General features: G+C 43.1%; 1 protein-coding gene across 1 annotated transcript; it reads right to left on the bottom strand.

Annotated features, from left to right (window-relative positions):
- Positions 1 to 275: 275 nt before the first annotated feature.
- LOC141921636 (uncharacterized) lies at positions 276 to 31,145 on the bottom strand. Its single transcript, XM_074820561.1, has 12 exons — positions 31,107 to 31,145; positions 29,591 to 29,743; positions 20,454 to 20,513; positions 19,365 to 19,455; positions 17,848 to 17,916; positions 15,766 to 15,981; positions 14,220 to 14,294; positions 12,531 to 12,629; positions 5,387 to 5,493; positions 4,540 to 4,659; positions 2,968 to 3,097; positions 276 to 2,505 (listed from the first exon to the last, which is right to left on the bottom strand). The coding sequence occupies exons 1-12, from the start codon at positions 31,143 to 31,145 to the stop codon at positions 2,450 to 2,452; spliced, it is 1,215 nt and encodes a 404-aa protein (XP_074676662.1). The 3' UTR covers positions 276 to 2,449.
- Between the last annotated feature and the right edge of the window lie 40,944 nt (positions 31,146 to 72,089).

Consider the following 72,089-nt stretch of genomic DNA (forward strand, 5'->3'; position numbering starts at 1 on the left):
ACAGAAAAACTGGGTAATATAATTTACTGCTGTTTGTCATCAGCACCATAGTCAATTTGTCAGTGTTACAGGTGTTGGTTGTTCTTTGACTAAACAACAGAAGATTGTAATGAGAATTTCCTAAACATGAAAGGGTTCAAATGAAGGAAATCTTTTAAAAAACATTTACAGTACCTCTTTAGAAGCTTGAAAATTAAATGTTTTTAGCCAAAAACATGGTCTCTTACTCACACACATACAAACTAATTAAATAAAATTATTCATGACTGCTGGTCTTTGGGCAAAAGTTCTGATTTTTTTATTATAAAAACAATGAACATTTGAAATACTGTCACATGTTGAAATAAAATATAATTACACAGACATCAAAAAGTTTTCAAGCAGATATAGAGAAAAAAAGCAGAAGCAATCTGGAGTCTACCAATCTTGTGAGCTTCTCTTTATCTCCTTCATTTTTTTTTTTTTTTTGGATGACAGAGGTTATCTTCAATGCTAAACAAAGACCTTGGGCAACATCCTGGCCCCAATGAGGTCAATGAATGTTTTCCATTGGCTTCAGAGATAGCAGAACTTTACTCATTACCCACATACTCATTAACACATCTTCTAAATCCTTGAACTTGCTGTACTTGTTTCTCCAGTGAGGCTATGTATTTTCTTGTTATGCATCTGCTCCAAACCAGTTACTTTCCAGATAAAAGCTCTTTGGTTTATTCAGTCCATTCATAAACTGCCTATATTTCCCCTACACTGAGACACAAACACCAAGACTTGCAGATTCTAGACACTTAGTGGGCTGCTAAGTGGCATCAGTTAAGATTACCCCTTACCCATCTGTCTGAAACAATCCTGCTGTGCTAAATTTCAGGGCATACTGTACAGCTAGCTACCCCAAAAATCGCAGTACAAGGGAACTGCCCTTTAACATATAGTAGCTAAACTCCAAACACAAATACATTGCTGCAACTAATTGCTCCTCTGAAGGACACAGCTGCTTTGACAGCTGTGCAACAGATGAAGGCTATCAGGTAAAAGTGTTGAGCTGCAGGTAAAGCTCAGACAAGCCAGCATCAGGGACTGGGTGGCTGTGATGGCAGAAGCACAGAGCTCTCCTCTGGCTCAGTGACGCAAACAGGAGTGCTGCTGTAGGGCTTTAAAGCCATTAACATCCCTGGTTACTCAGTGTCCTGTGTGAAATGAGTTTCACAGCATCAGCCCAATGCCTACAAACTGAACGTGTATACGTTTAACATGCATTAGTACCATAATCTTCCCACACAGTCTCCAAAGGCACAAAGTCAAATGCAGATGGAGATTTGACAATCACTATCTCATCCTTCAAGGCAGCACTTCTAGGAGGGGTCAGGTGGAGGCACAGTCTCAGGACCATCTGAAGAAACCCTCACAGCTAACGCCAAAGCTGCTGCTCCTCTAGGGATAAAGGGCTTCAGCTTTTAGTGGTGTCAGCTTGGTGTTATTTATAAACCACAACATTCAGCTGTATCCCTCCTCCATATTATAAACCCTCTGATGATGAGAAATACACACTCTTCAATAAATATTAAGATGACATTTCAAAAAAATTCATTCACAAATGTAGTTTATATTAGAATATTTAAGTAACAAAATGATAAAAACTTCCAAACATCAGATTAAGAAAAATTATTTCAAAAAGTTACTTCAGTCTACTATAAGTACAAATGCAACATGCTTTGGACATACAGACTTTAAACTTTAGCCCACCATGAAATCTGAGGAGAAAAAAAGGGTTTAGACCATCTTTCCATATAAGTTTAAAACCTCCTTTAGAAATTTCCCCTTGTGGAGCAAGGTAGTCTGACGTGGCGTGAAAAGTATAAATATGTCAAGGTACGAGGCAAAAAGCTGACTGTAGCAGCCAACAAGGATTTAAAAGACTCAGGAGGTTTGAGAACAATCCATGTTATTCTCCCTTTGTCTCTGAACAGCGCTTCCTTCTGTACATTACTAGCCTGTTGATGAGCACCTCTGCAAAAACGCCAGAGGAGACCAGACTAGCCAGTGGACCCTCCATGAAAATTAAGTACAATCATGGTCAGGTACATCCCAACCATTTCTACAATGGCATATAACATTACAAGTTGACAAACAACATGACAGTGAAAAACTGAAAGGACTTAATGCAACCAGTCAAAATCCATTCAACAGCTTTTAATCAAGGGCAGCAGTTTGTAATGAACAGCCACACTGTTTCAACGCCACCTCCTGTGCACAGCGTGCTCATTCTCTCCGTTCTCTCACACACTCACGCTCTCTGGCTCACTGCTCCTCTTCTCTTCCTCCCGCTGGGAGGTCTCCTAGAGCCTCTCTTTACTGTGGGGTCAGCGCAGCATCGCAGAAAGCAGAATCCTTGCAGCTCATCAGCATGCCTGCCCCATTGGGTTGTCACTCTGGCAGCCGCACAGCTCCCTCAAGTCTCTTTCTTCATTTTCTTCCTCTTCCTCCTCTCCTTTTTTCCAGGTATGTCTGTCATACAAACAACAGGGGCCAGTGCACAAACCTTCCACGTGCAATCATGTCCCTGGGAACTGCTGGCTTTCTGCCTGAAGAAGGGTATTTTGGGGTTCTTAGATGTGTTTTACAGGGGCCACCTACTTAACAAGGATAATCCAAAGTCATGGGGAGGGCTTTGAATATTTTTAGTGGGCTCTGACTCACACATACATTTGCTTCCGTTTCACATTTAAAAGTGCTGTGCAAAAATTACTCCCACTAAATGGAATAGCAATTTTGCTCATTAACTCTGGCAGGAGGAGGAACAGGTATTTGTCACAGAAAGAAATATAACAGAGCCTCTCTAAGAATTAACACATACAGCTAAAGGAGAAGCATTCGCATATTCACTTAAAAATGCATCTGTGAACGCTTCTCAGATTGCGCATTATTCTGAAACCAAAATTCATCAGATGTGCAAAAACAATCGCTTACCGTTATTGGGTGAATTATTAGCAACGTCCAAGGATTTTTTTAAGGAAGCGCAGACTGCATCACTGCTATGTTTTGTAGATATCAAGTCCCTTGGGCCTTCTTCCATTCTTGTTTCCAAACCTTGCTGGGGCTTAATTGAAACAATATGCTTCACTAAGCATATGAGTTAAACGAAGCATATGCAAGTACAAAATATGAGAGAAAATGTCATTATTGGGGGGAATTAGGGTATTTAAAGAAACTGCAGGACAAATTAGGTTTTAAATGATTAGAATATTCTGGCACGTCATCTACCCACCTCCTGTTTATTTGTTTTAGAAGGGATTAAAGTGTTGAAATTGTCTTTCATTACCATCTTTCCCCTTGTTTCCCCCAGTGAATAGAAAAACAGCAGGATATATTGAGGTGAAAATACTGTAATTGTATAGTGAGACTGAAGACTAAGATGTGCTCACTGACAGCTAAATGACCACAGTCCACAGAAATACTAGAGGTAGCACAGGGAGTGTGATGAGCACCTTTGTATATCTGGCTTCATAAGTAATTTAATTTTTTAATGTCCATCTCAGAAGGATGAGCTTGCACAGCAGCAGACACCAACATTTGGGGCTGATGTACAACATGAGCTCCTCCTGGCCCATCATAAACATGCCAGAAGAAACAGTGCTGTGCTGAGGAGTCTGAACAGCACTATTAAGCTTATTCGTTAAGGACAAAGCTAAAGCAACTAATTGGATGTGCAAGAGAGAGAGTGACCTGGCAGCACTCTGGTAACTGATGTGCTGTCCTAATGACCATGTGGATTGTGGTCAGCGAGTTAGTTAAAAGCTTCTCCCTTAAAATGGGAGCATCACGAGTTCAGGGAGCAAAATTGTCCCAAGGATCAGGAGAGACCACAGTGGGTGTGAGGGGAAGACAAATGATACTACGCAGCTGTACGAGTCCAGAACAACATATTCAGTGACAAGTGAATGAAAAATAATTAGGACATTTTGGGGGTCCCACCCCTCCACCATTTCTCATTTCACTGAGCAGCAAGGACATCACAGCCAAGGACTGATCCAAAACCCAGTCGACACTGTTCCTTTGTACTTCCCATCCCAAATGAGCTGACATTTTCCGCAGCCTTTCTCTGTTGCACTCAGACATTTTACACTCAATAAGCTTTTCAGTGCTATAACATTAGTCTACCTTTATCTTCACTGGTTTTTGGGAACCATTATTGTTAATATCTCCAGGTGACCTTCTGTCATAGATAAAACACAGCCCAGTTGTACACTGAACTTGGAGTGCATTTGCCTGAGAAAGCATTTTTTCTTCCATGATTAAAGCCATCTGCTCCTCTCTGCATTGCAAAATCAAACCGTTTTGTAAATATGTTAGGGAATACCGTGTTGCAAAAACTCACTGTGTTCACCCTTCTTTTATGGGAGGGCAGGGAGGAAAGAGAAGAGGAAGCCAGAAGATGGACAGGAAGAAAAGCCCCCCTTAGGTCACATCATCTTAATGGAGAAGACATCCCCCTCTGCTCTTGGAAAACCAGACGCTACCCTGGGAGTACAAAATACTCACATGCCTCAGTCCAGCTCCACCCCTTGCTTCCTTCACTTCAGTTTTCTTCTTCTTCCGCTGTGTTTTGCTTTCGAGTCCAGAAAGGCAGAAATGAATGCCTGCTTTGCCTTTTGGCAAATCCTGAAAGCATCAGAGATTTTATAAGAAGAGGCCTAATTTTATAAGAAGAGGCCTAAGACAGCTGATTCATGTTTTTTTCAGGAAAACTGATTACCTCCAGGAGTGTGTGCTGACAGTGTACAAGCAGGGTTTCTCTCTGGATAAGGTACACACCTCAGCTTAAGACAGCTGTTTGCAAAAAGCTCAGCATGCTCTTTGCACTGCTGCCAAAGAAGGACATTCTCCTGAGCTTCCACAAAGCAACTAAACAGCAAGCCTTCTGCTTCTACCTCTCCACCCAAGCTATGACTGTATCACTATCAGCAAACCCTCTCAAATAAATATGTCCCAGCTGCCTGAGATGGTGTGAAGGCTGGTGTCAGCTGTGGACTCTACACCTCTTTTAAGCTGCAGGTATTCAGGAAGGTCAGCAGCAGTAGAAAGAGTGCATTCACATAAGATGGCAAACACCCGATGTTTGCTGCTCAGGACAGCAATGCAATCAAGATGATGAACCCCCAGAACAAGCCAACTCCCAACTCATCTCACACATCCTGCAAGTGTGTCTTCCAGCTCCAGCTATCTCAGACATGTCAGGGGAGTGACCACGCCAAGCACCTCATCCCAGCATGAGAAAGCTCCCACAACCAGACAAGCCCAGCTCTAGGGGTGAAATCCACACCCCAGTCTGGCTGAGACTGACCCCAGTGGAGCAGGTCTCCCCTGGTCATCAGCACCACTGCCTCACCTTCTCCTTCTTGTCCCCTGTCTGATGCTCCTCATCTCCTGTCCAGTTTCCCCACTCTTCCATGGGAGCCTTCCAGTCAGAGTCTAGGTCAATCGCTGAAGGATCTTCTATTAGGACAACATATGAATGAGTTATGTTCAAATCCATACTATTTCCCAGGCTCACACTAGTAACACAAATTCTGCAAAGAATATCTGTCATCTTTCTGCTTGCCAGTGGGATGTCTGGATGTGCATGTATGCACATGTGTCTTCAACATATTAAAAAAAGTATACATTGACTGCTAATTCACAATTAGTGACTGCACTCTTCAGGACAGGAGGAAAATTAAAGAATGTCAGAAAAACACACACAGGAACAAAAACCCTTCCAGCCCTTCCAGCCTGCGCTTCAAGAAAAGAAGCTTTACAAAACTAATAGCATGGCTTGTCAAACATTTTCTTCTAATTTCATGGAGAAGGATTCAGGCATAACCAGAAACATTGGCAGACACAGCAGGGTCTTCCACTCACTGCAACACACCATCCTCAGGGCAATTATTTGTATGGAAGAGTAATATTAGCAAAGGATTTGTGCATTTGTTAATGCTCATTGGTGTTTTCTTTCCTATAAAAAATTAGAATCAAGTGCATTCTTGACTTTATCTTCCTTTTCCATTTTCTTTTCTTGAATGTAAGCCAGAAAGTCACCATCACAGCATAGATTTCCAAAGCTCCCTAACATGCAACTCTAAATATGCATGAAACAGGTAACACCTACCCTGCATCAATTCTGATCATTTCATGGGGTCTAGGCAAAAAACTTTTGAAAATCTTTTAGGTTTCTGTACCTGGCAGAATCTGGTAGCTTTGAAAATCTGGCCACAAACCCTCAGTTGCCTCTCCACAAAGCATGGCAAATTGATCCTCAGGCAAGAAGGCAAAACAGACCAGTCTAATTCCTTTGCCCAAACTGAATGAGGTGCAAAAACGCAGATAAATCAGCATAAGATGTTGAAAGGACCATTTGATTATTTTTTAATGGTTTGAATGTAACAATCTTAAATATTATCCTAACAGGGAGAAAGACTTTGAAAACACAACATATAATAATAACTTTTAGCTGATCACGTCTCTTAAAATAAGAACAAATACAAAAAAGTCCCAAGCTGGATGGATAAACTTCTAGTTGAAGCAGGGCCAAAACCAAAAGCATTCTGGGGATGATAAAAGAAAACTGTTTCCAAAAAGTTGCTCTGTTGAGTTTGCTGCCAAATGTTATAAACGTGATTATAAATATCGTTCAAGTTTCTCAGTTTAAAATCCCTGTCCTGTACATAGACAGTATTTCTTTCCTTCTTCGAAAGGGATAGGAACAAGTATTTTTGCATGCAACCTCAATAAAATTATAGTCTAAGTATTTTAGGTAAATTAATGCGTCTATATTTGAGATGCACAAAACACGTGAATGAGTTAAATGTCTGAAGAACAGTTTGTGTAAGCTGTATCATCGGATAGCATCACCAAAAAGCTTCTGCTGCTTCTCCCCAGTTTACCTGAGGGTCTGGCTCACAAATCCTGGAGGATTTAGCTGTCGTGGTTGAAGGCAATACCAACCTGCACTCCCCATCCCATAACTATGCCACAAGGTCCATCAGGGTGAGGACACAGCAAGTCCCAGCTCCTCAGCCTGTGCAGTGCACACTCTGCCTCTGCACTAATGCACTACAAGTGTGCCACGGCAGCAAAAAATAAAGGCAAAACCATGCTGCTACTGCTAAAGAGGAGGCAAATTCTGGCTACCAGGAAGGTACACAGCATGACACAGGGACTGGTGAAATGGCACCGAGACTTCAGGAATGGCAGTCCCTCCTGAGCTGCACGGCAGCAGCTCTGCCACAAAATGGACTGTAACTTAAGGAAGACACACTGGAAACCATGACTGTCTTTTTTACTTAACTTCTGATCTCTCAGAAAATATATTTATGTATTTATTTTTAAGCATGAAAATAGTTTTAATGGCCAACTTCCTGCAATGGGCTTACATTCATGCTTCTTTGCCCTCGTCATGCAGGTAGTCATGAAGCTTGGCCAGGCAGCAGTGACTCTGCCTTGTCTCAGAACTACTCTTCCCAAAGCACTATGTCCGAGGGGTGTTTAAAATCAACTCAGAGTAAAATTAAGTGCAATATAAGATTCTTTACAATTTGTTGGATTTGATGGGAAAATTGGATTAAATGTACTTATCCTAGAGGTCTGGTTTACAACCTTTCCTGTTGTGTAGCATATTTCCCTTCTACAGTGACATCTCCTGGAATGGCTTTAAACTTTGAATATTGTCTAATATTTTTAAATCAGCAACTGGTTATACTTTGGTCATAAATTCTTTCACAGGCTAAAACTGGTCAGTAATTCCTTCAGTAGGAGAAAACCATGACCACAAAAAGGAATGTGCTGTACAGCAGCAAGTACTCCTGCTCCCCTGATGGGTTTGGCACTAATGGAGATGATCTCTCCCAGCACATCTATAGACCAACATTTTGGTAATTCCTGCTGTTCATTTTTACAAAAGTGGTACTGTTAAATTCCATTTTCCAACTAGGTTCTTGCTTGCAACCCACCTCTGTCCCCCAGCAGCTCCACACAGACCATGTATTTTTCTGTTCCCTGCTGGCAGCAAACATGTCCCATTTGCAGCATGCATTTCAGGGCCAAGGTGATTTCCACATACCCCACATAATGAAGATACTTCTAAGATCCTGAAGGGCACTACGTTGAAGGTGTCGTCAGAAATCAGGGAGGCTGCCAGCACCTCTGCAGGCAGAAAGTCTATCCCAGTGCCAACCACCCAAATGCCCTTGGTCTCCAGCTGCCTGGGCAATGCCAGGGAGCAGCCGGCTGCACCCTGGGAGGTATTGGGGAGCAGGCAAACAGAGCGCCATAGCAGCATGATCTGGTCAAAGGAGACAGTCAACGGGTTCTCTATGCCAGCTGATAGATAGGGTAAAGTAGAGTACTCTACAGGCTGAACCTAATTATCTGGCCTGGAAAACAAAACTGGAAACTACTGCAGCAAAACTCTGTGTCACCAAGACAGGGATTAAAACATTTCTAGTCCAGAGTTGTAGGTTCGGATTCTATGCTATCAGCATCCGTCTTTGGCATGATCTCCCCCAATATGGTCAGCAGAAACCTAAGGGAAAGCAACCGTTCACCTGGCAGCGCAAAATCGTCAGTGGGCTGCGTATTGTCTATGGCACTAAGTCCTTCTGTGGCTGCTGTAGAAAACCCATCCCTTTGCAAAGGGCAGTTGGCTGTAATTAGCACGGTTCTAACCCAAATCCTTTCTGAGCCCTCACTTGTAGAGCAAGTGAAATCCATTCAGTGCAAATAGATAGACAATTTCCAGTCTGAAGCTTGTATTTATGTGTTACAGGTCAAAATTTCTACTACCAACAGCTGGATGTGGGAGTCCCTCATTTGGCACCTTCCTCCAGCATAATTCAGTAGATGCAAAAATATCAAATAAATCCCAGACTGAAGATTTCTTTTAATTGAAAGAAGTTGCTTATTCCCATGAAACAAAAGAATTAAAATTCATTTTAACCCCAGGACAGAAGGAAGGATAGGAGTCAGGAGACATGGGAGCTTTCTGAAGGTTTCAGTGAAAATCTGCCTTGGCAATCAAGAAGGATTCGTTGGGAAGATGCCAAGTCACAGGTAAAAGGACAGTCCTTATGGTCATGAGATGTGCTGCATTTGTGAAGCAGAATGTGCATCTTGTGAGACTGCCCTGCACTGTTGCCAAAGCACAGGTCCACTACACTCGGAAGCAGATGCACGGGATAAAATTAGTATTTGCTAGCCTTGGAACCAGACACAAGCGCTCTACAACAGCCCAGCCGGCCGCACTGTGCAGGTCACACACTTTGTAACAGCAAAACCAGCCACAGCCTATAATGCATTTTGTGAGGCAGCCAAGCATAAGTACATAAATGTCACCAAAGGGGCAGCAGCAGCCATGTGGTATAGGTGCACAAAGGCAGTATTGGGAAACACCTGCAAGCAGTAAAGCTGTTGAAGTGGAGCACAGGAGGAAGAGCAGGAGGAGCCAGAACAACCTTGCAGAACAAGCAAGAAAGGTGCCTGGCGAAACCAGAGCAGCTCCCAGGCTCTAAAATAAAATGAATTATGCCAGGAGCAGAAGAGATTAACCCCTCTTTATTTTCTCTTTGTGGCAGGGATGAAAAGTATGCAAACACTAATGATGAGCAGGGAAAAATGAAGATGAAACAAGTTCCTCACTTTGGGGCCTCCTTCTCTCATGGAAGAGTCCTGGCCACCTCAACCTCCTGGTGGGACTGCAGGAACTGCAGCCATCCGTGCTAACCATGTGGCTTCAGCTCCAAGACACTGAATAGCCCTAGCTAATGAAGGCTTAGATTGCTAAGGACTGATTGTTTGAATATGCAGAGACAATGGGTGATGACAGAGTCATGATCCTGTAATGAGGATTACAGAATTGCTGAGGTTGGAAGGGGCCTCTGGAGATTGTCTAGTCCCACCCTGCTGCTCACAGCAGGCTCAGCTACAGCAGGTTGCTCAGGGATGTAGCCATCTGGATTTTGAGTATCTCCAAGGGTGGAGACTGAAACCTCTCTGGGCAACCTGTTCTGCTGCCTGACCAGCCTCACCATTAAAAAAAAGCTTTTTCCTACGTATACATTGAATTTCCCATACTTCATTTCATACCCACTGCCTCTTGCCCACTCTCTGGGCAGACCAGAGGCAACCACCCCATCAGGAGTTCATACACATGATGGACTCTGCTGGACCCACTCCAGTATGTCCATGCCCATCTTGTACTGGGGAGCCCAGAACTGGGCATACATTCCTGATGTAACAATGATTAAGAATTAACCATTGTCAATATGTATCATAAATGTCAACCTAGCAGTGTGTTGTTTTGAAACCAGCCCGAGTTATCAGTCTTTTAAACACTCCCATATCACAGTGACCACTCATTTCCCTTACTAACGCCCTCTCTCTTTCTATGTATATAAGCTTTCAGTTGCGATAACACTTAAGCCTCAAACCTTTTGTGGGTTAGGCTGTTGTTATTACTACTGGTACTTCACAAAAATATAACCCAATGCAGAGTGGGGAGCTGGCCAAGGCTGCTCCGTGAGCTGGGGCAGAGGCAGGAGTCCAGCATCCAGCTCCTTCTTCTGTACCAGCCCATCATGGAACAAAGAGACTCATTAAATGTACTGATCTGGATTTGATAAAATGACCCCAGCTCATATTCAGGTTATGAATGGCATTTTTTTTAGTTCACAGGCCTGCAAGAGCTAACAGGCCTTGTTTAACTGTCAAAGAGCTCATTTTGCCTGCAGCGCAGACCTTAATGCCAACCATTACCTCATCTAAATTCAGGGAATACGTGTTCGTGACACTCCCCTCTGCATCAATATCAAGGCTGATGATTCAAAGGAAAAAAATTACTACTACTAAGAAGCTGTAAGGCAGGCAGAAATCCTTCCACTTCTGCTTTCGATCAAAATGCTTTTGCTCCTACGTTTGCAAGAGCAAGCTGCTGAATTTGCTCCTATCTGTTCTGCTCTCAGACAGACACGATACTGAAAAAGCGGAGCTCTGCCTGTCTTTGCAACTGCAGATCAAATCCAGAGTGTGCCAAGTGTGACATGTGCTAAATGCAATGCACGGAAACGCTGCTGAAGAGCTACCTACATTGCCTCCCTCCTTCCCGCGCAGGCAAGCCTGGGCTCAGAAGTTACAAAGGGCCGGGCACTCACCAGCAGCAACGTGGGGGTAAACAAACACAGCACTAAGGGAAGGGAATGCTTGGTGTTGGGGTTTTTTGTGTGTTTTTTGGGTTTTTTTAAAGCAAACTGTTCTATTTATAAAATCCTGTGTTGGCCAAACTGGTGCGTCTGCTGCAGAGTCTCAGTTACTGCTGGGCAGAGAAGCAAGATGACCGCAGTCTTTTCTCCTCAATGCATTCAGCCACTCTGGGTTCTCCTGTAGTTAAGGCAATCAGAGCAGCTAGAGCAAGAAGGGGTCTGCTTGGCTTGTCAGCCATCATTCCTGCAAGAGCAGGGTAAGGCCTCTCAACAACAGGGGTATAAATAGATACTTCACTCAATCCTGACCAAAAGGTCAAGAGAAAAGGCCATCTAATACCCACCACTGTTCATGCCAAATTATTCCAGCCACTCAGGACTCATGCTGGCCTTTCAAATAGATTCTAAAAGTAAAAAAAACCCCAACACATTACCAGTCATAAAAAGACTGAAATCCTCATTGCCACAGGCCACTGCAGTAGGATCCTGCATCTGGGTTCTGGGTATTAGAGGAAATTTTAAGTTCTGGCAAAGGTACCTCATGCTCTCGCAGCGCCCTGTCCTCCCTGCGGCTCTTCCCCAGCCACCCCACTGAGCCCAGGCTGGGGGCTGCCTGGAAAGGGGCCACTCAGCTCCACCTTCCCCACCCAGTGATGGGAGGGAGGGAAACACAATGCTTCAGCTATGAAAACCAAACCCAACTTTGAATTCATTTCACAAATTCAGTAATCTGAGATGATTGCTAACACGTGGGGCTTTTTTGAAGCACAGAGCCTATACTGTTGCTTCTGGCTCAGGAAGTCCCTGACCACGTTCTGCTGGGTGTGGGGAGGGATCGCCCTGTGCTTGCTTTGCTCCTGTGCTTATCCACCAGCAGCTGCTATGTGCAATTGTTGGAGAGAGGACACCGGGCTACAGGAGCCTTCAGAGAGCCTCCCCACAGCTCATCTGTCTGCCCAGAAGCTCTAATTACACTTTGCACAGCAGTATGCACCGAACAAGACTGTACCTACTGCATCCCTTTTTTGTCACCTTCTAAGTAAAAAGATAAATAAAATACACATTCTTGCCCTTCTCAAGAGTCCCACGCAGGGTGCCTACTGCTCTGACCGAGCTCTCAGCAGCTCTGGGCACCTGCCCAAAATCAGACTCAGACTGAATTTCTCCCTTACCTCTACCAGCCTTGTGCTAATGAGCTACAATGGAAGTGGAGCCTGATTTTTGAGGCTTAGGAAACAGACTGAAAAAGGTATCAGCATTAGTACACTTGTCTTTCAATAGGAAAAGAGCAAAGAGGTGTACCCTGCCCCTGCCATGCGTCATCTGCGGGGAGGAAAGTCGAGCTGGCGTGCCAACAGCATCTGGAAGGACTGTCCTCAGATGATTTATTCTTCACGTTATCTGCATACAGGAAAGTGTCTTTTTTAAAAATAAAAACAAACAAAAAAACCCAAACCTAAAAGGTAATCACATAGTTATATTCATATTATTAAAACCAATTAATTGTGCCTTTATCTGCTCACTATGTCATGATGCCTATGTAATTTAAGCCACACATTAATCTATGCTGATCATAACAATGGATTTATTAATGAAAGCTGGACGAGGACACTACATGCATAAGTTATTAAAAACAACCCACTCAGGAGTGGCTACACTGACAATATTCAGAGATGTAAACTGCTGACACATCTCTGTTGGGAAAGTAAGAAGGGAGCTATAGTTCCTGCAGAACAAAAGCTGTATCCAGTGTATCCAGCTCCAACTCACACCGCCTTCCGTGAGAAGGCTTCTGCTCATTCTAACAGAAATCCATAATTACCAAATGAATTACTCCAAGAAAGAGCACAGATGAGAGCTGCTGAAGGAAAAATAAGTTAGCCTTTTTTTCATTAAACAACTAAAACAACCAGTAGGATTCACATGACTCTCTGAATGACTCCCCTTAGCCCCTTTCTAAGGCCTGTACATAACAGACCAGTGTTTTCTTAATTTCTTTCATATACCAGATTTTTTTTCACATCTCGGATTTTTCCTTTCTTCCTTTCACCTAAAGAATTCCCTTTTTTATGCAGTTTGGTTCTGTATCAGCTTGATTTTTTTTGCATAAATGCAGATGTTAACTAATATTTCTTCCTGTTCAGTACCTGTACATTAGGAACTGCTTGAATCCCTGGATGCAGTGTTGGAAAATAGGTGATTAAATATGGCATGTTATATTGATTACCATGCCAGGCTCTAGAAGCAAACCTCAGCATTCTGGCTTACACTGTGCATGCTGTTTTGTGCATGGATGTCTATGTATATGTACCTATGCTTGCCTTTAGCACCTCCAAAAGATTCAGGACCAGACTTTGCATTCAGCAGGTAGTTGGACCTCCAGACAAATTTGAGTTTCTGGTAGGCAGAGAGCGTGTAAACCAGGAGTGCTGAGAGTCAGGCAGTGAGAAGGACTGACAGTTGCATAGAGGCAAAGTAAAAGCCAGAAATGAGGCTCAACTTAATGCAAAACCAGGAGATGCTCCATCCTTCTTGATGCCATGCACGGAGAGGCTCAAGCTGAAAATCCCTCACTGTGCTGGAGAGGAAGCTGCTGGCTGGGCAGCCTCTAACAGGGCCTCTCCATTCTGTCCATTTGCTCCCTCCCTCGGTCTGAAATCTCTGAATTTGTTGGTCATGAGAACACAACAGAAACCTTCTGTGCAAGTAAACCTAACAGAGAGAATTTGCTGGGGAGGCAATTTTTTTTTTTAATTTATTCCAAGATGAGACATGAGTTTGGAAAGCACTCAATAAAATGTTCCGATGTCACTCCTTAAAATGCTGGTACTCTGGATTGCAGATGCAAGCAAGCTCTACAAGGGAGAGTGACTAATGAAATGTGGCTCCAAGGGAGAAGACCCATATGTAAGCAATGAGAGTACTTTTAAGCCAAGCACCTAAGAAAGCAACAGAAGAATTCAGATAGAAGTCCAAAGACAGACCACTCACCTAACTCCCTGGACAGCTCTGATAATGTCCCAAAGGTCACAGGACAAGATTTTACTTCTGCAATATCCCATGTTCCTGCATTTAAAAAGCAAACAAACAGTAACCCAAAATGTGATGTCACATTCACAGCTGGTGACTGCAGTTTCTACCTGACACTCCCAATCTCATTACAGCCCTTCCATGTTCTCTCTATCCCAAGCCTGCTGTTGCTAGAGAAGAATCAAGCAAGGAGAAATTATCATCTTCTATGGACAGAGTCCAGCCCAGTTGCCAAGTACCCCTTCTCAGCCCTTCAAAGTGCATGCCACACAGCACGGCACTTCTCTGGACTTAATCAAATTCCTCACTCATCTGAACTGTTGTCCCCTTTATGTACAACTGGCAGAAGTTGTCATCATGTATCAGCTTGGAATTTGGCCTTTTGAAAGCATTAAAGTAAAAAATGGTACTAACATCCTCCCTCTGTCAACCCTATACTTTGCAAAAAAAAGGACTCTAGCAGAGAAAGCAACTCATGTAAGGGCAACCTAAGACCATTTTCTGAATCACCAGAGTACTGGATTACTGCTACTGAAGGTGAGTCATCATATGGCCTTATATACCAATCAATCCAGCCATCAAGCTTCATTAATCAGTGAGATTGTAATGAAAATCAAGTGCTTTTGAAAATTAACCAAGAAGCAGTATTAACCACTTTAACTTTTAACTTGTAACTCTCCCATGCCACTAAGACGTCAAGAAGAGAGACATAAAGAAAGATATAAAGGTCCAACTACCACCTAGTTATTAATTATTGGTATTGCTCTAGAATCTACAGTATCACCCACAGTAGAAATACAATGTGAGACATAACTTTGCCATAAAAATTAAACCACGATGGAAACAAAAAGTCATCAAATACCAGTGAGAGAGCTGATATCAGCATCTCCTAATCGTTAGCCTAATGACCTGGCAGTCCATCCCTTCACTGTTTTAAAGGTGTCTGAGGCTTTAGAGACACAGTTTCCCACCTCCAGATTATGCTACACAGAGAATGTTCCAACAACACAACTGAGACCCAAAGTTGCTCTAAATTACTTTTTTTGGATGCCAACAAGGGGTGAATCAGCTGGGAAGCTGGGCAAACTGTGTAGGTACAGCATAGCACTGACACAAACAGACTACTTCCAACTGTTAAATACCCAACCTGATTTAGGAATACCCTGCCTTATACTGCTTTGAAACTCACAGATACACCCTGAAGTCTAACTGACGGTTAGGTGTAAGCATCCTTGGGAGGACAGGGTTTGGTTGCAAAGGAACCAAACACTAAATACCTGTGGGTAGAAAACAACTTGCACCCAACAGGTAGTCTGCAACACAGCAGAAATTCCTGCCATAAAGACCCCTCTTTTCACACTGCTGGAAAATAAATGACAGCTAGCAGGGTTCAAAGGGGGTGAACAACACTCTGTGTGTGCAGGATGAATGTTGGTGGGGCTGTACTCTGCTGGATGCAGTAATTCATTGAGCTTTTCCTCTGCAACCCTTGAACATCAACACTCACCTACATTGGAGAAAACATCTTCTTCTGACTGGGAGGGTGCTGATTCTTCCCGTATGGCTCCTGAGGCCTTCAGCGCAGTCCCACACTCTGCCTTGGCAATGACAGCACCTTTTCCACTGCCACTGGTGTCCTCTGTGAGTGGCCACACCACTCCCTTCTCATGCCACTCAAAGGCTGGCTCAACCACTGAGCTACCCAGGGATGCTCTGCTAGGATCTTCTCAGGAATAAACATTATCACAGGGTCATCATTATTTTTAATTACAGTGAGGAGCTTGTACAGGGGAAACAACAGAGCAAAGCCTGATCTAAACCTATCAGATGTAATGGCTATATTCCAACTGAAATTATTTACAGATACAATGACAGTAAAGCAAAGCCCCTGGGATGGGACACTGAAGCAGCAAACATGTGAGAAGGAAGGCACCACACAGTCCAGCAACAAGTCCCACAGGAGATGACGCCAGACCACAGAGGCCTTGGGCATCCCTCCCTGACTGCAAGGGTGGCTCAAGGCCTCCAGTCCAGCTGGGGACCCTGAGCAGTAAAGGGAGAGAAAGAGGACAGCAGGACCTCCAAGGAAAAAGAAAGCAAACCTCTTGGATGTTGGTAGTTCAAGGCTGCTAGATAAATCAGTGCCAGGCATACGGATATTATAAATAATAACAATAATTTCCAGCATCTTTTGTTTCAAAGGACTCTCAAAGCACTTTAGGACTCCATTTTCCTGTGACTCTGGTGGGGAGGGGACCACTGCTGGCATCAACTCCACCTTCACACACCTTAATGCTGCTGCTGCTGCTTCTTCCCTGCTAGGAAACAGCAATCAGCACTCAGCAGGGTTAGGACTTCTTTCTGGAAGAGCACATTTCACTGCTTTGTAAATGACCACACTAAGCGGGACCACCATGATCACCTGGTTGAGTCTCCTGCACAACCCGGGATTGCACCAAGGACTTCTGGTGCTTCAACTGTGACTTAGTTTGCTGAGCTCCCTTGCCCTGGGACAGCAAAGCACTCAATGCCTGCATGGGCTTAGTGTTAAACCATGCATGGTTAACCTTCTGCACAGGCAGCTGGCACTAGCTGCCAACAGGACAACTTACATGAATAAAGCCAAATGTGGACCCACCTACTCTGCTGGAGGTCAAGTACAGACCTCAGCCTCTTAAGCCCTTAAAGACTGTCATGTGGATATTTAACTCTTGAGAATCCAAACTCTTGATATTTAACTCAATATAGTCCAAATGATAAAGTGGTCCCAAAATCCCTGTATAGTTTTAGATTAAAATTTGCTGCTCACTTACCCTGATCTTCAATTTCAGTAGAGCATCTCAGAGCACTTTAAGACAGTCTTATTGCAGACAGTATACAAACACCCACATTTATCCAGCTCTGTCTCCCAATTCCAAACTTCTACCCTAGCTTCTAAATTAATATATTAAACTTACAGGTTTCTCTATTATATTAATCATTTTATCACAGCTAATTAAAACATTTCCAAATGCCTTAATTCCATGACCTGCTTTCATACAGCGGTTATAACATAATTAGTAGAAATGTATAACAGGCATAAGTGAATGGCAGACACTTTGAAATCCCCAGAGGAAAAATGTGGATTGAGCACAAAATGTTGTTTTATTTTATCTCATTAGGGTAAGAGTTATCCCCCCTTATAGCTGTTTACTCTAGGAAGGCCTGGACTAAAGAACCTGTTTGGAACTGAGCAAATTACACAAATTTTTATATATCCATTGTCAAAAAGCTTTGTCTATCAAGTCATGCAAAAGTGACTACTCCACATTACCCCAAAACTTTAGCAGATCTCAGATCTAACAGACATTTGCTTTCCAAGTCCTATGGGTTCTGATGAAATAATACTCTGTTTTAATGAACGCCTGGAGTAAAAGGCAAGCTCCCAAGTAAGAGCTCCCAAAGCTGTCTTTTCTTGAGGAAACAGCCTAAATGAGTGTAAAGATTTTGCTACCAAATGATGAATAGAGCAAACAGAAAGATGCTGGGAGGTGAGAAGGGGTGACAAGTCCAGCCATATCAGGTGTGTAAACTGAGCCTGTACATTTACCTTTTTGTTTCAGCCTTTCCTTCCTTAAGTGTCTCTTTTCTCGGCTGCTGATCTTGGTCTGCCAAACTCCTACAACACAGAGTAAAGTTCATTTGAAGTTAACAAGAAACTTCCTTTACTGCCTTTATTGCTTAGCACCAAGGTAAATAGCTAGCTGACAGTTTATGATGCCGGCTGTAAAAGTGACATCAGGGCAGCGAGTGCTGCCCTGGTCTTGTGCATCATCTCCCCTGCGTGCAGCCTTTGCTGTCTCTGCAGAAACATGTTACATAAGAAATCCCCATCACAAACCTGTCTGTCATGTGTCCTGACTCATGTAACTGCACATATTCTTCTGTCCTTTGTGTCAGCCTGATGTGACACCCCTTTCCCTCGGGGGAGATGTCACAACAGAGCATCAATTGCCTTGTACATCTGACAGCAGAGAGAAGTTCATGAAAATCTTAGCCGTCAAGCAAGGCTTTAATTTACGGGCTTTCTCTAGCCCTGAACGTACCCTAACACTTGTTCTGCAATGTGGAGACCCTCTGCCACACAGCCCATTTCCACACACATCCATTCACACTGATGGTGCCACATTCTGCCACATGCTCTCCATGACCCAAGAAGTCAGGGGAGGGACTGGCACAAATGGTTAATAAAGGGAAAAACACAGTCCCTGGATTTCACCAAGGCAAATACCCTTCCCCGAAGCATGTCCAAGTAACAATAACACATGAAACATTTCATCTGGCTCATCCGTTCAAAAAACCTAAACATCTGTTTGAAGAAAGCCTCTGCTGTTTGCCCTTCTCCTCCAGCAGCCTTGCAGGCACTCTGCTCCTGACACAAGGGCCCACCGGGGGGACTCCAGTCCAACAGCAGCAAGGGCTTCTCTTGCTCTTACCACCACGCTAATCACATTATAATCTTTTAAACCCAGAAAAGCTTAGAATTTGTTGTTTTCAATATGACCCTTGGTGGGGGGAGGCAGAGGGGGGGCTCATGGGATGCAGTGTATTTTCCAATTAAATTCTAGCTGTCTGAGCCTTGCTAGCCTCTGCCAGATTTCTCTGCAGATTTGCTTGCAACCAAAGATCTTGGCTTCGTTCACAGGCATGCTAGAAATTGGCTGTATATTACCCCAGCACCTTTACCCGCCTCAATCATGGGCACAACAAAACACTGCCTGAGAAGACCATAGCTTCAGCTGTGTATCAGCACGGCAGAGGCCACAGGATTAAAGAGCATGAAGACAGGACCCCACTACCCAGTGGACCTCTGGCCACTTCTGAGATGCTTCCTCACCTGCAGATCTGCCATCCACGTGAATGCAGTAAGGACCTGAGAAATGTGGCAGGAAAGCACAAGGTCCCTGTCTGAGTAGTTATATGTAGTAATAGCTCTCAAACTGGCAATTTTTCCCCATAACATAGAATGCTAGAATAGTAGAGAAGACCTCCCTTTTAACATATTTCTTCCCATGTTATTATTCAGTAATATAAATCAGATAACAGAACAACCCAATCTTTTGTTACCTTCCTCCTCTTGCAGTTTGTCTTTTTCCACAGAAAGCAGATCTTTTGGGACCTCCTTGTCCGAGCACTGGGCTTTCCTCTTCTTCTTAGGCTACAGTATACAGGAGATACATGGCAGAAAGATAAAATAGGTATTTGTTACATTTCATCATGAAGGAAAAAAGAGTCAGGGCAATAGTTTTGAAACGGAGACCACATGGTGGTACTTAGAGAGCAGTAGGTCAATGGAGTCGTTAAGTGGGTGCAGAAGTCTTCCTGAGCAGGTTTTATTGCAAACTCCAAACCAATGAATGTTACAGATTTTGGTCTACAAAATTTGACTTACCTGCTAGGCCAGAAAGCTCACATTTTAATTCAGGCACCTACTCTACAGTAAGACTTGCATTCATCATTCCTAGTTGTCTTCCTATAAAGGAGTAAAACCTAAAATTATTTACCCCCTTTATAATCAGCCACACTGAAAACAAGAGTTAGGACCCTGCCTATGCTTAACCAAAACACCCAGCCATGGAACAGCCTATTGTTAATGAAGGTTTCTATAGTTTAAACTAATCTGAAAGGGTATAGCAGTGGCTGAGGCCATTTTCATATGGCTTCATGAAACAGTAGAGCTAATCTTAAGACTTCAATTTTGAATGTTCTAGTTTTAACACAGCGGTTCTTGACTTTTCCAAGGCAGGATACCCCTGCTAGGAACACACTTCTTTGCCCAGGGTGGGGGCCTGCTCCTCACTTGGAAGTGGCTGTAAAACACAGACACTTTCCTCCACACCAGTAAAAGTGCTCAATGCCCAAGAGAAAACCCTTGCCCAGATCCAAGGAGATGTCCCTGGAACTGAAAAACAGGAGATCCCAGCTCCCACTTCTGGGCTTGGACCATGAGACCATCCCACTTGTGGTGGCAGTGACAAGAACCACGGTGTGACTGTGCCAGAGAGTTACTCAATCTTACGTTCCTAAATCATCTCTTAAGTGCTCCAACAACAGAAACAACGAATTATCTTTAAAAAGGACTATCAAATTAGGAGCATTCTTAAAACAAGTGTCTTTTGAAAGATAATATATAAACTCTAAAACTCTTACTGGTACCTTGAGGACCTTTTTCTCTCTGGTGTTGGCTGATGTTATAAGCTGGCCATTCACTGGAACCTAGAAGATGGACAGTAAAAAACGCATTATGGAATTTATATGTGCATGTGTGTATATGTGTAAATATATATATGCATATGATTATGTTAATACATTCCTATAATACATATGATAGGCTGAAACACACAGCTAAATAACCTCCAGTACAAATCTGGGCTAGAATTTATGGCCTTGTTCCAACCTGAGTTAATTTATTCCAAATTAATTAGTGTTAGCTAAACCTTTATGAATGTAAAACCAGAAACTCCACATAGATTTATTCCAAAGCAGACATATTTGTGGTTTATCCTAAGATTTGTCTAGGATCAAAGTTGTTTTTCAAACAGGGTAAGCCTGTCTTAAAAAAGCAGCATAGACAGGAGAAGGCTTATTGTAATTCTTGTTTACTGGTTGGCGTGGACCTTATGTTCCCCCTCAAGTGTATCTGACCAACTAAAAGCATAGCTTTCGTCCTACCTAGATCCTGTAAAGTAAACCATGAAAGTTTAAGAACTTTTCAAATTACAGTTTGATTTAATGTCTCGGCTGTCTCAAAATTCACTGGCAATGGCCAACCTCCAGCTACAGGGGTGGGAGGATGTAAATCTGCAGCTGAGACAGCTGCAGTCCTTCAGCCTGTTAATGCTTAGCTCTTTGGTATTTTGGAGATTTTAGAGCTATTTTTCACAAATCTCAGAAAGGTCCGATTTGAAGTGCCTGTTCAAGACAGTAGGACAGGCACCTGCATGCTGGCAAATGCTTCATCCCTGAAGGTGCTGGCTTGGAAACCTTGTCCAGTTACAAGCTTGTGGTGGACAAGGGTGTAGCATGGACCTAGCAGGCTGGCGTTCAACTGACACACTGCAAATATTAGGAGGGGAAGCCCCAAAATTTCGGACTGTGCAGCATACTACTCTGAACACACAGACAACACCAGTTCTGGGTCTTCCAGTAAAATATCACAGTAACAGGAGCCAAAATCCCTGCCTGATTACATCAGTAATTCCACCAGCTTCAAATTAGAAGCTTAAACCAAGTGGTCCGCATCTCTTTCATCTCCCTTAGCTGTCAATTGTAAACAATATAATTGTTTACAATTATATTCTTTGCATATTCACTAGCAAAATAATTACTTCTGTGTTAAAACCCAGCACTATTTTTTAATAGTTAGCGAGGCCATCTTTGTTTTTTTCCTCCAGGCAGTCATCTCTCTTCTGAGACCCTCAGGTTCATTTACTAGACACACTCCATAAACCCCACCACAAAACAGACCATTTTCCATATCCTGCTCTGCTCAAGGAAAAAATTCCCACTCTGCCTGCAGCAGGGAAGGAAGTAGCTTCTCACACAGGATGGCAGACATAAAATACAAAACCAGTGGAATTTTGGTGAAAATTTGAGCCACTCAGATATGGAAGATCTTGAGCTTACACTATTCTTTCTTTCTCAGCACATGCTTCTGTCCAATGAAATATGTGAAAATACAAATAGATCACGTCATAGTGAACAACAATTCTTATGCAATATAAAATGTTCTTGGGGGGTGACATTTCACTATATGACACAGGACTTCAGAAAAACTGAATCTTATGGGATAAATATAAGAAGGGATGATTGGCTGAAGCCACACAACATGTAAGCGCAATATTCCTTTCCAATCTCCACAAACCCTGGTGATTTCCCTGTTCTCAGGAGGAAATTTTCACCATTTCCTAAAGGCTTTTCAAATGGACCTCCCAAATTAAGGCAGTTTCATTCAGACTGCTACCATCGGCAACAGAAACAGCACTGCCAACTTGTGAGGCAAGGAGGAGGATGCTTTTTTGCCTTCTTTCAGACACATGAAGAGGATAAGAGACATCCCACGTCCTGTTAGCCTCTCTTTACATCAAGACACTTCTGCAAGCATGAAGGACTACACGCAGAGATGAGGAGGTGTCAAGATTAAGGACATGCAACTGTCTTCCTCCCCCAGGCTGCCATAAGAAAGCACAGCCCGAGGCTGTACGCAGCCCTCACAGAGGCAGGGAGAACTCCAGGGGGAAAATGCTGAGTGCAATAGAGAATTAGGGAAGACGCAAATTATATTGGCTCTGACAGACTTGTCTCAGCTGGGGCCTTCTCTCCATATAAATGACAACAAGCAAGAAGCTGGAAAAATTGCAGCACTTTGTTTTAATGCTTTGCTAATCTGACTGCTGTATACTTTTACCAGACAAGCACAACATTTCCTACTTAAGTGATATTTCATCTGCTAGGCAGACATCCCTCTCTCTCTCCATCACTGACTAAGAGGTTAAAAATATACTGTTGACAGGCATTTACTGTATCCCAGGGGTCTTCATGCTGACTGAACGGCTATTCAGCCCTAAATACCCACCTGGGACTCCTGAACCTTGTTGCATCCTTCCTAATGAGCAGCTGAGTGCAAGAAAAACACCAAACCAGACCTCTGACTGATGATCACGAAATACCCCACTACTCTGGTGATGCTCTTCTTTCAACCTGAAATATCTGTTGCTTCTCCCACCATCCTTCAGTAATAGCAGCAACTCCCTTGCTTTCACCACCAAGTATTTTTACCGAGTTCAACTTCCTTTCAGGGGAAAGGTATTATTCTAGCCTGACCTTCTGCATTAAATCCTGCCTCTATCCAACTTCTTTTCAGGCAGTAAACCGGCTGTATGGCTGAGGAACCCCACCCTACCCTATTCTTCCCTTTTGAAGCCCTTAGGATACAGGATTAGTCATGCCACTTTACCATGCCGTTTTGCCGTTCTGAAAAGGAAAAAGGAATTTTCATTATTTTATTGCACTTAGCCTGATGGACTCATTAAAGAGAAATGAATTTTGTCAGGGTAATTTTTTTCTTAATGAAAAATGTAGTTTTGTACAGGGAGAACACATCTAAACCCACCACATTAAGTGACTGTCTAAAGTCATCATTGCAATTCCAAATACATTAAATATATGCAGAGAAACAGAATCAGGACTTCTAGTGGAATCAGACTTAGCATATTAATTTCTACTCACATTCTGTGGAACAATAGAAAGATTATTTTTAGTTCATGGCCATTTGGTTCGTGACCCAGTGGAACAGGATTTCCCCCCCACCCCCTGCCTTTTTTTTCCTTTTTATGTAACCTAAGGTTATATTTCTGATGATTGCTCTGAAACCTTTATTCTCTTGAGCTAGCATTTAATTTATTTTACGCTGTTAATATAGTTCTACATAAAGTCACAAAGAAAGAAGGCAAAGTGATAGCTCTTCAAATGTAAAAAATACTAGGTTTAATCATTAATATATAAATCATGTATTTGAAACCATAAAACCGTACCCCTAGACACTTACCTTTATGCACTTCAATAGTTTCATAAGACTAGTCATTTTTACAAAACCAAACACGTTTGTAAGAGTCTATAAGCTCAGAAAACCTGCTTTCAAATCTCAGTGCCACCAACTGGTTACAGGATTAATTAAAAATTGTGTGAACATTAGCTTCAGGTTCACTAACTGCCCTTTGTCCCATTTGGGGAAGGTGCTTAAAATTGCCTTCCTTAAGACCGCATGCAAAGGTTTCCCCAGCAGAGGGATACTAGGACAAAATAAACTCAGCGTATGAAATTCAAGGGGAGCTATTATATGCTTCACACATTGGAAATCAGGGAATTCATTTAAGAACATGAATAAAGATTCAGAAAATTGTTTTCAGCTACCACTTTCAGAAAACTCAAATTAAGTGGGTTGGACACTGGAAATGAAAGGAAGCAAAACTACCCCATCCTGGCAGGGGGTCTGTGAACACAAAACCATTTCCAGATTTAAGAAATACTTCAATTAAATTGTTTCCTAGTGCTCATTTCCAGTACAAAAACTACATTATTTTTTTTTCATCGTATATTACACCACAAGATAAAAATGGTGGACTTAGGCCAAAAGGCTACACTGGTACAGCAAAAGCAACGTGCACCAAATTTCAAAAAAAAGAAAAAAGGAGGGGGGGAGAAGAAAAGAACAAAAAGAAAATTACTTTCTAACCAGGGCACTAAATAACCTCCCTGAAGCATGCTGTGTTACTACTGAACAAGATATCACTGCACTCTTCAGCTTTCTCAGTAGACCTTCAACAAGCTGAAAACTGAGCAGGATGTCTTCATCTCTTTCAGCATCCTCTGGAAGATCTGGTCTTTGCTGCCTACACTACACACTATGAGTCGGATATTTGCAATACCACTTCCAGTCCCCTGTTTGCTCTCTGAAGATGGGTCCTTCTTTCTTGTGCACAGAAGCACAGGCTCAGCCACAGGGTAAGCAAACCAAAGTGCTGCTGCAGCCAGCCAACCACTTGTATTGCTCCATCAGCAGACAATGAGCAATCTGCATGACAAATGCATTGGGAAATAAAGCAGCACACTGAGTTTCATTAATTCTGAATCAGATTTTCATAAATGGAAGCAGACATCCTGGCCAGTCTGGCTTTGCCACATGGTCCTGTGCTGATGATGGACTTCAGCCTGGGAGACTTATTTCCCAAACCAATGTGAACCAGGTGAGTGAGAAAGGACAAGCCTGCATTTGTCAGAGTAGAGAGGATGGGGTTTAGGCAGAGCAGGAGTCTACCAGAGAAAGGAAGGCACCAGCTTCAAAGAAAATTACTCATTCATTCCTAATAGCTAGAGAAAGGATAACACAATGGTAGTTTCTGCTAAGGTGACAATGGGAACCCACAAAAACATATTGGGTTTGTTAGCAAAAGAAACAGGCTCTTCATGCATGGCAGAAGAACATAAAGGCACTTCTTTGGGCCATGCCTGCTCACAACATGTACCTGTAAAGGAGAGGGAAAAAAGAGCAGAATCTTGGTTTGTGATCGATATTGTAGATATTAATCACCTTATTATTAATAGCTATTATTGATATGTGTTAATACAAAGTTTTCCCTGACAAAATCACTTCAGATAAATATGTTCCCAGTAGGAAAGAAGAGTCTGTTGGAAGGGAAAATTACATGGGAAACACACACAACGAATAGACAGAATTATATGGGAAATACGCACTGGGAATATGTGAAATTTTCCCCTTTGTTTAAAATGCCTGGCAGAGGAAAGAAAGAGGTGGTGCTCCCATCAAGTGGATGCTCCGAGAACCTCATGAAAAGGATCTGAGCCATCAGCACAGAAAACCTGCTCCTCTGCACATATTCCCAGGGATGAAGTTGCCCCTTGAACACTAACAGGTAACAAATACAGGCTGATGACAAGTAGCAGGAGCCAGAACTGCAGTTATAGCTATTCATATCCAAAGGCAATTCCAAGAGAAAAATTAGAGAAGTAGCCCTAAGATGCTTCTGCCTATGTTACATATCCTCCTGCTGGCCAGCCTTCCCGGGATACACAAGAGGCCATAGACCGCAGTCATAAATACGGGGAGCTGACAGGCACCTGCCTCGGCTCAGCTGCTCTTGTCATCTGATGAGATGTCTGGGGAAAGACAGAAGAGTCTCGCCAGCGTGAGCAGATTAAAACCACTGTTGCAAGGAGGGATGAAGAAATTAGTTTCCTGGACTTTGCTCTTCTAATTAATTAGAACAGCATTACAACAAGGGACCAAGGTTCCATTTTAAGGAGGCAATTACCAAACTCCAACACCTTCCAGGATACTTACGAAATCAATTCTCATCCAAGACAACTGTACAAAAATAATTGTGCCACTGTGTTGCATTGGCATAAAGAGTATTCTATAACCTGAAAAGGTAGGAGGAAAGGTCTATCTGCATACCTCTGGAGCTGAGGGGATTGATTTGTAGTTCTGGTGATGTTAAGCCACCCCTCCAAGAGGCAAAAAGTATCTCCAGTTTATAAAGATACTTGTGAAAAGCAGAAAGCTTTCTTTTGGCATGTGTAAGACAATACATATTTTTGTAAGTTGCCTAAGGAAGATGATATCACTGCATTTGTGCAAAAAGCTCTTCTTTTGAAGTGCTCAATTTGCAGAACAACCCAAAAACTCTGAATAAACACAAACCCCAAAACTTAACAGCAATCTTGTTCAGATCGGTTGGCTTTCAGCAAGTCTTGTTAGCAATTTCCTAGAAGACTCTTTATTAGGTAAAAGGTTATCCTGAAAATGACTAAACAACCTCTAGCATCATTTCTGGAGATTTTTTTGTGTGTAACAACAGCCAGAATGTAACTTGGTGATGCATAATAAGATTCACATTCAAAATATGCTTCTATGATCGTGTTGAGGCCATGCATCCATTTGAACAAAGTTTGTTCAACAGACTTATTTCACATGGGCTGTGAAAGCAATTCAGACTGGGTCTTACAGTCCATAGCCTGCTCTGAGACTAGAAATCACTCCATACTGTTACTCAGCTGTATGCAAAGCTAACAAGTAGTCAGATGAAAGGCTTGAAAGCTGCCTGCCAGCACCACTGGCACTGGGAGAGACTAACATAGTCATGCACCGTTGCATTTTAGTGACTTGAACCTGGGAAGGATTTGGATGGAGGTGACTGGGAGGGCTGGGCTGTGGCTGGGAGCTGCAGGGTGGGAAGGAGCCCCGCAAAGAGCCGAGGGCACGCTGCACCCTCCGGCGAAGGCACCCTGGGCAGGCACTGGCTGCCTATTGCTGCAGGGGATAGGGGCACGCAGAGGAAAGGAGCTCAGTCCTACATCAGAGGAGCTGCAGCCCTGTAAGAGCAGATTCCGCAGGAAGGCAGGCTCACAGCCCACCCATGGGGCAGCGGCTGGGAATCACTGGCAAACGCACATTCCCAAACTGAAAAAAATAATTAACCACCTAGTTTCTTTTAATTAAGATCTTGACTTATCCACCACTCCAGGATATGCAGATGTTTGGCTGCTGGGATGTATCAACACACCTGAGCACTGGAGGCGATTCATCTCTTGGCTTCACACCTCAGCAGGCAGCAGAGAGGGGCTCCCATCCTGTAATACCTGCACACCCCAGCTTATGGCATTGGCCATGTCTATGGATGGAAGACTTTGTTATTAATAATATCTACGATGCTGCCTTGGTAGAGATTTTCATATGCAAATTCTGGCATATTAAAGGTGTTCTGCTGTTCTGGCATCCTTGCATCAGTTAAGTGCCAAGGCAGCATGCAGCATTTTACACTTACGTAAGGAGATAAAGTTTTTGCCTCAAGGATATGATGTTCCAAAGACAGAGATAACATGATGGGAAATGACAAGGAGCAGTGGAGAAGGGGGGTAGGGAAAGGAAAACAAAAGAAACAGAGAAAAGAAAGGGCAGGGTACCATCATGGGAGGACAAGCCTGATTTTTTCATTTCAGCATGTAAGATGTTTTTCCCAGGTTATCTTTCTTTAGGATCTTTTAAGTTATTTTTCTTGAGCATCCTCTTCTCATCCTCCACCTCCTTAGGACCATATTTTGCCTCCTCTACACTTACAGAATAATCAGTGGGTCTCCTATAGAGGATGATGCTACTCTGTGTAAATGCAACTGCTAAAGTCCGGCCCCTAAAGAGTAGGAACCGCTCAGTGCAGCAAAAGATGAGATTAATGATAGAAACTGCAGATTCCTATCTAACAAATTTATCCCTTCAGTTTATCTCTTCCTCCTCTGCTTTGCTTTCTGTTTTTCAGGCCTGTGATGTACAGCATCTCTGACCAGAAAATATCTATTTCAATCAATGTCTTCAGCTTGAACTAATAACCCCGACACCGTGACAGCACCAGGCCTGTCTCTGACAACAAGGTGGCTGTCCACCCCTTTCTATTCCACACTGCCTCCAATAATTGGTGGCTCTGCAAAATTTTAATTCGTTCTGCAGCCAAGTTATCTAGTATTGAGAATTATAAAGCTGTAATAAAATTGTTACTGAAATCCCTCTTCACCCCTTGACATAGGCAGTTCGGTTCGGATTGCTTTTTGATTTAATTGTTTACTAATTCAGGGATACCTACGCTGTCGGGCCAAGACTCTGTTCTCAGTGATGAAGGATAAAATACCCTAAAATGGAATAGCTTATTAAAATATAATACAACTAGAAGTTAAAACTCCCATGACAAAATAATAAAGCCCTGAAAACTAGTGTTATGATGGAAAGCTTGACACATTTGTGTTCATGAAGAACAAAACCACTTAGAGCCCACCTAAAAAAACCCCTGTGAATTAATTTTGTCTCTCTTTCTCAGAAGTGAGACCTAGGAGATACTAGTTACAGATGAAAATGTTCAGAAATGTATTAAGTATACTTACTTATGCTCAGTAGGTTCTCCTGAGAGCTTTACTTTCCACACTGCAATACCTTGGTGAAATTGTTTTCTGTAATTTATGCTGAGATTTTCTGCTACAGACAGCTTACAGCAAGTCAAAGCGACACAATCATGACAGTGTCACAGGGAAACTTCATCTCAGTGCATCATATCAAACTCACAACATATATTCAACAAGGTGGCCGCGGTCATCAGCTCACAGCTACTATCACGTCTTAATGCAAAAATAACGAAGCTTTGATTCAGAGTAAATATATATTATTAGCACATCGTATTAACACCATAGCAGAGATACTATACTCATGTCTTCCTTCTTAATATGATGGACATTAACTGGAGTTTTCTTAATTCCCGGCAAACAGGATCAAGCCCATATGGAGTTACGGTGTTAGACAAAGTGATGGAAGAAAGGCCAATACCAGCAGTCCCTGGCCAGCTGCTCTAGCAACCTGCTGCCTTGCACCGTAACCTTGATGCCACCACAGGGCTCAGAGAGGAATGCTGAGCCCCCTAAACTGCCCAAAGAGGTTTGGGACACGGCATCTCTAGATGGGATGGGATGGGATGGGATGGGATGGGATGGGGTGGGATGGGGTGGGATGGAGTGGAGTGGGGTGGGGTGGGATGGAGTGGAGTGGAGTGGAATGGATGGGATGGCTGTAGCCCAGCTGGGGCTGGGAGCAGGGGGTTCAGCTCGGGCTGCCCGGCGGGGCTGCAGAGAGCAAGCCAGGCAGGAGACAAAGATGCTGGGGAGGAGAGAAGGAAGGGTGCTCGTCGCGGGGAGACCCCCGGTGCCGGGCAGGGAGCCAACCCCCCCGCCGCCCTTACCTGCGCCGGGCGCCTTTGTTCCTCCGGCTGCCGCGCCGGCAGCGCCCCGGCCGCCCGGCCGCCGGCCCCCGCGGGGCCATCTTCATCCTCCTCCTCCTCCTCCTCCTCCTGCGCCTCCCCGGCGGCTCGGCGGCGGCGGGTCCCCGGTGCGGCCTGGCCGCGTCGCAGCCCCCGCAGGACCAGCAGCGCCGCCGCCGCCAGCACCAGCGCCGGCCAGAGCAGGGCCAGCAGCCGCCCCGGCAGCCCCGCCGCCGCCGGCACCAGCTCCCCCGCGCCCAGCGCCAGCCGCACCGCCGGCCCCAGCATGGCCGCCCCGGGGACGCCGCTCCCCCCGGGGCGCGGGGCTGGGGGATGCTCCGCTCCGCTCCGCTCCGCTCCGCCGCGCACGGGAGGTTGGTGCCGGAGCCGCGCTCGCCGCCGCAGCCGGGAGCGGGCACCAGTGCGGCTGCGGAGCCGTGCCGGGCTGGCGAGGCGGAGGAGCGGGGGGGTACGGGGGGGTACGGGGGGGCGCGGGCACGTCTGTGCTTACGGGAGTCTAGTCGCGAAGGGTTTGGCCGTGAGGGCGGTTGCGCGGTGCGGCGCGGGGGGGGGGGGGGCGCGGGGGGGGGACCCCGGACGCTGCCGATGGCTGCGTGGGGCTGTTCCGAGGGTGGAGGAAGGAGTTAATGCACCGAGTGAATCTTTTCTATGTCAGAATGGACGTGATACATTTAACGCGAATGCGATGCGGCTCAAAGCAGCGGAGCGGCGGGCATCGGCATTAATTTGAGAGCAGATGTTTGGTTGAGGATGGGGTTACACAGGGATGTTCACAAGTGACGCATTTCTGTAAAATTCTCCAGTCTAGACAGAAGAGTTTTTAGGAACGTGCTTCTGTTCTCGGGCGCTGTTACGAATATGTCATTATCGAGCAACATCCCTGTGAGGATTACAGGAATTGCCTATGTAGTGCAGCGCGTGATGTGTTCTCAGCTAGTACTGATGCTCGGAGAAATAACAGCTTATCACCGCTAGCAGAACGCGAAGCAGAGCGCCTCAAACCACAGACCTCTTTTCTTTTCTGGATGGAAAATTTCTCCACCCACCTGATGAATAAGTGCAGGTGATGCTCTCAGAAAGTTTTTTTTCAAAGTCATAGAGGTTCTTTTAAAGGGAGAAGTTGTATTTTATCTTGGCCAATCTAGAGGGACAACCTCTGAGACATAAGCAGTGAATAGCAATGAAGGAAGGAATAAGCCCCGCGTTCAGAAGTGTGTGTCTCAGCGTTGTTGTGTGTCACACCTGGCACAAACTCAGTGGGACTCACCAGGGTTGAGAGGCATTACTACTAAAAAGATAGTAAGTAAAGCTTATTTAAATAGACAGCATAAAAAGTCACGTTTATAGTAAACTCAGCACAGAGAAGGAGTTGGTAAGGGAATGGCCTTTATCTGTCTTGGCTCTATTTCACACCCAGTGAGGACTGCTCTCTCCTGAGTGCGGATCCAAGCGCTGGAGCTCAACCCCAAACACATACCTGTGCGAGAGACAGCAATGGGGAAGGCTCATTATCCATCCTTCCGTTGGATTACCAACTCTTCAGGAATGAAAGATTTATTATTTGCATGTCCTGGGCCTAATTCCAATTCATCCTGAACAAGTCTAGGTTTCGAAAGCACAATAACGTGTCATAGCACTCTAGAAATTTCCAGACAAAATACAGGAGGATTGTCAATAAAATGATGTGCTGAATGGTTTTATGGGGAGAAGCAGGTTTCGGGAGGGAGGGAGAAATGCTTAATACACAGGAGAGGTCCGCAGGAGTATGGTAGTACTTTGAATGCTGTTGTTGGGATGGGAACCTTCCACTTAAACATGGATCCCACAAATTATCTCTTTTCTGCCTGCCTGTCTTGTCCTGCCTATCTTCTGAATTTCAGCAATGATAATCTTGTGGTCTGAAACCTCAGAAATGTCAGTGTTTTTGTTCCTAGCCCTGATACTGATTTCTTCTGAGAATATGCCTATGTTGTACCTATCTGGAGCCCTAAACTGGTGACTGAGTAGTCACATGCAAACATCAGAGACAGGGGGGCTTCCCCTGAAGTTAAAAAATGTCAGTTATCTGATTAGTTTTACAACATTTTAATTTGATACTTGCCTTTTATTTTTTCCCTGTCTTGATTTCTCTTCTCGTAAAATGAAGATACATCTCTCCAGGTCTGTGCTATTAAAAAACATACAATCTATACCTCAGATCATAAATAAATATTGCTACTTTCAGCCTGTCTAAATGAGTTTGCTTTTCTTTTTCCCAGGGAAACATAAACTGAAAGACATTTCAGGAGTCAGCATTGCTTAATTGACTATGAGATTACTGCTTTGCACCATTCCTTTCTATTTCTTTTTTTTTCCTCCACAAAATAAAGGCAATTACTGTGGCTGGACTGTAATGGCATTTATTTTCAAAGATAAACATCACCATATTAGAGCTTTTTCTAGTATTAATACAGGCTTATTTAACAGCATATCACTTAGAGTATTGGTCTATGAATATAGCACAAATTAGCATTATGTCATGTTTCATGGAAAGCCTGAAATTACATTGCAAGCCTGAGAAGACATTTTTCTAGATCTTCTTAGAAGAGAGAGCAGTGACAAGTGCTGTTCCTCAGGGGTTGGTACTGGGACCAGCGCTATTTAACATCTTTGTTGGTGACATGGACAGGGGATCGAGTGCACCCTCAGCAAGTTTGCTGACAACACGAAGCTGTGTTGTGCAGTCGACACGCTGAGGGAAGGGATGTGCCCTCCAGAGGGACCTGGACAGGCTGGAGAGGTGAGTCCATGCAAACCTCGTGAAGTTGAACAAGGCCTGGTGCGAGGTCCTGCACATGGGTCGAGGCAATCCCAAGCACAAATACAGGCTGGGTGATGAGTGGATTGAGAGCAGCCCTGCGGAGAAGGACTTGGGGGTACTAGTGGGTGGAAAACTGACTACAAGCCGGCAATGTGTGCTCATAGCCCAGAAAGGCAACTGTGTCCTGGGCTGCATCAAGAGAAGAGTGGCCAGCAGGTCGAGGGAGGGGATTCTCCCCCTCTACTCTGGTCTGGTGACACCCCATCTGCAGTGCTGTGGCCAGTTCTGGGGCCCCCAACATAAGAAGGATGTGGACATTTTCGAGTGGTTCCACAGGAGGCCACAAAGATGATCAGGGGGCTGGAACACCTCCTTTATCAGGACTGTCTGGGAGAGTTGGGGTTGTTCAGCCGGGAGAAGTCTTCAGAGAGACCTTAGAGCGGCTTTCCAGTACTTAAAGGGGGCTACAGGAAAGATGGGGAGGGACTCTTGATCAGGGAGTGTAGTGATAGGATGAGGGGTAATGGCTTTAAACTGAAAGAGGGCAGATTTATATTAGATATAAGGAAAAAATTCTTTACTGTGAGGGTGGTGAGACACAGGTTGCCCAGAGAAGTTGTGGATGCCGCATCCCTGGAAGTGTTCAAGGCTAGGTTGGACGGGGCTTTGAGCAACCTGGTCTAGTGGAAGATGTCCCTGCTTATTGCTGAGGAGTTGGACTAGATGAACTTCCAAGGTCCCTTCCAACCCAAACCATTCTATGATTCTACTGATGTGTATATAAACTAATTGTAAATGTCTGATGAGCAGTTGTTCTCCATTCAGACTCAGAAGGAAAGTCCAATAATCAGGAGCTGGAACCACCTATTTGTTGCAGATCAAAATGCAATTAATGTACACTGACAAAATAGTGCAGTCGCTGATGCCTAAAGGGATGTATTAGAACCTGTCTGCTTCTGCATGCAGAGTTAGTCATTCAAGGTGCTGAAATGATGAAGGCAGACTTTGGAAGTTTTTCTGGGGAAAAATCCAGTCTTATTAATGTTTAAATGTTTCCTAAAACCAGTTTGACTCTGACAAAAGCAGATCACAATTAAAAAAGAAAAAGCAAAAATCTTGTTTTGGGCAGTTTTCATGGTAAAAGCAAACCAGAGTTTTCTAGCTGAAATTAAAGCATAAACTTTTATTTCAATTTTCTGTTGAATTGTGAAAAAATGAAATTTTCTGAAAAAGTAGGGAACAAAATAATTGTTTTAATAACATTTCACAGAAGTTAGAAGGTCTTGACCTGATGTATTAGCAGTAGACTTAAGGATTCACCCATGGAAGCTAAGTGCCCTACTCTGACACTGCTCATGTTTAAGCAACAGCAACAGATGTGATAGAAAAAATAGTGATTTCAAACAAGTCAGAGATGTAAAGAGGAAGCTTTTAAGCTGCCTCAGCAAAAAAACACTTTTTGAGGGGCAGAGAGAAGACCTATTGGCTGTATTTAATACTCTTTAATCAGCTTCCCTGAACTGGCAGTTCAGAAAACTATAGCTGAAATAAGACAGGCAAATTTTGTTTCTAACAGCTGCTCAGAAAGTCTTGAGTAAGGGGAGAGAACGAGCTGTGTCTTCCCTACTAGAAGCAATCGGTGCTTACCAGGCTGTTCAGAACAGACCCTTCCCGTAAAGTTACAAGGCTTCATCCTCCCTTCTCTGAGACTGTGGGAATTTGGGATAACTACATGGAAAACAATGAGGTTTTGCACAGTTTAAGTGACACGGAGCAGCTCTCCTTTCAGTAGCTGGTTTCTGAGCCCTCAGTTGGGAGCTGTGTCTGGTGAACACTGTGCAGACGCAGGCAGGACAATGTTCGGATGTGGCCAAGATCAAAGCACAGGTCTCCATTTCAGGCATTCGTGTGTAATGAAACACAGAGCGAGGACGTGTCCCTCGGGCAGCGACTCCTGCCGCGGGGCCCTGCTCCTGGCTGCGACCCTCTTGCTCTGCTGTAATGAAGCTAATTTACAGGCTGAGATGATCTCACAACCTGTGGCTTATTTACAGGCTTGAAGGCGTGTTCACACCGAATCCCAAGGTTCACTGCTGTTGTGTAGATGTATTCATAAGTATTTGTGTAATTCATGAGCTTTTCCCATTTCTTCTCCAGTCTGAAGCCCTGGTGCACTAGTGACTTTCCATGGACACATGTGAAGCTGATGATTTACCGAGCTGGTTTAGCCTACCTGTGAGGAAACTGAGGAATGTGCCAGCTGCACGCCTGGCAAAAGCGTGACAATAACCAGTAATGACAGAGGAGTGCTCCATCTGTTCAGACTATTCAGCTCTTTGCATGGCTGCCCACATGGCCAGGTATTTGCCAGGTATTTGCCATTAAATAAGATGATTAATTCCTTGACAAGTTGATATCTGGCCTAGCATTCCGGCATTTCCTTTCGACATCTGTGGCTGCTTTGAGGAATGCAGCTTTAGAGATTTTTACTAATTATCTAATAGCTTTTCAATCTCTTGTTTCAGTACGTGGAACTGGTGTTAATTAATTGCAGATCTTCAGCATACCATTCTTAACTGATTCCCCTAGTAAATATGTTTAACACTTGCCTTGGTTTCCTGTACATGATTCATTTGGTTGGTAAGTGATCCATCTTTGTTTGCTGTCAAAGTCAAAGTTGGAAGAGGACTTTAATCATGTTACTTGGCTTTTCTGGATAGGGAAAAAAAAACAGAGTCAAATAAGCATGTAATGGTAATGCAGTCAAAGAAGAAACATGGCCTGGGTTTCTTTCACCAATAAAAAGTTGTGTAAGCTTCAATTTCCCTTTCATTTTCATAAAGAACATACTGGAAACATCTATTCAACTAAAGATGTGAAATTAAAACAAAGAAACAAAAACATCTTGAAAGGAGGAAAGAAGGCACTTTCCCAGCTTATGCGTTAATTAAGACCAGTCAAAGAAAACTGCTTCAAAAGGAAGGAGGAAGCCAGCAGTAAGCACGGCTGCAACTGCTTTTAATAGGCTCTAGCAATGACATGCATGGTAGACAAAGTCATAGCAGGCATTAATGCAACAATGTCAGTTCAAAGGGTACGGGGAAAAAGTTGGAGGCAAAACTGAAGTTACTGAATAGTAAAATTGTTTCACTAGCAGATTTGTCAGCAACAGTATGGGACAAAGGAACTTGTTTAGCAGTACATGATCATCTTGAGAACTATAAACAAGGCTGTTCTAAAGATAAAATCAAAGGCCTTGAGAGCAAAGCAGAAATAGACATAAAAATATGCATAGTTGGCTTTCCTGAAGGCAAAGAGGTTTGCATTCCTGTCAAAATTCAGAAAGAAGCTGTTAAGTGCCCCAGGTCGATCTTGTACCCTTAGCACCCACTCGTCCCCTGGCTGAAAGTCTGTGCAGAGCTGCACGAATATACAGCAGCACTGGTAGGTTTTCTGCGCATCCCATCAGCAGCAGAGATCTGAGAATCTGGCAGGAGAGTTTATTCCCTTCCCCTCCACAAAAAAGCTGAGTGCAATCTACAACATACTATTATAAATATTTTATACAGTAAAAAAATGGATTTGTCTACAGCAGAAGGCAGGACTGTTATTATGTTCTTTACATGCATATTTGTTCTCAGTGCTGTTTGGCCTGTGTCTCTGACCCAGCTGTCTGGGAAACCAGCTGGTAATTTTCTATTTCTTTTGTCAGGCAGTTCAAGTTCTTGCTTTAAGAACTTCCTAGGTCCGTTCATCAGAGATGAGCAGCACACATGCATTTTTTCAAGATAATGATGGCTACAAGGAAGTCTCCTAAAATCAAGATAAGTGTCTGTCCTTGCTTTATTCCCAACTGGCACACGACACAGTGAACACAGAGTAAATTAGTGATGACACAGAGTTTATTGCTATCAAAAGCAGCATTCAAAGAGATGCAGCTGACACACTGGAGGGAAGCAATCATTACCCTCAGGGAGGCTTTAGTGTCAAAAATGTATGAATACGTATCCACTGATAAAAGGTGGCTTACGCTATAGTGTTCAGACCATTCATATTCTCATGCGATCTAGGTATCAAAGGCCACAAAGTTTTCCCTAGATCTGCTCACATAACCTCTGTATCTGGAGAGGATCTTCCACTTTGATCTGGAGACATGAAGGTCTGAAAAATGTACCACATCCACCACATCCTTCATGGTTTCTTCTCATGTTTAGTCATCCTCCACGTGAAAAAAACCTACATCTTGTCACTAACTTAATATTATCTAGTTTCAGTTTCCCACCACTGATTTCTGTGACTTTCTCTGACAGAGGTATCCTTCTCATAGCTGTTGTATTCTTCCTAAGAAAGTGCTTCAGTGTCACAAGTACATTACCTCTTAAACTCACTTCTGATAAATAAAAGATATTAAATCTCTTTCTGGTTCTCACCAAAAAGCATTTCCACCAGGTCTCATGCTATTTTTGGAGGCTCTTATTTTGCACATCCCCTTGACATCCTTTTTCTGCATTGTCATATAGAGAGGTAGCATTCAGCCTCTTGAACCTATTCACTTGTTCCTAGCATACACATTGTGGGATCATTTTAGCTCTCTTTTCTGCACCAGTGCATTAGGGGTTCCAGTGGAGCTGCCTGTTCATGTTTTTCCTGCTTCCTAGCCAGTTTACTAATTTCAATTCAAAAATATTTATTGGATTACTAGAGTAAATGACATCTACAGACTAGCAGGACTTGTTGGTTGCCAGCAGGTGACTGTCCTGTACTTGGTTCCTTCCTCTGCAAAGGAGAAATAATGTTTCTACAGCACTTAGTCTATCTTGTCAGCTCAGACTAATCTCATCACAATGTTGGGAAGAAGTTTAATCTTTTTGTGATTAACAGGGAATCTGGAGCACTTACAGATAGATCTTTTTGAGGATACTGAAGAGATTTATGGTTGTTGCACTGGCTGGTAGCCTTGGTCATTATGACAACATTAGCAGACAAAACCCTGATGCATTAGTGTTGCTTTCAGACAGTCTGTCTCTTCATATCTGTACAGCAGGTGTGGTCAGCAGATTGAAATTTGCTTCTGCACTGTTTGCAGTATCACTTTCTGTAATGAAGGATAATTATAAATGCATTTGATTTCTTATATTCCTGGCATACAGCCTGAGAATAAAAGTAGTTTACGGAGGCTGTATTTACATGGTGCTCTGTAGGTACATGCCTATTTGTTCTACCCACAGTATACATGCAGATGGTTGCTCAGACCTGGTTTGTGTTTGGTGTTTTCACATTGGAGGCAGAAAAATTATGAGTCTGGCTGTAAAAGACCACAGTGAAGTACCCAGAGCTGGCCTATCACTGGAGCCCATGCTCAAGAGGGATGTCCAGGAGAGTGGGGGTGAATCATCTCAGCATGTCAGACCTGAGACTTCCCAGATGTAACCTGGTCATAGATGATTTATTGCTTTGTCTTCTCTTCCTTTAATCCCAGGTCTCCTTATACTGAAGGAGATCATTCTTCTTGGTCATTGCTGTTGAGACAAACCCAAAAAATTCAGACACTGCGGACTGTTCAGGTCTCCAGACATGAGTGGCCAGTTCCTAAGTGTCCTACGAGTGAACCCTGTATGCCCAGGGAGCTTTCTGGCCTTTGTGTAAGACAGAATGTGTGACCCTGTTCCTTTAAAGGAGATGTCACAGCAAAGGGCTGAGTCTCCTCCATGGTTGGTAGTTGCCTGGGATGCGAGTATTAGCAGAAGGGTTTGCTTTATTGAAGAGTCTGTCCTGTGAGCAGCCAGGTTGAAGGCCTGGAGTCATGACAAAGAAGGTTTTGGATCTGGCTTTGCAGAAGAAATCTCTGTTAATGCCTAAGTCTCGAGGTTTTTCAAACTGCTCTTTTATCTAGATCCCTGAGCTGCGCCCCAAGGATCCAGCCAGAGTCAGAGCAACCTGCGGGATTCATTGGGGTTGCTGCTCCTCTGCTCACCCTGCCAAAAAACACACAGCCTCTTGGAATGAACCAGACAGTTTTTGTCTCCTTCCATAACCCAGGGAGCCATGATTTCACCATAACACATGTGACAATGCAAACAATGATGGCAATGGTTTCCCATTTTATAATTGCCATGACAACTATATTGTAATTTAGACTGGCAACATTTAAGTTCTGGGGTTGTCTCTCTTAAAACATGACATAATTTAGCATTCAAAGCCATCTCACCACTCCGTTCTCACACCACCCTGCCAGCTGTGCAATACAACATTTTGTTGCAGCAACACTTTTGGAGAGTCCCATGGGGACATATTCCTCCACATTTCTTCCCAAATAATGCAGCAATCTCAGAAGGGAGGGCTGTGTTTGGCAGGTGTTTTTCAGAAGAAAGTATCTTGTAATTTTCCAAGCCTCTGTAGGGGTGTGTGTTTAAGCCAAGCTCAAGTCCTTTAGCTGTTCCCTACATCCCAGGTTCCTTTCACGTAACGTTTTCCTAAATTTAGGGTATTGAGCTTAAATTCACTGTATAAGGCATCTCCAGAGATGAGACGGCTCTTTTCTCAGCTGTCAATAACTGTGCTGCCCACAGCTTACTGTGATTTTTAGATACCATGCAAATCATGCAATTCAACACATGCAAAACAGGAAAATAAAATCTGTTTACCCAGCATGGATCAGAGGCAGTCCTATTTTTAAGCCTAGCTCAGGAATGTGGGTAGCAAAGTGTCTCAGGAGAAAGAAATCCAGGCTGCAAATGGTAGGCAGCCATGGCAAGGCAGGACAGGCAGGAGAGGGGCAGGCAGCTCCATGCCCGGATCTACCCGCTGAAGAGAAATCGGCAGTGATGGCTGGACTCCAAGGCGTCTCTCCAGGAGGAGCTTGCTTCCCATCATGGCTTGCTCTTGATGAAGCCTTCACAGTCAAAAAGTCGCAGCTAATTCTGCCTCCTGCGTTCAGCCCTCCTGTTTCATTTGTAGTCCTGCCGTTGATCCAAGGCCCGCTCAGAAACCTCGTGAAGTCAGGGAAACTGGGAAAGGTCTTCAGCATGTTGTAACCTCTTAACAGCTCTCCTTTAATTAGCCTCAGGTTACAGTCAGCGCGGGGCGTGGGGTGGGGGGAGGCAGCTCCCATAGAAAAAGGGGTTGGAGTGGACGGCATGTCCTGTGGGAAGAGCTCAAATCCTGGAAGGAAGTGCTGGCCATCGTTGTGTCAAGGGTCTCTGCTGACACTTCATCATGTTTCTATCTGAAAATGAATCATTTGCCGTTAGAAGCAAGTTCTAAGATGATTAAATGAAGCAGAGGAGGGACAGCAATATTAGCCACATTTTCAGTCTGCAAAAGGGATTTTTTTCAATGTTCTTGATATTTTCCATTTTACTTCTCAACTAGAAAACATAACCTTCTGGTTTACGTGCCCCTCGGGAGCTGTGTTCACCTCTCAGCTCTGCTAGGTAACTCTGCCCAAGCCATTTCAGCTCAGGAGTTAATGGCTTTGCTTTCACATCCTTCATCTGCTTGTCTCCTCGGATCAGTGTGCCCCAAACTCCACCAGCCCATGGGCTACAAGAGGCAACAAGTTTTCTAGGCAACACCACCTTTTGCTCTCCCTGTGAGCCTCAGTTTTAATTTCTGAATTTCCTGTGGCTGTGAGTACCATTGGGGCAGGTTCCCACGAGCCATGGGCTAGTGTGGCCAGTGGGGTGATGTTTCAGTACAGGAGCTGTTGATGTTAGGATGGACACGTAAACCCTTGGGGCCAGGTACATGGAGGACCACTGGTGTGGTGCCAACTGTGAGTATTAATAGTGCTTATTAATCTGGAAGTTCTTCATGCTGTAGAGAGAAACAAGCCTTAAAAACTGCCTAAATCCTGAAGCAGAATGGGATTTATGGCATATGTCTCTTAGTATTTCTAACCAGCTTGTTAAAACAGCTTCTTGTGTATTGTGCTGGGCTTTCTTGGTTTGGTGCCTAGGCATATATTTCCCCCTCATTATACAGTCTAGATGCCAAAGATGCCAGGTCCTACAACTCTCAGTAACAAAATGCTATTAACTAACTTCTAACATAATTTGGTGTCTAAAATGTAAGACATTTGCTTCCCGAATAGTGTCAGTAGATATACATGACAGTGATGTGAGGCAGTCACATGTAATTATAACAGGAACCAGAAGTGGGATTAAAAAGTTCCAGGTCAGTTGTGTCTCTTGAAATATGACTTTGTCCCTGCGGGGAGCTCATCTGTATACCAACCACCCGGTTTCCTGAGCTGACATAGACAGGTATGGAGCACAGCGTGCCTGTTTTGCAGTGGCTGCCAGGAAGATGCCCTTTGTTGAAATTTTTAAATTGAAAATACTTTTGGGATGATTTCCTTGACCAGTCCTCTCCGGCAGACCTTTGAACTTAGAAATGCTCCTGAAGAGGATGTGGGTTACCCTTGTGAGGAATCTGACTAATCCAAGTGCACAGTTGTTTTCAGTTTTCCTGAAGTGGTATTGCTTTCATGTTGTCAGATAAGAGATACTTGTGGTTAAGAGTGTAATGCAGTTTCAGTAATAAATATCTCTATTGTTCAGTCTAGTTTTTAATAGCTCTGTGATCCCACTAGCATATGAACAACAGGAGCTAAAGTATAATGTAAGGCAGTGGCTGGAGTTCATTCCTTGTTCTCGATCCTCTTGTTCTCATGCACAAGGAGCCCCTCTGAGATGAGGATCTACAAATTATGAGCCTTCAGGATGCTCCAGAACAGAAACTAGTACTTTATTTCAATTCTCAGCAGCAAATTTTCAGACTCATTTATCACACTGCTGACCAAACAACCACTGCCAAGTTAGTACTTATGGGAGGGGACTTGCATGCGGTGGAGATGGCACCAATCTAAGCCCCAACTAAGGTAATACTCACCTGAGCAGAGTGTTTATTCCAAGAACTAATTTTTCAGAAAATTGATGGCATTTTGAACTTTGCTAGCACTTTTTACTGGGAATTCAACATGCCCTGATGGTCCAGTCCTGCTGTGTGCTGGCTGTGTCCAAGCCCTGATAAAAATGCTGGTTCCCAGTGGAGAACATTTGGCTCATGTCTCTACCACATGATTCATTGCCACGTTAAAGCTGTCACAGCTTGCTTCAAATGCGAGTCTGTGCAGGAGGGTGAAATGCTGCCCTGAGATACTGCACTGGTACTCCTTACTGTACAAGTGTACCAGCTCTGCCTCCCAACAGGACCGATTAGGTTATTTGCAGTACTAGGGTGATGTGCCTGTGCTGTTTCCAGACCAAGAAATGGCTTGTTTGGTACTAGCGAGGAGGTCTGCATTGGACTGCCTGAGGAGGTACTCCATGCTACGTGAAGCCACCAGCAGACAGTACTGCATGTGCGTTATGGGCCAGGCATGTGATGCATTCAATACATGGTCCTGTGGGAATGCACAGATGAGGGGTCAGGGCATCAGAGAATGTTAAGATGCCATTGCAAGAATGTGGAAATAACTTTTTGCAAGATCAGACCTTGAAAGCAGAGCACTGCCTGCAACCCCAGGCCTCTTGCCCAGCAGAGCCCAAATAACAGCCCTAAGTCAGATGAAAGTTTTGGAGCTGTAGGACCACTGTGTGAGACTGAAGAGAGTCCCTCTGCATGATCAGAAATGCAGCTGAAATAACTGCGTTACTAACTCATATACCAAAACAGCTTCCAGACAAAAGCAGGAAGGGCTAATGCAATCCAGTGGGCCATATTTTCCTCACCTCGGGAAAACACTTCTGTGAGCAAGTGAATTTCTTGAGTCTTAGGCAGTAGCCCCATCATGAGCATCAGGCAGAGTCACTGACAAGACTAAGCCATGGGACACCTTAAGAAGTATCTTGGTTTTAAACCACTTTTTGGGACCCAGCATCCCCCTGTTGCTAAGGGATGTTCCCACCACTCTTGAGAACCTGTGGTGCCCTTTGCTCCTCATTTTGTGGGGCCAGCTTCCAACATGCCTCTTCCCTTCCCACTCAGTTCACCTGGAGCTACAGCCTCAGTCAACAGCAATTGCAGTGGTACCTAGAGCTAGCAAATATGCTGGGAAGCTGAAATTACCCATTCCTTGGCTGGCTGTGCAACTTCTCTGCTCATGGAACTGAAGAGCAGAAAGGAGGTTCAATTTTCTGTTAAAATTTAATATTGCAGAATATGGCCCTGCATCCTATGTGTGTCATACCACCTTTGATAAAATTACTTCTGAGCAACGGGGACAAAGGAAAGCCCTTACATGTCCGTGCCAAAGCAGAGCCCTTCGAAACAGTGGAATAAACAATCCTGGGAAGGTTGAAGCCTCCAATGCGAATGTCAGAGTCGTGCTACAACATCTGTCCCTCACAGAGAAACAAATCAGTCACGCGTGGCCAGACAGGCGGAGCTGGTGGTTGCAGACTGTGCAGACCCAGGGAAATTTGCAATTCCAACAGCAGATGGCACAGTCCTAAAACTAAAATCAGCCTGCAAGGCAGTCATGGGGAAACATTGCCTGGGCTACAAATCTGAAAGCTCCTGCGAGAGGGTCCTGTGGAGTGAGTCTACAGATTTGGCAACATAAGCAAACTGGTTTTGAAAATAGTGTATTTTCTCTTTAGAAGAAATCATGTGTAAAAGAAACTGAGACAATCTGGTAGCAGCGGAGTTAGTTTAAGACTCTCGAGTACAGCTGACAAATGTAATTATAAGTTTTTTGGCATCCATGCCTCATAAAGCACTCTTTTAATTATCCTTGTATGATCTAGAAACAATTTATAGTGGCCATAGATACAAAGAAATTCTATTTACTGAAAGGAAAGTGAAACTCCAGAATGATTTAATTGAACAGTAATGTCTTAAGTTTGCTTTCATGCATACCTAATCCTTTTGTGTTTTTTAGCCATCATCCAGAATCTTACAGAATTAGGCATAAAAAACATGTCCTGTTATGTTTGGAATTTTATGAACTAAGTGAGATTTGAGTATAGCAACCTCAAAGCGCCCCCCCCCCCCCCCCCCCCATATGAGAAAAGCAGTGCAGCAGACTTGGCTCTTTGGTTCCATTAGCATCAACAAGATTGTTGGGCAAATACACTTATTTTGGCACATTTCCTACAAACTTGCAGAATAAAACCTAGAGATCTTCCTTCAGTAGGCATTATGGTTAAGCCTGGATGTATAATCCAGGACAACCATTTCATGATGTTTAAGGAATTAAGAAAACTAATCCATCCTTTTGATGCACTAAGGAATTGCTAGAGGAATTGTCTAGTGGTTAGATCAGGAAACTGTGAGTCAAGGCGTCTGTTCCCCCTTTGTCAGTGAATCATTTCCTCTTCTTCGAGTCCCACAAAATACCCAGACAGAATCTGTCCCCAAGTAAAATAAACTCTTTACCAGATTCAGTCCCCATGTAGCTCCCAGGCTGCTGCTTGTGGTAGAAGCTCTAACATGTGTTAGAATTTGAAAGCTTTAAACGTCAAAAGAGAAAGACGTGCTGTGGTCCTGTACGTGAATTTTCCCTCTGCAGGTTTCACAGAGCCCAGAGCTCTGTTACCATCTGCCCTGTGATGGCACATAGAAGCAGCAATCTCAGCATGGTCCTCATTTTGGTAGATGTCATGGAAGTGCAGAGAAAAAGACTTTTCCAGTGCTAAGAAGCACGTAATTTATATTAGTAACATTTAATGACTGGACTATCCACCTTGGCTAAGGCTCTGGTGACTTCCTTGCACAAATTTTAAATCTTTTCCCTGGGATAGGATGAATTGCTTTTTGGAGCTGTCTACACTGCTCATAGAAGGAAATGTCAAGCCATTTTACTCCTAACTTACTGCCTCAGTTCAGTGCTTGAATAGTCATCCTTGACTCCTGCTGTAGGCATCAGACCACATTAGGCACCAACTCCTGAAGTTTAACAGAAGTTTATTTGCCGCTGTTTTGTACTTTCAACAACTACAGTTGCTGATGCTGTTTTTGCAGTTGCCACACATTCCCTGATCCCCCCACCACTGCACACCCAGGACTGCTGCTGCTCTTCTGTTCAGTGGTATTTGCCCAGGAGCCAGCATCTTCCCAGAGGCAGTCTACAGCGAGCAAATAGAGAAACAGTGCGATGCTTTACTGCCCAACACAGTAATCAGTCATCCCCTCCCACTGCTAATCAAGCAAACAAAAATATGTACTCTCAGAGATAACAAGGATTAAAGGTTTTGCAGTTATTTCCCACAGCGATTCCAGGCATTCCCATATTTACAGCAATTCCCAGAAGTTTACATCCCAGTTGCCTACAGGAGAACAGCAGTCTTCAACATTCAGAGAAACACAGAGAAACTCTGCAGAAATGTCTTGAATGTTTAGGATTTCTCCTTCAAAAATATGTGTCTGACACAAGAGGAGATTAACTTTACCTAGCTGCAGCTTTCTAAAAGTTAGGCTAGTGAGCAGGAACCCTCAGTAACCAATGGAGGCAGAGGACCAATTTCAGACAATGAAAGTATGAAAGAAATAATGCCTTAAGGAAATCACAGTGGTCTATCCTTTTCTTCCTCTGTTTGTCTTAAACACAATTAAAACTAGCTTTCTCACCAAGAAAATAATTTTCAGTTTCATCTGTTGGTAAAAATTCAGTTAGCATTTGCCTGATTCCTTCCAATTGGTATGTTCTTTTCTACTTATCTGTCATCAGAGGCTGTTGTGGTTCAGGTATATGAATGTAGGTACCTGGATTGTAGGTGTTTACATCTCTGCATGCAAACACTTCTACTGAATGGTGTTTCTCATTCTAAGGTAGAGTAGGCCTAATGAACAGCACCCCAGAAATGCTTATTTCTTCCCGTTAATAATGAGGAGAACCTGGGGTCGCTAGCTCTGGTGTAGATACCCACACTGTAATTGTCTAAAATTAGGTGGGATAGATCTCATGCAACAAGCTTGATACTTTAAGCCCCTGTTCAGCAAAGCATTTACTGACAGCATAAAATGAAGCCTGAGCTTAAATGCTTTGCTGAACGGAAGCCTCAGTTACTTAAGGAATGAGAAGACAGTCATGGAGGATCATAGCAGTTAGACTTGCATGAGGCTTATGTTGGATTTCAACCACACAGTCCTACATACCGTTCTATTCCCCTGCAGAAAACACTTCTTCCTTCAGTTTCCTCCTCCAAACACATTTATTTCCGACCCCTCCCAGCACTCACTCTCCCTGGCTGAGTCACAGACGTGGTGCAACCCAAAACTGGGGCAAGCAAGCAAGAGGCACCGCAGGCTGCCGGGATTTGCAGCTCTTCGCCACTGGCTCTTATCCTTTTATTTTTGCTTCAGCGTTTAGCATCAAATTCTTCACTGCTCAACTGAAAACTTTGCTCAAGAGTGGCAAGACTACATAAATACGTGGTGGTGGGATGAGTGAGCTTTGTGTAATTTGGGGCTTGGTTTGTAAACTACTGGGGGTAGGTGGCCAGAGCTGAAAGCCTGGCCTTGTCGGGTGTGTTTGCACTAGCAAACTCCATGCTTGCAGGGTGCAGGTCCAAACACAAGCACTGGTACCCATGTTGTGATGTTGGCTTGGGCCACTGTGCTGTCCCTCATGGCACCTGGGCATATCCAGCCCCAAAACACCTTCTGTCTCCTGTCACCTCCTCCTGGCTACCAGGAGAACCTGGCTACAGGAGTAAACCCTGAAGTTATGCTCATTATTTTTTATAGTCATCTTGCAACTTTGAGGCAGAGACCTAATCATCACTTTTATGCAGAAAGAAATTACTACAGTCATCTCCTGAGCTTGGCCAAGGCTTTTGGGTTCAAATAATAAATAATGGTAGTGATTTATTATTGTTTTCCTTCTGTAAAGACGTTAGAGGAGATGTCAAAATACGCAAATCAAACTGGCACGCTTTGTTTATATGTGCCATCACTGTGCTACATGAGAAGCAGAGAAATGCAATTACTAAACTGAGATCAGCCATCAGCAACAATTGCTGCAACCCTGAGGATGTGCAGAGTGCAGACTAAGTGGAAATCGGTAACTGTAAAAATACAGGGACATGTGATACTTTTTTTCCCCTGTTACCACAATTTAGGCTATGTAGTCCCTTCTGGTCCATAAAATCAATGAAGACACAATCCCAAGTATTGAGCAATACTGGTATTAATAATCACAGACATCTGAATTCCACTCTTAGTTTCACACAACTAGTTAACTACCTAATAAACCAAATAAGTAAATGAAACCCAACAGTAGCAACACAAATGTAACTGAGAATTCAGTTAGGTCCAGTGACTGTCATTGCCATGGGCAAGCTGACTACGTTAAGGGACGAGGGAGAGTGGGGTCAGCATTACTTGAAATAATCAGCAATTTTCTGGGCTAAAATACACTATGTTTCTTTCTATGACTCCCCTGATCTGACTTCCATTTCCTTGTGTCAAGTGCTTATGCCATGTTTACATGAAGTGTGAGTCATTATCAAATGCATTTTCACTTGGTTTTCTTCTGGTATTTTCTATAAAATGAATGGTTGTAGAATGTCCATGTAAAAAATTAAAATTACTGTATCGTTCACTCCATTAGTGCTGAACAGCTTTGGAAGATAATGAGGCATACTTAAGTTTCTGGTTTTCCCTTTTGATGATATATTTAGAATTTTTAAATGTGAAAAAAAGAGCTTTTTCTTCCAATTAATCCATGTGTCAAGTTTTTATTATTAGATTTTTATACATTTAGCAATAAATATATTTTTAGCTTTTTCCCACCTTTTATTTGCAAGAAAATGTGTCAGTATTCCCAGTAAACTGCAGGCTGGAAAATAAATGCCTGTGTGTTATAACTTTCTGAAATGCTCTTTAGTAACATAAATAAATACGTTTTGAGTTTTCCAAAGTGGGAGAACCTTTCTAGTGGAAGTAAAAATGCTGTGACATGATTGCTGAGAAATGTTTATTTAATCTCCTTGACAAGATTTCGGGAAGAAATGGGTGAAGAATATTTTTTTTTGTTTGCTTTTCTCTTTCATGATATTATGTATGAATTAAAATGTGTCGTGGTTTAACCCCGGCCAGTAACTAAACACCATGCAGCCACTCACTCACTCCTCCACCCCCCTGGTGAGATGGGTAGGAGAATCAAAAACAAGTAAAACCCATCAGCTGAGATAGGAACAGTTTAATAATTGAAATAATAATAAAATCTAGTAAAAATAATAGTAATAATAATAATTGTCATGAAAAGGAAGATAACAAAAAGAAAGTGAAATAAACCCCAAGAAAGACAAGTGATGCATAGTGCAGTTGCTCACCACCTGCTGACCCATGCTCAGCCAGTCCCTGAGCAGCGATCGGCTCCCCTCAGCCAACTGCCCCCAGTTTATATACTGGCCACGATGTCATACGGTATGGAATATTCCTTTGGCCAGTTTGGGTCAGCTGTCCTGGCTGTGTCCCCTCCCAACTTCTTGTGCCCCTCCAGCCTTCTCACTGTCAGGGCATGAGAAGCTGAAAAATTCTTGACTTAGTGTAAACACTACTTAGCGACCACTAAAAACACCAGTGTGTTATTAACATTATTGTCATACTAAATCCAAAACACAACACTATACCAGCTACTAGGAAGAAAAGTAACTCTATCCCAGCTGAAATCAGGACATGGTGTAAAATAACCTGGACAGTATCAAGGACAAATTTACCTGTAGTTCTTATTTCTGATTTTCAAGCACTCAAAATGTAATGAGTAATTAAAAGCTACTAGCAGTGCAAAAAAATCTATATATTCAATAAAAGTAAACTCCCTCCTTGCATAATCCACAAGGTTTCACAATTCTCTAGCATTTCTCTTTTATGTAAGACAACAACTGAGTCAGAGACTTCAACACATTTTATTATAAGCTCATTTGGTGCACAGTCCCTGTTTGCTTTCTGACCATGGTCATAAGATGATCTACGTCCAATTAAATCTCTCAGGCTGTGAATTAGATATTCATTACACACCCCTGATGACTCCATACAGCAAAATTGCATAATGTTGTCGTAAATCTTATTTGAATGAATGAGTTGTTGAATTAAAAAATGATGTAAAGCTTAGTCCCGCCCTTTCATGTGTTATACTTCACTACACACTTTCGAGAATTAGCAGCTGGGGAGATGAGCCTCCACTTTCCCCACAACACCCAGGGAGGTAACGACCGAACATTTAGGGTCATAGTCTGACTCAGTGGTTATTTTAGCAAGGTACCAGTTAGTTAAGGAATCAGAATTTAGGCAGTTTATATTGAAGCCAGTATTCCCTTGGCATTTATTTTGGTTTCATAATATTTATTTTGGGGGCAATAAGGCTTCTGCCCACAGAAGGGAACTGTTGTAAAATCTAAAAATACAGTCGTACACATGGCAACATCCTGGCCCTATAAATATAGGGAAAGCCTATTTTTTTGGTGAATTTATGGCACATGCATTGGCTGTGAAACTGGAGTTCCCATGTGCATCAGTGCATCATGTTGCCATTGAACACTGACATGCTTGATGCTGAGATCATGTAAAACTTTTTGTTTCGACGATACTGAAGAGGCAGGAGTGAGCTTTTAATAAAGTATCGTTGCTTCTTCATGCTTGTCTAAATCACAAGGTCCAGTAAATTGCGTGTGGAGTGCTGTACCACATTGCTGCATTACATAAAATCTCATCAGAGACATTTCTCAGTACATTTCCAAGGGAAGTGAAAATAATGCTTGCTGACCTACCTTTGGGTGTGAACTGTGCTGAAAGCAGTTACAGCTGTTGACAAATAGCCCTCAAAAACCTGTCCTACTCGAAAGCCAGTCCCTTGCTTTTCACAAGAGCAAACAGGCAGAGCAGATAAGGGTAACGATTTTGGCTTGCCATCCTCTGTGTCTGCAGGAGTGGCGAAATAGTGATAATCTGGCTGATATTACTCACAATAGTGTAACTGTTACCCAGCTCAAGCAACTTAACATGCATTTACCTACAGGTACATGCCCAGATACCTAGCTCACCAAAAGTCATTTGTTAGCATTTTTTTCTCTTCCTTGGACAGCAAGAGCCTCAAACCTGGAGGATAATCTTGTTTTGCTTTCCTCTGGAATCAGCCTACAAGAGACTGTGCCACTGTCTTAGATAATTCCTTTGCCACTTCCTTCTCTCTGGTGAGATGCCAGAGGACTGGGAAGTGCTCGTGGGCTTGATAAACTGCTCCCATGCATTGGTCAGGTATTTAATGGGAAAGTAGGTTTGAAATGGAGTTCATCCCCCTGGGAGACAGGGCACAGCCTGGCAAGAGCTCTGACCAGAAAACTGATTTTTTTTGTTTCACCACAGGAGGAAACCACTATTTTTAGAGCTGAAAAAAGAATATGAGTGAGGAAGAAGCCCCTCACCTACTCCAGCATAGCCAAAGGGTCAAGGTCCTTATTCCAGGTGTGGGGAGAGATTGTGGAAGCTTTTTACATTTAATTTTACAAACAATACTTTTCTTCCTGGGGAAAAAAACACAACACACTTTTAGAAAGACCCTAAAAATGAAGGCATATTTTTAAAAATACTACTTTGGTATTTCTTCCTGGCATTTACCAAACTTAATTTTTCACTTTTCACTGCAGAAAGGCATTTTAAATTTTAAAATTATCCTAAATTTACAAAAGAAAGTCTGTGAAGGGTTAAGCTATATCTCCCCCAAGAGTCTTAAAACATTTCATTTTACATGAAAAATATCTTAGTTGGTAACAAAAGCAATTATCTTCTCCAGAAACCCCAAATTTCTGTTTCTTGGTTTAACCCAAGCCAAAATTTCCCCTCTAACTGTTCATTCAGCCTCTGACTAAACAGGAAATGTTTTTTTTATACTCAGATCTAGACGGTAGACTAAAGGTCAAGTCCCTGTCCTCATGTCCAGCTATTTGTAGAGAAGACATTTGAACTCTGGTCTAGGCAGAGGTCCCTGACACTGACCTGTTAGCTACCTCTATGGAATAAATTTTTCCTGTGTTAAGCAAAAGATCTTTCCCTTTTTCTCCCTCTCCAAAGTGGAAACACATGTTCTAGCAAAAAATTTTGGTTCATAATAACCAAAATCTTCAGATACAGGTGGTTTTTGGAGGAAGCTTTTAACCCTCCGTAGTGCTAGGGTACTTGTGAGGTGATCTCTTTTCCTTTCACTTTCACCAAGGGAAGAAGCTGTCACAGAGGTGGCAAATGAAGAAATTGCTCCCCAAAAAGCAGCCTTACTGGGGCAGGCAGGGCACCTTGACCCCATGGAAAGGGGGCAGAGGGGCAGCCTCGTCAGGGACAACACGCCAGCCATCTGTCTGTCCTCACATCAATGCAATCAGGACTGGCAGGGAGTAGGATTGCTTAAAGTCCCTAAAATTTTTAAAAAGTGCTTGACATAATAGGTATCCTCACAGGAGCATTTTTCAGAGGTAGCACAGTGTGGGAGTTAGGGAGCCCATGCAGCAATAACACATTATATTTCTTAAAGGTTTTGAGAAGCAGTGGGATACACAGAAGACAGCCTGGATAGAAGTTAAACAATTTATGGCAAAACACCCTCACCGCTAAAAAGAGGAATTAATTGCCTCACAGCCAGAAAGGATGAAGAAGCTTGCTTTCCTCCTACGTAGATAACGAAGAGAAATCAGGAAATGAGAATCTGAGAAAGAAATGGCTAAAATGCTAATTTTATTTCACTAAGTTATGTGTTACTAACTTTAAGCAATGCAGATCCAGCGTGCATGAGTGAGCTCACCACAGCCATTTACAGAAGGAAGAGAGGTAGGATTTGCCCAGAGTGGTTCTTCTGGGAATAGAGAAGCAGATTTAAATAGGATTTATTTCATGAAGAAGCTCCATTGAAACAGGAGCCCAAACTGCCAGATTGATATTGCAAAGTCCCAAAATCTCATCTCCACCTGAGGGAGGGAGGCCCTTTCACTGTATACCCAGGGAGGGGGTTTTGTGTTGTTTTATTTTAAAAAGCATTATCTTTGGTGCAATGCACTTGAATTCTGGGTGCTTAGCCCTTTCCTAGAAAGTAAGGATCAGCTGTAAGTGGCACAGAGAGGACAGATGATGGGAAAACAAAGACAAAACATCCTTTAATTTGTGCCTAAGCACAAAATGGCTGGTGCCTCTCCACCCATGAGGAGGGCTGCTCAAAAATCACACACAACTTGTAACAGAGCCAAGTTGTGCATGCGGCAGCAGATTAATTTTTAATTTTTCTTTTAATGTGAACCAGGGCTCTTCCACAGGGAAAGTCTCCATTTAATCCCACAACTCCTCACTGTCAGCTGCAAGGAATATGGCACCTATCACTTCAGCCTGATGCCCCTCGGGCTGCCAGCATGTCTCAGGCCTGAGGATGTCCTCTTGCAGTGCTGGGTCCTGAGGACTGTTTGTTCTTCTCCTTCTCAGCTCGTGTTGTCCTCAGCACTGCTCGGGTGCTTCTCTTCTCCAGTGAAGCACTACTGGTTGTTGCCTTGCTCCGAGGAATACACAACGTATGTGAGTGAGCTGCCTTCAGGACATGAAAGCCAACACGTTTTTTGCTGCGAAAGGGTGGGGGAATATCAAATATTTCACGTTTCCCTTGATTACTGTATTTCCATGAATCACATCCTTGGGAGTGGGGCAGCCTGGCTGGGGGGCACTGAGAGACGAGTGTTCGCAGGGTCCTGCTGCCAGCTTGGTCTGCCATGGCTTTCGCCTTCCAACATCTCTCACACTCCATTATTGTACCCAACAGAGACATTTCTCCACTCCTGGTGTGAACCAGCACCACTGCCTACAACTCAGCTGCAGCTTCAGCCGAGTCAGACCAGCCCAAACTTTGTACCATGTCACTCACGTCTGCCACCCACTGCGTGCTCCAGCTCGGCGCCTCCGCACAGGAGGAAACATGCTGAAAGCTGCAATGCCCATGGCCCATTTTTCAAAAATTTGAATGCTGTGAAGAGCTCAGTTAACCCCATGCATGCTGCTCTGCGTGCAGGGGGAGGGGAGGCGGCTCCAGGGGAGTTTCTGTAACACGTAATAAGAGGGAGAATATATCCTGGGATCTGGTAGGAGGACTTTGGGGAAATACAAATATGGATTATAATAGCACTTGGCAAACCTGAACCAAATGGAATTCATTCCTGATGTGAGGACCTTCAAGGCTAATATCAGTGCCAAAACATGCTGAGGGAGGAGGAAGAGAGGCACTAGTTAGAAACAAGGATTTCCAGGCTCTTTTGCAGGTCACTGGCACTGGTGCCATTATGTCTGTCCAGGCAGGAGGTGTCCTGGTCTGCAGCCCCATGGACACAGAGTGTGCTGGTAGTGAAGACTTGAACGGGGAGAAGGAAGAGAGGTGGGTATCCTCAGGGAAGATGGAACATAGTGGGTAGGAAACAGCTGCACCGTGTCTCAGATTGGCTGTTTCTCTACCTCATCCTGCTCTCCTGCCCCATCTCACATCATGTGCTCTGCTCATCCTTTTCCCCCCTTGTTGTTCCTGGTGTTTCCTTTCCTTATCCTCCTTTTGCATCATGCCTCCTCGTGTACCTAAGCACACATCCCTCTTCTCGGGCATCAGAGGAGTGATGGTTATCAACCTCATTAGCCACTGCAAAGAGTACAGTGCTTCACCTATGCTACATTTTTAGCCCACCTCCCTGTTTGCAGTCATTAGCCATTTGGTAGTTATAATCCTCTCATGGACCATGTAGTATTGTATTATTGAAACCATCATTGTTACTTAGATTAGTAATAGCTAGAAGCTTCTCGGTTTTTGGCCTTGGTACAGTGAAAACACATAGTAGGAGACAACTGCTGCACCCAGAAGGCTTGTAAACATGATGGCTGGGCATCTTAAAAGGTGTGGAGTCCACTGACCCCATTGGTGAGCCTGGAGAAGAGCCATCCCCAGCTTTCTAAATGAGCTCCGGGTGGATACCAGTGTGGTGATGGCCCTGAGAAGATAACAAGGTGGCCTGAGAGAGTGATGACTCTCAGATAGGAGCAGGTCCCCAGCTGTAGGCAAGAGGAGGTACTGCATGAGCCACAGCAGCCCATGGCAAAACCCATGGCGTGGAGACTACCAGGCACCAGTCTGGGGCAACTGGGATCATCTGCCTAGCCTGAGGGCTCCATGGGGACATCCTTCACCAGCAGGGAGGCTGGGATCATTGTCCATGGGATATTTGCAGCCCTGGAAATGGCCTGACCAGTCACGCTACTGAACCATCCTGAGCACAGGCACGCTTCAAGGGGAATGCAACCAGGGAGGAGGGCAGCAGCTATCCCTTCGGCACCATCACAGCTGTGAGCAGAGAGCTGGGTCCAGGCTAATTCCTTAATAACTATGCTGAGGAGCAAGGCTGGGGCTTGTTGATTGTTGATTCAGGTTTCCCAGACTTATGTTTCCTTCTGTTTCCTTCCCTCCCTTCCCTCTAATAAAGTTCTGCTCATTTAAAACACTTTGTTAAAGTGTTTAAAACACTTTGCTGCTGTGACTAGGAAAACACTGCTTAATCCAGGGTGCACAGAGAGAGTCATTTAGTCTCCCCAGTTTCTGAATGGGAGGTTGAGTCAGGATTGCTCCCATTTTCAAGGAGGCATAGATCAAAACTGGACCCAGCTTAGCAACAAGTGTTATGAAAGCAAGACCAAAAAAATGGGATGACGATGATGAGGTGAGGGAGGCTCCCAGGATCCCTCACCAACTCAAGATATTCTATGACCCAACTATGGGTCCCTTCCAACTTGAGATATTCTATGATTCTGGGATCCGGCAGACCATCAACAGTAGAGTGAAGCGGTCTCTGAGTCATGCTGCTCTGCCTGATGACATGTCCATCACGAGACTGAGCATATAGTGGACATGGACACGTCCTGACCGATGCCAGGTTATGTGTTTGGACTCAGATGGCAAGTCTGAATACGCCCAGTAAAGTGTCTTACTCAGCTATTTGCCAAGCCTCTCTCTTCTTCTATTGCCCCTTCTGTTGGAAGGTCTCACTGCAACACCTCCATCTGAGAAGACTCACTGTCACTGTCATAGAGAGAGTGGTAGCAGGTTAGTTATGACCTGGGAATTTATTACCACCTTTGCTTTCTATGCTCTATAAAATTATTAAAAACCATTAGAGACCAGTGCTGCATCTACAGATGTGATCCATGCATGATCTTCACTAAAAATGCCATACCTTCTCACATATAGATGAAATTTCAGCACCTAGAATGGCAGACTGAAGAGTAATACAAAGTATGGAAATCAGCACTGGTAGCTCTTGATAGCTGTACCTCTCTATGCTTTGAATAGAACAAATAAGAGTAGTATTCTGATTTTTTTCTTTATAATTATCTTAATGAAGACAAATATATGATTTTGTCTTTTTAAATTAATGAAATTTATTATGAATTTAAAGGTTAATTCTTTAGAAAGTTGGAGTAGGTTTCAGTTCTGTATTAAGACTCCTGAACTTCAGTGTCTACATGCAAACCACACCTAGTGTGCATTTTACATGAGACCATCATGGACAGTGAAGAGCTTGTCAGTACAGCAAATGAAGCCCAGTGAGCAATTCAAGTCACCAGACCCCCAAGCCTCAGCTCAGCTGCCCAGACATATGTCTGGGGGTGAACAAGACTTTTATGTGATGCTGTGAGAAATGACACAGCACAGAAAAGACCCAAAGTCTTTTGCACTGTTGTTCAGAAGTCAGAGAGGGCACCAAGGAGGTCTCAGATGATAAAAACTGAATTGCTCCTTTGCCTCACATGTTGACACCTAGATGTAGACACAGATCTTGACTTTTTTACAGTAACTTACTGCCTCCTGATAAGTCCTGATGTCTGAAGTGCTGCTGAGAGCCTTATTTGCTCTTGTTCTCTCATGTCCTGGCAAGATAAATCCTAAGATGGCACCACTGTGAATAAAAAATATTTCAAGGACTGCTTTCTGCCCCATGGTCTAAAGCTGTGGCATGTCTCATGGCCACACAGATAAGCAATCTTCTCCTCCAAAACTGAATGGCCACATCCAACATTCCTGTTGGCAATGGTCCAGCTCCTGAACCATGCCTGGGCTGTGACTGCGAGAGTACAAGTTAGGCTGGGTTAGGGATGAGCAATAGCCAACCCATGGGCCTCTCTACACTTTGCTAGTATATATATATCCTCTATTCAGATTGCTGCTTTTCAGTGCTATATCCACTTTTTATGACAACATAATTTTTTAAGGCCAGGATGAAATGTGACTGAAATTTTCTAGAATATGTGTGTTCTGTATAATGAAGGTAAAAACACAACCACGGTGTTGCTTCACTTAAACCAGAAGCTTTTCACAGATACCCTGCAAATGACAACTTTGCTCAGCTAAGGCAAACTTGCAAAGTCTAGGAGTGCCAGGTTTTCTGAGAGCTGACTGGGTTTTGCCCTTTCATCCCACCTTGGCTTCGCATTGTAAAAATGCAGATGCTTAGGAAATTGCCTCCAGGTGTTGAGTGATCTGCGTTTCACAAAAATAATAAACCTTGATCTGAGATAGATGACCTTGTTGTCAGCGTAGGATCTTTAGGCTTGAAGAAGAGAACTGAAGAGGTCTTTTTGCATTCCCTTGCTGCAGCTGTAGTGCTCTTTTGGTGAGTCTGAGAGACTCAGAATTGCTCGGGTTTTTTGGGCAAGAGAGTCTTGTCACACAGACCACAAGTCTGGTTTGGGTGCTTTGTGGAGATATGTTAACTAATGCTAAACTCCCTCATTCAGATACTGTCTGTTAAGTTAGTCCTGGCACTGTGGTACTCAGCATGGAGGAAAACATCTGTTTTGAAGGTGTGCAGCACTCATAAAGCTATGTGGTGTCTCTGTACAGTGACCTGCAATGGAGACCGGCCCTTCAGTTCTCTTTGGATGTCTTGTGAACCAAAAGCACCTAGCCTTTCTATCTTGATTTCTTCAACTAGAAGAAAGGATAATACTATTTTGTTCTCTCTTGGGCATTCTGTGTTGGTTGATTTATAAATGCAGATGAAGTCTGGAAGTCTTTATTGGCCTCTGCCAGTCTTTTGTCCCATGTCTCCCAACAGACCAAACTATGTATTAGGGACTTCTGATGCACACAGTGGGAGTCCAGCAACTACCGCCCAACTGTCTTTACGGCCTGTACAATATTTACTGTTCTGACAGTTTCAACAGTGCTGAAAAACATGCACTGTAGATGCAATTTCACTGTAGAAATTGCTTAGAGCCTGCTAAAGACTTAGTCAGAGTATATGGGATTTTTTTCTTCTATAAAAACCATGAGGGTTAGTATCTGTTTAACATTCAGGAGGTAAGAAATGCTTCCAGCACTTGGAAAGAGTGAAGAGCACCCTTCTGGGATCCCTGTGATGAGATACTAAATGTTGTAATGAACTTGCACTCCTTGTTTTCCTATTACATCAGACATTGAGGGGTAGCAATTGGGTCCCTGTACATCATCACCATCAGCAACAAAACATATTAACTCAGTGGTGCTAATGAGCACCAAGTGAGCACTGGATTAGGACGCTATGTTGACATTTAAAAGATCCCAGTTATCAGGCTCTGTGTTGCCTAATTGCAAGGGCTGTGTGGGAAGCACTGCTTCAACGTCTCTATCTAGTATGGGCATGACCGGCAGGAATACACTACTCCTATGGAATGTCAGTTACTGCAGGAAACAATTATCCTTTCTGAATATTCAAAATACGTCAAAACATTGTTCCGTTTTCCCTTTTAGGGCTCATCAAAGCTGTGAATGTGTCAACATCATTCCACCTACTTGGAGGCAGCTCTGGAATATCTGATTCAGAAGCATTTCTCTTGCTTGGTGTTGAACCTTGTGCAGCCATAGCTGACTCAAGCCTTTGCAAGTAATACAAGCAGAAATGGATTTTGCCAACCAAAGGGTGGTCTGGTCAGCATGTACCACCATAGCATTCCTTTTCTTCCCAAAATAGGGTGCCCATGTCCAAATTTCCTGTAGCCCTGGACTATGCTCATTCCCAAACTGTGCTAAGTGTGTCTGGGAGAAGGCTAGTTGACCCAGGCAAACAGCACATGAGGAACTATCCTAACAATTTAATAGCGTAGGTGATCACGTTCTGGAGTCTGGGCCTGGGTCCTGACACTAATTTACTAGCAGAGATAGAGCCAGTGAGTAGTAACAACAGGATCATCCAGTCAACTGGTCTGATGGTATATCATGGACTATTATGTCTCACCTTGCTTCCCTTTCATAGGGGTTTGCCTAGGGCATCTCTACTAGGAAGACATCCAATCTTGATCTGAAAACATCAAGAGACAGAGAATCCAACCCTACTTTTGGTAAGTAGTTCCCAGGATTAATTGCTCTTACTATTAATAATGCATGCCTGGGTTTCTTTGTATGAATTTGTTTGGCTTCAGCTTCTAGCTGTTGATTCCTGCTATGCTTTCTCCACTAGATGAAGGAGATCTTTTGCATACAGTATTATCTTGTTGTGGTGGTACTTGTACACTTTAATCAAGTCATGTCTCCGTCTTTTTGATAAGGTAAGCAGAGAGATCCCTTCCAGGCTTTCACTAGAGAGACACATTCTCTCTCCTCTCTCTGACCTGTCTCCAACTTTTCCCATTTAAAATATGGGCACCAGAGCTTTTTTGCACTATGCCAATATTAGTCTTGCCACGGCAGTGGGGAGAGATAAGATCATCTCCCCACTCCTACTCAGTACTTCCTTGTTCATACATCCATGAATCACATTATCCCTTTTTGCTTTACACTAGGAGCTCATGTTGCCACCCTTAAATTCAGTCTGCGGTCCTTGATTTCCATGGTTGCCTGATATCTACTCAATAGGTTCCATTACCTGTTCCTATAGGAGTGCCTATTCTAAGACACATCTTTAAAATCAGGTCTTCTGCACTGTCTGTGTTATAATGTCCTGGGAGCATGTTGCAAAGTTAAATCTCTGAGCTGCTCTTGAGTATGGAAAAAAGAAAATAAATAAGAATTGTTCCTTAGAAAATGAATGAAAAAATTCCCCTTAATGTTGATAGGGGTGGGATCAGCTCATGGCATTTGTTCATCAATATGAACCTGTAACTAAATTTTCCAGGTCTACAAAAGGGGAAATCCATGCTGCTCTAATCCTTTTTTCATATACAAGATCTTGTAACTGCTATAACCAGTGAACACACATCGACTCCTTTCCACTGCTACTGACAGTATTTTCTCATCTTAAAAAAAAAAAAAAAATCAAGTCGAACCTGTCTTTCCAACAGATTTTCTGCTCATTAAAATCTGAGAACTGCTGCATGGATTTCAGCTTAATAGACAGAAAGTATCTCATTCGTCCCAAAGGCAAGTGTAGTCTACGTGGCAAAGACAGCATTATGAAGTTTTTTAGGTGAAATCAGAGCTATTCTTTGAAGAACTGATTGTGCAATCATCAAGGCACTTTTCATGGTGGCAAGAAAAGACACAAAGCAAACTGATCTGACGCATTTTAACAGGTATTTTTTAGGTATGTAGATTGAAAGAACAGCCCTGAAACTTTTGCATGAGTGATCCTTACATCTCTGGTCCTACTGATTTTGATGAGAGTTTCTGCTCAGGAAGGGATTTCAGGATTCGACTTGTGCTGATATTTTCTGCTGGTGATTTTTCCTTTATAACTATGAGGTCACACTGATGTCATAACACCAAGAAATCAGTCTTGTGGGCTCATTAACAGGGGAGAAACATCTAAAAGTCTACAGTTTTTTGTGGCTAGCCAAGGATTACAGTGTAAACCCAACTGTAATACATATTGATGCTTGAAAGAAGAAAGTACATTTAAGTTCATGTGAAGCTGTTGATTTCCATGCACAATACACTTTATATTATAGCACAAGAGCTCACAAATTCTGCCATTAAAACAGGACTTGGTAATTTTGAGGAATGCTACAATTTGTGTTTGAAACTACTTTTATAGACTACCTGTGATTAATGTTCATGTAGCTGTCACTGTCAGATGTTCACATGAAATTATGTGGTTATTATTTCCAAAGAGCTGGGATGCTCCCCATAGCGCTTGGGAGGAGGAACGCTTCCCCAGGACTCATGAGGCAATGGCTGTCTGTGAGGGCTGAGCACAAGGTTGGCATGTTTGTGGAGACTTGTACCTCTGCAATATGCTTCTTACCATGGCTTATTTGTGCTGTCCCCGGTCCCTGTAGCATACCCAGTATGTGAATGCCTCAGTGATGTATTAAACCAATCAACTACCTGTCACATACATTCTGGATGCAGATTTGCAGTTGAAGAGGAGAACTCATCCCTCTTTGATGGCCTGTCCAGCATGTTCCCATGCAGGCATGTTCTCTCTGCACTTCCTAAAAGTGTAAAACAAGCAAGTAAAGTCAATTCTGTTTTATATAAAGACAGCAAGAATGTGAACATGATAATCCATGCTAATAATAGTCTGGCCACAAAGTATTCTATAAGCAAAGGGTGGGTTTTTTTCTGTCAACGCAGTCGTAGCTGTCCCAGTGGCTGGGTGGCAGTAAGGTGTGTTAGCCCGTGGGAAACCTGACCCGAGTGGTTCCCAGGCAGGCGAGCGAAACGAGGCCACGCTGCCTGGGTATCTGCTGGGAGACAGGTCATATACCTCACTCTCCCAAATACTATCTTCCAACGTACTGTTGTCTGCTCAGGGTTTGGAAAACAGTTAGAAACAGTGGTTGGATTCCTCAGTTGCTTAAAAACATGGTGTAATTCCTTCACTGAGAGAGCAATCAAAATAGCCATATGCAAACTGTCATCTAGCAGCCTCAGCCATACGGGGGGAGCTGGTGTGTAGTGTTCTGTAACTGGATCATGTAACAAGACTGGAAGAACCTGGCCAGCAGAGGTCAGATATGGGTTTGAATGGTTTGAGAGAAAAAGTTCTTCAGAGATATTAATTTGGTTTCATATTGTCTCTTGATATTTGGGGAGGTAGCTGTTTGGTGCTAGTGTGCAGAGCTGGTTTACCTGCCCTTGAGCCATTTCAGTTTACTGCTGTCCATGATTATATTTCCATAATTATGGTATTTGCTGTGTTTCACTTCCTAAGTACGTTTTTAATGTTAAATCTCCTATTTTGACTCAGTGATGAAAATTAAGCTATGTGGAAAGTCATAATTTATAAACAAGATGTATAAATTTCCCTCCCTTTCTCTGTTATTTCTTTTTTTTCCTGTTTTTTTCTTCCTTCCTTCCTTCCTTCCTTCCTTCCTTCCTTCCTTCCTTCCTTCCTTCCTTCCTTCCTTCCTTCCTTCCTTCCTTCCTTCCTTCCTTCCTTCCTTCCTTCCTTCCTTCCTTCCTTCCTTCCTTCCCTTTCTTCCTTCCCTTTCTTCTTTCTTTGTCCGTCTTTCTTTGTCTTTCTTCTCTCTTTCTCTCTCCTCTCTCTCCCTCTCTCTTTCCCTCTATTTTTTTCTTGTCTCTTTCCCTCTTTCTCTCTGTCTCTCTGCCCTTTTTTCTCAAGCTCATAGGCCTGTTTTGTGAACTTGGGTACACTGGATGACATAGTTACACCCACAGATTCACCCTCCCTAAAACCATTCACAGTTAGACTTGCCGCTGCATGTTTCTCTCCTTTCTGAAGGTGAACAAATTGCACAGAAAGAATTGAAACAACTTAGATTTCCCTTTTAGCATCTTTCGACTGCCACAATAACTGAAAATGAGTTACTCTCTTGACTTACATGTTTTGCAGATACAGAGGGCAGCATACATTGTACAGAGGTGGGAAACTGGGGAGGGTTAGTCGCAAGAGATAAATACCCTGTGGCTGTTCCAGAGGGGCTGGGCACCAAACCAGGCAGTGCTGGCATCCTGGCCAGGGCTGGGGCAGTGCCTGGACACCCACCGGCTGTGCACAGCCACAGCTGCTCAGCCTTTGGGCTTGTGATGCTTACGCTGCTTCACAAAGGTTTGTGTGAAAGCAGCCCTGAAGAAAATGAAGACAATGTGCTAGCCTAAGCATCTGCTTTTATATATGTAAGTGCCAGGTACTGGCAAACATTGTAGCTAGAAGACAAAATAATTTACTTCTTGTACCCCCAATGACAGAAGTGAAAATGTTTCTGATCCACAGAGTGTTTTCCTTTACTTTAGATTCCATCATATCTGCAGTTCTTTGTAGAAATATATATCAGCAATAGTTCCAAAAATCACATGGCACATTTGTATGGCAGCTATTTCCTTCCCACTTAAGATTCAGCAGCTTTTTTAAGGCTGTGGGTGAACTATTTTTTAGAAGAGTACTCAGGCCAGGAAAGAAAGCACAGCCCTGGATGAAGGGCTGCCCTTGATAGCCATTTACAGTTTTCATCATGAGCATTCTAACAGGAATGATATTTGTTCAATCTAAGTTTCCCCTTTAAACCATGTTTTGTTTGTGTTATATAATTTCCTGATATAATTTCCCTGACCTCAAGAATTCAAGAACTAAAAGGAATTAATCTGAAAGAGTAGACCTCCTGTGAGGTTTCTTTCTTGTTGCAAGTCACACTTTCAGAGAGAGAGTACCCAGATTTTTGTCTCTCGGAAAGTCAGGTTCAACACAACTAGGAATATCATATCTTAAAATTTTAGAGCTGAAGTAAGGTCAGGGTGAGGGGGGGGGGGGAAAGGGATGACAAGACCTGTTGGCTTCTGGTAGATTAGAAAGCAGCACTCATTGCAGGAAGCTCAAAAAGTAAAAGCGGGTAATTCCTGCTTTCAAATATCTTGTTATTCCTCTGACAATGTTATATATGTATGAGTACTGTCCACAGACCTCAATCTACACTGGGACTGCTTTGTGTAAGTGAGTGAGGAAGAGTCCCTCCTTGGGAGAGCTTGCAGTCCAGACAGACAAGGTGGGTGAAGGCTGAGGGAGGGAGCAGTCACCAGCCAGGCAGTGTGTCGGCCAGCCAGGACAGCCCTGCTCTGCAGCACTTCCAGGCTGGTCTTCTGTAGGCTATGCCTGAAGAACATGTGAGGTCAATGAACCTGGACAGTAATAAACAACTCCTGGTTGCATGTAAAGGTATGAAAATTCCATTTCTAATAAATGCTTGAATTGCTGGCTTTACTAATCCAGCATTTTAAACATAGACTGACCATTTCAATAGGGCTTGCTATAGTATCTTATGCCTCCACTAACAAAGGCTGTAAGTATGTGTGAAAAACAGGTAATATAATTTGCAGAAAGAAACATCTCAGTAAATGCCTAATTATACCATTTAAACTGTGCTTGCTGGAGCCCTGGGCTATACTTCACTGCTTGAATTTTTGTAAATCCTTGACATTAAAGCTGCTTAAATCCATGCCAGAAGCAACACTGGATCTGTCAACCAGAGAGTGAGGCTTCATTATCCAAAATTAAAGATGCGTGAAGCCTCAGATAGCTTTTCCTTTCAGCTGCTCTACTTCGGTGTTGTACAGCCTGTGTGAGAGATCCAAAGCTCAGTTGTAGGATCATACCCTTTACTTGGGTAATACGTACAATAAGTATCACTAGTACAACATTTCTGGCTCATGCAGATAGAGCAAAGAGCCACCCTGCTTGTGATTTTCTTTGTGCTTTGAGGGCTCTGGAACTGGTCCTGTACCCTGAACAAATCAGTGAAGCCCTGCCAGCCCAGGCCAGTGTCTGAGTTTCAACTAAATCGATTGCAAAAGTTTCCAGTACAATGCTAGATGTGTTATCTGTACAATCATGTAGATCTCCTTTGTAGTGCACTTCTCAACATAGTTCTGGCTCTTTAACACAACTAGAAGAACAGCTTCTTTTCATGGTTAGATAAATACTCCTAAGGTATCTTCAAGCTGGGAATATTTTCCTGAAAATTATCACATGGGAATGACTATTCCACCTCCTTCTGGGAGAAAAAAGAACTGGTTGCAAAGAAGGTGATCAAGTAATGTGTCAACAGGAGAGTCAGAAATGGCCATAAGCAAAAGGAGTTTTACCCAGATCGCCACATAAACTCTTTCACCTTCTCTGCATTTTAAGAGAGATTCAGAAGAAATAAAATTCAGAACATGTTTTTGTTAGTACTTCCATTAAATAATGCTTTCTTAGTCAAAACACTCACTTGTTCTCAATTTATCAAAATTGAGCTGAAAAGTAAATATTTCTCCTTCCATGAGATTTGCAATGGTGGGCCCTTGCTTTGGTGGTCATAAAACAAAGAAGTCAAATATGCTTGAACACTGAAGACACCTTGGCATATTATTGTCAGAAGAGATGCAGTATTTGGGGGATGCAAAGTCATTTCAACTGTCTTCCTAGAATTCCTTGCAGATGGAGAGTAATGATAAATCTCTCCACTTCCCTGCATGGTTTAGGGTTGCTGCATGCTGTTTGAACAGCTGCACTTGTCCCATCCCTGAAGGTGGCTGCAAGTCAGTGGAGGAGGAAGCAATCCAAGTATATAACATTCTAAAGTGACAGACAGGATGAGTTACTGGGTTTTTTTCCACTGATAAATTCCTTGTTTCTGTTAGTGATACTGAACATGCTGTCATGACTGAAGAGTTTCAGCAACTCATCATAGTGCTCAGTGCATCTGTCATGTAACAGAAAGGTTTCTCTTCCTGTCCCAGCTCAAATTTCCTAATACACAAATCTCTCTAAACTCCCTTTAAACCCCCAAAAAGGCACATCTCATGGAGCAAACTGCACTACTCTGTGGTTGGGTAACTTACTAGTTACAGTTTTCCTGCAGTTTCTTAACTGGAGAATTCCTGTAAAATCATTCAGTAAATATGTTATATGTTGCCCCTTCTCAGAGGGCTTGCATAGACTAAAAACTGTATACTTGCAATTTTTTCCCCATATTTAGTAGTCTTAAAGATGCAATTTTCAAAGCCAATATTTATTGCCAAATTCCTCAAGTGATCCAAGAAAGCGTGATTTCTTACAAGAGAGGAAGGTGCCTTCAGTCTACTGTCATGTTGCTACAAGACTGAAGTCTGGGTAATTCACCGCACAGCAAGCACACCTCCATGCTGAATACTCTTGCAGAGAAACCTCTAAAACACACCGCCTATTTTCTCCAGGGGACCTTACTGATTGACAGTGAACGTGTCTGTGGAGCTGCATTTGGTCTGATCTGTGACTGGCATATAACAGTTAATTTAAGCAAGTGTAGTTGGGTCTTCAGTGGTGCCACTGATCTGGTCAACATCCCCACATCTGAACACCTTCCAGCCCATTGTGCTGGGTCTCAGCTCACTGATCACCAGCTTTCAGCTTTGCTGCATCTCACTAGGACCCCTCCTGGGACAAGTTGGGCATGGACTCCAGGAGGAACCAGCTTCGCCTAAATTTCAATGTGTAGAAGTTGGTTTTAGGCTCTCTCTGCCATCTGTGGTGTCAAAGGAGAACTCTGAGGGGGTATTTTTCCCATTAAAAGGGAAATGTCCAAGTTAGATAAGAAGAAAAGCTTCTTGTAACTTCCTATTTTACCTCTAAATATTTTAAATGATGCCCAAAAAAGCAGCTGAGACTTAGGTGATGAATTTTACATATCTGAATTTAAGTGGTATGAGATCCATCATTTCTGTGCCTTAGTCCTTCATGGAAGCAGAAGCCAACAAGCCCATCACTGATGGTCCTTCAGACACCCACAGCTCCCAGGCAGGACATCTTGATCATTTAAATACAGAGAACTAACCAGGGAAGGTGGTGAGTTTATGGAGCCACAGTATACATCTACAGAAGCACATGGCAAGTTACTCACAGAGACAGGCAGGCTTTGCATAGGTTTTGTGGATTTTCATCCCAAAGACTAAAAACAAAAGAGGTTCAAATGGTTTAGGAAACAATAAACTTTATGAATGCTGTACTATTTCCACCAGCTCATCTGCTGGAGGACAGCAGATACAACAGTCCCAGATGAGAGCAGTTCCTGTTATTCCCTCTCTGCTTCTTTTTGATCAGCTCCGAGAGGCAACCACAGCCCCCTCCCTCCCAGTTTCCCACAGAAGTTCACATCTGAAGAACTAGTTTTCATGAGGCAGTGAACACCTTTTCTCTCATTGTCCCTTTTAAAACCACAGAGGATGAGCAATCCCCTGTGGCTGGTCCCATGCCATCACATTTTGCCTCCTCCTGGAAATCTAGCTCAAAACTGAGGCTAAAAAATATCAAAGCCTCCCCTCCCCTTACATTTATAAAGTGACATTTGTGATGTAGAGAGTTGGTAGACTCCAAGATCGTTTCCACCAGCTGAGTGAACAGAGGGAGCTGCAGAGAGTCCCAGGGGAGAGGTGAGCTAGAGGGATAGACATTGCATCACAGCATTTGTTTTCTGAGGGTAATATAGACTGTTGAATCCTGGTTTTAATACAGTCATCAGAAAACCTGCAGAAAGGCAATTTTTCTGTAAAACCCCTTTGGTCAGATATAAATTGAATTTTCTACATGTATAGTGAATATTTTTTCAGTTTAAAGAAAGTGCTAATATATAAGCTACACAGGAAGATGTGCAGAGGCTTTACTCTAAAAACTTATCTGAGCATCACCAAGAAAAAAGAAAAGTTCTAGTTTTAAGAAAAGAATTAAAATAACAATACAACTGTGCAGTCTGTTTTACAGTGAATTTCACATATTTTCAAAGTCTATATCAACCTAACAAGTCTCCAAAGACTTCGAAGCCATCTATGGTGTACCCTGTTAAGTACTGGCAGTATAAATATTATGGGTATTTAGTTCCTGGCACAATAACTTGGCTATTGGATCTTAAATGAATGAAAATTCTAAATTGAAACCCTTAATTCAATCACATCTGCGTTTCACAGATCTTTTAAAATCTGAATCTGGATTCAGATCTGAAGTATACCACTATACCACCAGAGTGGACTTGCTACAACTCCTATCATAAATGCCACACACACTTTCAAATATATGATATGTGTGATTGAAATGTATGTGATTGAAATCATCAACTAGAAAGCAAAGCAAAAGGTATTTCTCAAATTACTAACGTAGATAGATTTGATGCATTTTATATGTAGAGATAAATCCTTTTATCCTATTTTGCAATATTTTATTTATTTAACAAGTAAAAGGCTAATTTGCATCATAAAAGAAAGCTAAAAAGACAAAACTAACCAGAGCTGACCAAAGCTGAAAAACAGGAAAGCCACCGGGGAAAGAGAAAAAAGGAATTCTAGTTATTTTACATAACAGATGGCAGCATAACAGAGAGCAGCTGATGTTGGTAGCCTAAGGGAATTTTCCCGTGTCAGAAGAAAAATAAAATTTAGGGTATACAGAACCCTACATAAAATGAGTTTCATAAAAAGAGTGTTTTATTTACATATACATGTATGGACACAGACATATAGATGTATACAAACTTGCACATAGTTGTATAGACATCTGTGTTTGGAGGGAAAAGAGTCTAAAAATTATGACAGAATTATATTTTCCTTACCTGCTACACAGTGTTTATTGCTTATTCCTTTGGAGCACCTTGTTGCCCTCCTTCTCTACCAAATTCAGCCTTTCCTTTCTCCCCTCCGGGGCTTTCTACATTTTCATCTGTATACTCATCTGGGTTCCCATTTCCCTGTACTCTCTCCCTCCTACAGCTCCATTTTATTCTGCCACTGAATTCTGTGTCCTGTATACCTTTCACCCTTCTGCTACTCTCCTCCAAAACTTTTTTCCATGTTGCTCTCCTGCCTGGAAATAGAGCTTGTCCTGGAAAGCAAATCTCACTTGGTATGCAGACCCCTCTAAGTCTGCCAGGGCAGACCCATCAAACAAGACTTGCTGCACCTCATCCCTCCGAGCTGCCTCTGCATACACAGGAGCTTTCAGGGTCATTTGTGTTGTCTGTTCAGACCAGAGATACTTAATGTATGACCTTTGACATCTGTATATCTTGCCTTGGCAATTAATCCACTTTATGGCTCACTCTCGGTCACCTTTTTTCCCATGAACAGTGGATGAAATATTCTCAGCAATGGCATCCCTCTCCCACTCTGCATGTTCCCAGCTGGCTTGTCCCCCCCCGGCCCCATACACACCCATCACACTAGGCTTAAGGTTTATGACAGGGATAAACCAAACCACTAAGGCAAGCAACTTGATTTGCCTCACCAGAAGGTCCTATGGAGCTAAGTACCATAAAAGCTGACTCAGATATCTGAATCTACATATCTTATCTGAACAAGATATACAATGTACAAAGGAAAACACATTACAATGAGGAAGCTCTGAAAAAGGACAGCACAGAAGAGAGAAAGAAGAACATGAATAATCTCATGCAACAGCATGGACCAGTGCTGCTTGGAGATTGATGGGTTCAAGTCATTTTGGACTATATCCCTGTGTGCAAGGGATTTGTGAGCTGCCATTTGGAGTATAAAGGAAAAATAGCTGCTGATCCAGTGCCACTTGACCTAGCACAGAACATACCTCTGTGAAAACTGTTAACATAATGAGTAGTAATTATTTCTCCTGAGTACATCGTTGCACCAAAAGAGAAAACTGACTATTATTAGCTAGATTCATCATTCACTAAAAGCTATTTTCCATGCACCAGCCTAACTTCACTTGTATTGAAACCATGTCCTATTTTTTCCCCACGGATTCAACTAGAAGCAAATGAAGGCCTAAGATCTTTGGAAACACCTAGCCAAAGAAGGAAGCTTTGCCTTGTTGAGAATAATTTTTCTAAGACTTTGAAAGAAGATGAAGTTTTAGCAGCCTCAGAAGGAAATAGATGGGATCAGCATAAAAATCTTGATGTCAGCACTCCTAAATGGGAAGTTCTTCTTCCATCCAAGTCCTAAGAAGTGGCCTGTTGAATTCTGTGCTCAGTGTCATTTTATTCCCAGGAGAGGTTTGGGCTGTGTGACTCTGCTCCCAGATCTTACCCATTACTGAGATAAGAGATGGGCACAGGTAGCTGTTGTAGCTGGCCATTTCCAGGTTGAAATGCTCTGTTGTGATGATGCCTGGCCACAGTTCTTCCCCCTTTACAACTACAAGGCTGCACTGGCTCAAAGCTGATATAGCAGAACAGAAAACCTGACAACTATTTTATAGTGGGATTTTTTTTTCTCAATGGTTAATTTTTCCACTCACTTTTCTCCCTTTTTATTTCACCTCTTTAATCTGTTATTTTGGTTTGGTTTTCAGTTCAACTGCTCTTAATGGAAAACCACTTGGAAATGACATTTTGGTTGTTTTGAATTATATTGCTGTGTTTATCCTCAAAACTAGCAATTCCACTAAATCTTACTCAATAAGTAGTTTGTGAGCAATCAAGCAATCATATTCAGGACTCAGGACTTTTTAATTAGTGTAACCTAAAAGTTCAGTGTGGAGCAAAGAGGGCTAAAATCACTTTGACACTTTGTACCTAAATGTACATTTCTAACTATCTTTTCTTCTTACTAGTTCCACAAAATCTTCCTCAAGACATATTCCATAACTGAGACCACGAAGAGATCCAAGGAAGCCCTGTGAAGACCACTGAGGAGCAGGTAGCCCATTCTGTTCAAGACACCCAGGCTGTTTCTGAGCTTGTAGTAGGCTGGTACAGGATTATGATCTTTGGGGGTTTTGGTTTGGTCTCATCTTCAGGATAGACAAGGAAGGTGATGACAGTGAACTCGTGGGTTATTATGAGACTGTGGCAATCTATATTATCTCAGTATTCAAAATTTTAGGAAAGCTGGATGAAAATGGTGTTAATTTTCTGGAAAGAAAGAGAAGAAGAAGGTATGGGATGGACAATTTTTAAAAGTCTCTCAAAAAAAACTAGTGAGTTCACTTAAAAATGTTGAGGATCAAATTCTGTTCTTAAGATATGATATAATCACACTGTCTTGACAGAGCAGTTTATGGTGATGGCAGCTGATGAACAAAAGCAAATATCAGGTGTACTTGTAGAAGTCCTCGAGAAGCTAGGTTTTTGGTGAAAGGAAAAGCAGAGACCAAGTGGAGCAGTAGAGGATTTAGGAAAAGAAAAGGTACAAATGAGAAAGGAAAATAAAAGGAGTGCATCCATGTATGACAAGCTCTGCAGGTGTATGTGTGTACACTACAAGTGTTAGTGGTTCTGGAGTCCTCAGCTAAGTAACCTGGAGGGCTCCAGAGCAGCGATGATGCGTGAGCAAGCCATTATCCCTCATCAGTAACCAGAGGATATGCTCCTGTCTTTGCTCCAGGCACTGTTCATTTAGCAGGGTACTTGTTTCTAGTGGCAATGCCTGCATGCTTGCTGCAAAAATCACAAGCTCCTCCAGCACAGATATGATCACCTGTGGTACATGACAAAGATGGAGGAGATGGGGCCAACCCCCTGATGGTTCACCAGCATCCATTGTCTCAGGTAATGCTGGGGAGTGTGGGACTACATATAAGCAAAGGAACTCAAAGCAAGAAATGTGGTTGACTCATCCCAATGGCTCTTAAGTTTTACATTTATAAAATCAAAGATTGTTACCTTTATAGAAGTGTGTCACAAGCTCAGCAGAGGATCTACATTTTGATATCACCTGAAATATTGTCCAGCCAAACTGGTGATTCACCCCTCAGAAGACTCATCTAACACATACACTGATGTGGGCCATGGCTCATTCTACTTCTATGCAAATAAATTAGACCATTTATATTTAACTAGACATATTAAGCTACTAAATGCCTAGGACCTTTCAATGCCCCAAGGCCAACAGCGTGGGATAGCTCACATCCATTCTATTGCCTCTAGGAGCCACTGAAACAAGGTGTCACAACCAAACCGCATGCTGGGATAGTCCTTGGCCCATACTGACCCCTGAGTTACAGGCCCGGCCAAAGCCACGCCAGAGACCATTTGAACAGTTTCACAAACAAATATTCCCTGGAATTGTTTATTTACTCATACAGATTTAGCTTCTCTCTCTGTCTATGTATCACAAATTGATTGGTGAGGCTTAACATGCATCAGATTCTAACTTCACACCACATTCCTGCTCACTAATGAGCATTAGATATTTCATTTTTCCAGAGTATGTACCACACATGATACCCCTCAGGCACAAAGTCAGTAGGTTGTTCTCTGCATGCTATATACATTAATTTACAATTAGTGTATATCAGCTGACAGAGGATCACATGCAGAATTCAGTGTTCCAGGATGCTACATGGATTTCTGACTTCTAGAAAACTCTGGTCCATAAATCAGTGCAGGACTTAAACCCTTCCATATAAGCAATATTTTATTTCTGACATTTAGAGCAGCACGATTCAGACACGTACTTTGCTTCAGCTGTTCCAGAAAATGCAGTCAAGAACAAATTGATGGCTTGATCTTCTGTGAGATGGGAAGGTGAAGTACTTTCTGCATAGTAATGGGAGGACTGTTCAGATGTTTCATATCTAAGGTAGCAAACCACCACTGCAATAAGAGCAAATGCAGACTTAACTGTAAAGAGCTGCAATATACACTGATGAGCTCTACGGTCTCCAATCTACCCTTAAAGCAATCTCCTGCAAGATGTGAGAGGCTAGACCAAATACATGAAGCTTGAATGAAGCCAAGGGATCTGATCCTACCCCAGATTTCCCATGCTGGTTTAGGCTGTTTCCCAGAATCACTAGGGCTGGAAGGGACCTCTGGAGACCATTTGGTCCAACATCCCTGCTCAGAGCAGGGTCAGGATTTCCCCATCTGAACTACATGTTCAATATTTATCTGCTTCAGCAGTTCACTGATGTCTACAAAGATCCCTGAGATCCTTGAAAGGAAAGTGCTATATAAGTAAAATGCATGTGAAATAACTCTCTAGATATTTATCTACGCGACTTTGGTACCTGCAGGTTTCAGTGTGTGTATATGTGTATATACATATGCATCCTGAGGATGTTTGCATGAATCAACACCCTTGTCCTGCTCACAACTTTTATTATGGTTGCTGTTATTATTTATTTGTGCTGTCACAGTAGAGTTCTCGGTTACAGAGTTAAGCTGTCTTGTTTACTCCTGTCTGTATCCTCAGCACTTGACATCCTATATACCTTTGGGTCTCTCAAGATCTCTAAGCAAAGGGGCACCTTCTCCTCCTCTTCCTTACTCCACCAGCATCCCCTCACTTACATTTACTGGGGAAGGATGCTGTGAGTCCTTGATGCAGTCTGAGTGAACTAGGTGTAGTCTGAGTACCCTGCTGGTTTGGGCAAACAAATACACACAGATTACAGACCCTAATGAAAATAAGCTTAGGCAATAGCTCAGTGCCTGTCATCTCACACTGGGGAGTGGGTGAGCAGATGAAGGACCCTTTGCTCAGATACCTTGGGGATGTGGGCCTCTAGCACTTTGTTAAACTGAGCCACTGAATTGCCCAGTAATCCACAGGAACCAATCTCTGGAATAGAGATAATTAAAGTCTTTCTAAGCTTGGACCCAGGTTTTGGGGATGTAGCCTAGTACCTGAAGAGAATGAGGTCCAGATATTTTATTTATGCCATTTGATTTGACCCCACACAGGCAGAGACAGGTCCTGAAGCTTGGCCATATGGCCAAATTTATACAAGGCACCATGATGTTTGGGTCGTATTTTTATTTCACTCCCACTTCTAAAAAGATACTGGGAGCATGACTTCTGTGTAGGAATGGATCAGATGCTGATCATTTTAACAGTGAACATGTTTGGAAATGACA

This window comes from Strix aluco, chromosome 3 (genome assembly GCF_031877795.1).
Source record: "Strix aluco isolate bStrAlu1 chromosome 3, bStrAlu1.hap1, whole genome shotgun sequence".
Taxonomy (NCBI): domain Eukaryota; kingdom Metazoa; phylum Chordata; class Aves; order Strigiformes; family Strigidae; genus Strix; species Strix aluco.

Coding starts and splice junctions, on each gene's coding strand:
- LOC141921636 (XM_074820561.1), bottom strand. CDS start 31,145: ATGGATAATGAGCCTTCCCCATTGCTGTCTCTCGCACAG. Junction 15,982..17,847: donor GGAAAGGCTGAAACAAAAAG/GTAAATGTACAG, acceptor ATTCCTGAGAAG/ATCCTAGCAGAGCATCCCTG. Junction 2,506..2,967: donor TAATAATTCACCCAATAACG/GTAAGCGATTGT, acceptor TTTGTATGACAG/ACATACCTGGAAAAAAGGAG.